Here is a 54494-nt window from a genome sequence, read left to right on the forward strand (position 1 = left end):
CGGCACCAGCTGGCGGTTCTTGACGGCGTTCCCCGAGGTTGCCAAGGACGGACGCGAGGCGTCGCTCCTCTGGAAGCCGCTCGCGTTGGAGGTGCCGAAGCTGCGACTGGTCATGGCGAGCGTGATAGTATCTCTGACTGTGGCGCCTCGAACCGGAGTATATGATAAGCGATGTGTTTAGGTATTCACACTGGAATGGTGGTCTCAGCCGGTGGTTTCTTCAAGTTCTGCCGTATGTTTGTCGTGATGAGCTGGTGTTTACTGGCAACAGGCTCCTGGGTAGGTACCTAAGGTATGGGCCTAAGGTATGGGTCCAAGAGGCCCCACTCCCACTCTGTGCGTCGGCGCGGCTCCACTGTTGTCTTGTAGCGATGGTGCTTCAGTCGCCACACTCACTGTTGCTCATTTCATACGAGTTGCTGGTCGATAAAAGCACACATCGTAGATGTCTTGAATGAATTCACCCATTTTGCGTCATAGAATGTACTTGGAAGAAATCTGGAATGGCTTCATTACGGCCCATCTGCTGGCCATGTCTTCTCCCCGTCTGTTTGCCTAACTAGCCTGTCACTGCTGTAACCAGCAGTCCCCGCCTCAACGGAACGGATTCCAGTCTTCGTCCGCCGTGAGCCATCCTGACTCATACTGCACCGATTCGACAATCTCACTCGTCACCTCAAGACGAGGAGGGAGGAGGGAGTGGCATGATGGAACGACCCAAGCGGAAAGCCAAGAAAAAAAAACCCAAGCCAATCAAGAGCCTCTTTGGGGTTGAATCGATGGAGGCTCCCCTCATCCACTAACTGTCGCTGCTTTCATATGCTTGCTTGCCCATGGCCCCTGACCTGAAACCATGCAAATGATGGACGAACAGGTGACTCTACCCGTTCTTGTATTGAAGAATTGAAGAAATAAATAAAAAGATAATCACGCCCTGTCCTTTGTCTATGTTCATTGCTTGTGGTTTCCTAACCGAGATGAGGGCCCACGGCCGCATCGTTGGTTCATGACAAGGAAACACCCGTACAAAAGAAAGAAGACCCGAAAGTCTCATATGATACACGAATCCTGATACCGCTGCCGTCGGTCGGTGGGTAAAGGGGCCGTATTAAAATGCTGCAGGAGCAGATTCAAGACTGGTGTGTCCGTCGTGTCGGAGCCGAGGATCGACGCGCGTTGGACGAGTCGGCTTGTAGGCTTCGCTGACCCGGCCTGACTCTGTCATGATGCAAACGAGGTTGTAATGGCTTTGATCGGCTTGTTGCTAGACAACGAGGTAAGGACTGGTGAGATGCAGTGGAATGATGTGTGAAGCGGGATAATGAACATCGTGTCGTCAAACTCGTTCAGTTGTCGTCGTACGTCGCGAAAGGAAGGACCTAGCGCACGCCCACAGTCGGTCGAGGACCGAGGCTGCTCTGGCTGCTGTGAGCCGATGGCTCTGTGTCAATGTGGGAATCACCACTACCCGCGCTGGCGCTCGCACTACCCGTCAGACTTCTCATATTCTTCGCGTTGGGTGGGTGAAGACCGCTCACCCCGACATGCTGCTCGACCTGCTGCGGTGCCACCGCGTTGCCGTGTCCAGGAGGGTATCGGGGCACCGGCTGCCGAACGCTCTCCGGGGGCGAGGGTCGCCTGCCGTTCATCGGCTGGGGGCCAGGGAAGCCGTTAGGAGGAGACGGCCTGCCCCCGCGCATCGAGGGGCTGTAAGGATTTCCTGGAGATTGACTAGCTCTGCGCGGAAACCCGCCGTTCATGCCCATTGGCGGCGGACCGCCGGGGCCGTACTGAAGCTCGTCTAGCCGGGCAGCTGTGAGAGAGTTCGCCCTCGACTCGGCCTGCATTGCACCTCGATCGACAGTCCCGTATCTGTTGGAAGAACACGACATAAGGGGGTCCTCAAGAATATTGTCCGTCACGTTTGGCATGTTGACGACTTGACTCGAGCGGTTGCGGCCAAAGCTGGGACGGAACCTTCCGCCTCTGGAGGTAGGCATGCCCGTGTCGAATTCGGCATTCTTTCGGAACTGGGCCGCCGAGGAACCATTCGGGCCATTCGCTTTCCGGTTCTTCCGCGACGTGACGCTCATCATGTCAAAGTTATCTGGGTCTGCCATGGGCGTGATGGGGGCGTTGGTGGGATCGAAATAGTCGTCATCATCGTCATCGTCGTCGAAGCCCCCGTGGGCGCTCGGCTGTGCGCTGTGACGCATCGGATGAGGGCCTCTCCGCGGGGGTGGCGGCCCACGCCTTCCGCGGCCAATACGCATTTCCTGTTCGCGTAATGCTAGCTCGCGTTGTCGAAGCTCCAATTCACGCTCACGAATGCCGACGTCACCGCCTTCGGGGCCATAACCCGGCTCTCCTCCCTCAGGAATGTCGTCGTAAAGGACTAGGTGCGAGAACTCCTCCAAGTCATTTGCTTCCATGGAGCCTCGCCTCGATGCGGCGCGCGATCCTGGGCCAGGATACCCATTGGGTGGCCCGTTCATTGACGGACGGCCGCCGTACCCATTGGGAGGGCCGCCACCATTGACAGAGGGAGGACCTCGCCTCATACCCGGGCCTGGTCCGAGATTCGACGAGTTCCTGGGACGGGGTCCCCGAGGCGGCATGCCGTTGCCATTAGGCATGCCGTTGGGGGGCATGGGACGCATGCCTCCGTTCATGCTAATCTGCGACGACATCCTAGGCAGTGACGGAGCATTTGGGGAGGACGGGCCCATTGGCGCCTCGATCTTGGGCCTCTGGCGGTTGACGATGTTGAGATTGTGCATGACAGCATAGAGTGTCTCGATGCGAGGGACAGGAACACCTGCGTCCTTGGCGAGCTTGATGGGTGAGCCCAGATACGTCTCGACTTCCATGGGACGCTTGGCGATGAAATCTTGCCACATGATGCTTTCGGTCGTTGTCGGCTGTGTCATGTCGTCGATCGTTTTTTGCTTGAAAGAAGGGTCGAGGTTGCAGCCATGTGCCGAAGCGAGGGCTAACATTTCGTTAAGCACCTCCGACACAAGGTCGCGAACGCCGGTCTTTTCGAGCAGCTGTACGTGATTGGGCGTCTCAAATACAACACTGGCTGGATGGAATGCGATCGGCCTGCGGCCGGAGTTAGCAGTCGGCAGAAGAAGCAAGTTTTGTCTTGTGAACATACCCAATCACCCTCTCGTATTGTTGTTGCCGAATGTTGGGAGAAACCTTGCAATCCACTTGACCTGTGCTCAACGTCATAGCTAGAGCCTGAGCCATATCTTCCTGAATCGAGGCCGGGATGTTTTCGTTCTTGTTCGCAGGGCCAACCCAAACCTCTGTCGAACCTTTGTGCTCGAACTCGCTTTGACCCAGTTGTGATAGCTCGGCGTTGGATACGAGAGAGAGAACGACGTTTGTGGGGAATCGTTCTTCGATCGCGGCTTCGACGCCCAATGTATGCGTCGTGTTGACCAAGATGCAGGTGTGCTGCGGCGTGACAACGGCATCGATAACAGCCGCGAGGTCATACACGTCTGGTAGCGCCTTCACACAGAGAATGACATAGTCGTATGCGCCATCTCGTTGGCCTGCTGCGTCTTCAGGGGCACGAACAACTGTAAAGAACGACGGGTTAGTCGACGACGAGCCTGATTTTTGACACCCGAGAAGAAGAACATACCATGGCGGGGCTTGAACCTCTCGTTGCCAAACGTTGACGACCTGGGGTCCTAGTCAGCATACATCGAGGTCTCGAAGTAGAGAAGGGTAGCGCGCAATTTGACTTACTTGAATGTTAGGCCGTATTGGGCAACATGCTCATATCCTGACTTCCACACAAGTGTTACGTCGCAGGCGTTAGAGGCCTGCAGACGCCATGACAGAAACGCAGAAACCGGGTTCCCTCCCACTACGCAGACAGTTAGCTCAAAATCCTCCATGGCTGCCTTGTGTGTCGGGTCCAAACGAGTCGGTTGAACATTGGGGTTTGTTGAAAATAGACAAAGAAGCGGAACATGCGTCGAGGTTTGTATTGGTACGATGTAAGAGAGGGGAGAGAAAGCAGGACAAGATGATGGGTCAGGGGAGTGTCGAAGGCCGGGGTACGATTGATTCGCACAGACGGAGCTGGAGTCCAAGGGCGGGAGCGCGAACGAATCTGAAGACAGGAAATGGACGTACCTGAAAGCACCTTCAGCCGGGGTGTCATGGGTGCCATGATGGCGAGAGGCCCAATGGGGATTAGTGATGAGGCCGACTAGAGACCACTGTACCCCTGCGCACCTGAAAAGTCGATGCGGGACGGGCGCTGGCTGTTGCGTGCCTGCAAGATTGCCCGGGTGGTTCGGGGGGAACGCTCGTCTACAGTCAGGGACGGGGTACGATGATATTGAGCTGCACTTGGTACCCTGTGGTGGCCTCGATTGAATTTGCTTCACACGAGTTGCGCGTGGCACGTTGGCTGGCCTGCGTGACGGGCAAGTCGGACTGACGATTGAAGGCGGATAGAGAGGACAATCGATCAGTGGCCCATTCGACTACTGAGAATAGGTTTCGCGGGATGCAGATGCGAGAGAGTTCGGTAGCTGGACGAATTTGGTGGCGTGCGTCTGTGGCCCACGTCGGCACGTCTGGAAGCAGGTGAGGCGCTGAGGCTGGGGCGTTCAGGTGATGACGATCAATGAATAGTTTAAAAACGAGCGTGTCGCCCTGGATCGGCGAGTCGGAGAAAACCTTTAAGAATGGTCGAATCGCCTCTCGACACTTCTTCGCGATTGTGACACGATGGGAAGGGAGGACAAGGACGGCCAGTTATCGACACCTGCTTGGACTTTCTTCCGACAAGTCTGCGGCAAGACGGGGCGGATAACGACTGGCAAGGTTCCTCTGTTGTAGTACTCTCCGAGTATTGCAAGACGAAGAAGCGCCGCTTGGATGGACGAACACGGATGTGTTCGTGTGCGGTGGAAGAGAAGAGACGAGTGTTCTCGATTCCTGCCAATCCGAGCAAACGGAGAAGTTGGTCAAGTTATCGCCGTCGTTCTGGAAGTCGATTCGGTATGAAAGGCACAAAAAATTACGGAAAGGAAGAGAGTATGGAGAGGTCGGGAACGTTTGGACCTCGTGGTGACAGGATGGGTGATGGACGGAGATGTTTTCGGGTGATCGGTTTCGCGTGACCGTGGAGATGGCGTTTGTGGACGTGTTCGTGAGCGATGTCCGTCAATGTCTATGGCAGCCAAAAGGGTGAGGCGTCTACACCCAGCTTGAACGCTGTCTGGTGTTGCCGGTGCTGGGTTTCCGTACCTCGCAAGTCGGTCGGTTGGTGTAGGACGAATTCACTTCACACAACCTTACGCAGCAAAACGCAAGAGCAAGCTTGCTCTCAATGTTCCGATGGTGCTGGCAGGAAACAAGGGATCGGGAGGGGGAGGGGGTGGAAGAGGGAAAAAAAGAAGAACGCGTAGGCAAGAGAGAAGGTGGAGAGGGCCGCACGGTAGAGGCTGGAAAGAGGCTTGCAGCATACGTAGTGTGGTGTTAAGGCATGTCCGGGGAGCGGAAGGGATGGGAATGGGAGGTTTTGGGAGGAGTGCTCTGGGCCTGCCACTGCCTGCCTACCTGCTTGCCTGCCCTCTCTGTCTGTCTGCCCCGGGGCAGATGGGGGATGGGAGATGGGCGCGCTAGGGCCAAGGAGGCGCAGACGGAGGGGTGGGACGTGGATGACTGGGATTGACCAGAGAGAGGAACGGAGACCCAGGCGCATGCAGTAGGCGAGCGGGTCGATGATGCTGTAGTGCTCTCAGCGCTGTGGACACCCGCTGCCACTGACGGGGGGGTGAGTGTCTGGAGGTATCTGCCAGGCATCAGGCTCGCAGTCCTAGGTATGGTACCTTTTTAGTGAGGTGGACACTCGGCACCACAGTGGGGGGAATCCGGCCTGGGTGAGCCGGGACGCATACAGGGCAGAAACGAACAGACCACCCGAAGTGTGCGAGGTGAAAGGCAATGGAAGACAAGGCTCCAAGAAGAGCAACGAAAGGCTTGCCGAGAGAGACACACACACGACCATGCAGACGCGAGAAGAGAAACAAGCGCAGAACGACAGAGGCATGAAGAAATCTCATGTCAGACCTCGCATCTCATCGATGCGGAATGGAAGGACGGCAGACACGAGAGTACAGAAGGCGGAGGTACTTTACCGGTACATGAGGTAGTCCGTTGCCAAGGGCGCCCTTGTTTCCCGAAGCGTGAACATCTTGCACACAGAGCGTGCGTTGCGGCCAGCCCGGTACAATAGGAGTAGCATGCAATTGACTTTCTGTCCATCTTCATCCAAGGCATCGCGACTCGTTGTTGCGCTCACAACCCTCTCTTTTCCTTTTTTTTCATTTACTTATTTTATTTCCGATGGCCTGCTAGGTCCTACCATTTCAGGGGCTGGCCAGATGCGGATCGTCGGGTCACAAGTGAGAGCCGCAGATGGGACGTCTTGGTCAATGGGCGATCCCGCCTGATCTGATTCTGACCAGATCCAGCGACCAGGGGCCTATTGTGTGACATAGGCACACGGAATCCCTTCTGTGTAGTCGGGAGCAACAATCCATAATCAGAACGCCCGGGCCGGTTAACGACCAGAGCCAGCATCATCTGCTCAGACATGCTACGCCCAAGGTCCGAGTTGATTATGCGAATTCTTCCTTCTTTGAACATCCAGCTACTGGACTGACAGACAAGCAAGCACGAGCCTTTTAAGAGCACATGTTCAGATACCCCACGAAGCCCTTGATCGAGACGAGCCGCAGAGGGTGATGTCGGGTTTACCCACTAAGACTGGCGTCTTTCGTGTCGAGCACCACTGTGAAAGGCAGAGAGCAGGCAGCGTCGCAGCCAATGAACCATCAGTGTTGTCTATCATTGCCGTCGCATTCGGGCTCAGCCTCTTGCTTCCTCGTGTCGGGCAAGGTTCAAGTTCGTGTTCACTTGGTCTGGATATCCACCCACCGCTAGGCAGCCGTGGCTGCCCACAACCCATGTCGCTCTCATTGGCCGTACCGGCCATTGGCCGCAGGTCCGGATTGCGAGATCTTCTTTATCACAGGGCAAAAGGAATGCAATGCATCCTGCCGTGGTCAAAAGATTGAATGACGAGAATGGGGGGCGGAGATGGGATCCGGGAGAGCAAGACCCTCCACGGCTACCTACCTACTTAGGTACCTCACCTAACCTTTCCTTTCCCCAGAAAACACCAGTGATGAAGAACGAAAAGGAGGGAGGTACCTCGAGGGTACCTCCTTCCACGGAACATGGTGCTGATCTGCATCCAACGCGGGAAAGGGTCGTCAAGTTGAAGCCAAGGAATGTTGTTGGGGCAGTTACCGGGCACTTGCAAAAGAAGGTTTGATCGGGAATTGGCTGGTTTGCTGAGCAGGAGCGCCGCGCACCCCTACCTCCTCCCCCCCAAAAAGGGCGTCGCTGGAAGAGCTGAGCAAGAACGACCTTCGCCGACCCAGTATCATGGATTTGGTCAGCATTGCCGGCCAGAATCCTGTCTAGCCATGGTGGTGCACCCAGGCCTTCGAGCATCACCCAGGCCTACACACGGATCGGTAGGTTGGAATCGAGGGATAACACATATTGGCCGGCCTTGCCGACGCCATTTTCCACCGTGGAGGTTCGGTGTCAGTATCGGTCATGTCATGCAATCCCGGTCGCGGCTCGAAGCGTCTTTAGCTCCATCTTCCCTCGAGGATCCATCATTCACGATTCCACGACCGCCGTGGTCAATCTTATCGACCAGCGACCTAGGTGCCACATCGCTCCGATCAGCCCGATGAACTGACAGGTACGGTCCCGGTACAGCAGCTGCCACTATTCAATTTGGCATGATGAGAGCGTGTTGCGCTCGGCAAGCAGCGGAGCCCGAGGCACGCCGCCACGACATCGGCACTCGCGGGGTCTTTGCCCACCCGTCGACTCGAGCTGTGTTACCGCCAGTGCCAAGACTGCTGGTGGAGGTTGACAGGTTCTCACAGGACAGTCAACACGCCCACACCCTGTCCGAACTACATTCCTTGCTGAGATCGGACCATTATTGTGAGCATTGTGGACATTCTAGCGCCACATAGGCTCTTCTCCTTCTTTTCTTGCGTGCTCCGCGTTCCTGGCGACACTGCCATCAGGATGCCTATTCTCGGAACCTGAGGACCAAGATCCAAGCAACGCTTGCTGCCCAAACGCAATCGGCGGAGATGAGAACGACCTGCGACAGAGTCAGAGTGTCATCTTGGCTCTTTGACTCGGCCGCCAATTCGCCTGTCCAGCACAACACGCAGCGAAGAAAAAGTAAAACCCAGCTGAGCAGGGCCCTCTGGACCCCCATTAGCTCAGTCTCTCTCGTCAACTTGTTCGACCCGCCCCCATTTGCTGCCCGTCGGCGCAGACCCAAGTCGCCTGAGTTTCCCATCCCTCAGCTTGGCCTCATCCGCATCCATTTTGCTAAAAACCGGTCCCCCTCCCACATTGCCGGATCAGCATTGGCCAGGCCCATACCCATCAGTGTCATTCTAGTACTATGTACATAGAAAAGCCCTCTCTGGCGGGCCAACTACTCGCAAAGTGTGTGGTACAGGATACCCCGCAAGGACCCAGAGAATTAGAGCCCCTGGCGGAAATCTCGCGATCCACCACGTCGTGTGTGGCGCCCCTCGGCCAACTTTTCGCAACAAGAGCGTGGCTATTCCTCTCTTCCTAGTCGCGATGCCATGCCATGGTGCTAGCAGTGGAGCCCTGTCCTTGCCTGGGCAAGCCCCTGCTACCAGTCGTGGGCAAGTCTTCGCCTTAGCCTCAATGTCTCACGGGCACACCGGCCGCTAGATCAGATCCCCATCCCAACGTCGCATTTGTCACCAGCTTTTTTCCAGCTTTTGCTGCTCAGCAGCCAAGATGCCTATCACCTTTGCGTTGGCTTGGCCTTGGCAGGAGACGGCCACCTTATGGCGAAGCTCCCAGGGCCCCTTGCAGGCTGGTCGAAATAGACCGAAGGGTCGAACCGAGCGCCTCGCATCCTGCAACCAAAACTTGGATGGGAAATTGGGAACACCGCACTTTGCTGTGCTTATCAAGAAGGCCTTGACGCCGCAGCGGGAGAGGCAGCGCAGGATGTGTACCTACAAGAGAGAGAGGGGTGGCCACCACGCGTCCCTGATATCCGCAACCCCTGCAGCCCCTTCTTGCCCCTGCAGCGGACAGAATACGCTTCGACCTCAGGGCTCGATGCAAATCGACTTTGATGAGCACACTTGGGCCTTGGCTGTAACGCGCTGATGATTGGCATCATCGCCGAGTTGGTGGGCTTGATGGGCGGCCTGGGCTACTGAACTCCGTTCCCGGCACTTCCTTCAAAGCGGGCAACCCCAGAGGAAGTGCAGTCAAGAGAGGCTGTGGCTTCATGTCGAATCGACCGAATCATCGTACCGCAGCGCAATGCGAATGTCTCAGCCATTGGCCCGACACTGGGATCTTCCCCCACCACCACAACAAGCGACTACCGCTGATGGGCTCCTAACTCTTTCACGGTCGTCCAAGGTGGAGGAAAGGTCGCAGGTTCGGTGTCTAGGTTTTCCCGCTCACCCAACAATCGGCGCGATGCTCGCGAGCTAGTCCGTTAGCTTGAGAATCCACCATCAAGCTTCAAGCTCAAGCTCTTCACATTTTGTTTCAATTTTTCCACGCCAGTCGCTCTTACAGCTTGAATTCAGCGAGCCGGAGTGGCGATTCGTTCGGCCCTGTCAATTACCTGGTGCAATACCCTATCTCCTGTCACCATTACCGCTTCATATTTGATGTGTTTTTTCCCCCCTCTTTGGGACTTCGAAGGGAGCGCGCTGTTCAACACGCGCGTCATGCTTTCTCGCTTTTTCGCTTTCGGGTGTACATTCGCATCTGCGGTAGTGGACCATGTGGCGGATGGCGCTACCTGGATGCACAAACATACTGTAGGTACATGTATGCCCTGGCTTCAAGCGAACGACGCGGGTGTTTGGTCCTCTTCCCTAGCTAGGTAGGCATGCATCTCCAGCACCTAACCGTGCTTCATTGGCCAAGGATATCTCCTGACAAATGACGTACTCGATGTCACTCCGGACGATCCGCGCACACGCTATGGGCATAGCGCTCAGGGGTTGGGCCGCGCCACAATCACGGCTCCCGTTCCGTCTCATCTCTTCTTTGAGTCCCGAAGAACCTGGAAACCCGCCCTTGCAACAGCAACTCTGATCTGATTGACAAGCAAGCAGGCCTTGCCTGCTTGGGCGAACTGTGTGACACGACGTGGCTACCACGAGCGACTCATTTGTGTGGCTTTCTGGACGATATAAGCTCGGCGCTTCATTCGCTTGATAACAAGACCACATCAATAGCGGCTAACAATTTGTTGGTCAGTGTCTCTCTACTTCACCAAATGGGTGCTACAACATGATGATCGACAACGTGTAACGAGTCGGGCATACGTGAGCTTCATTCGTCACAAGAAGCGCTCACTCCTTTCCCGTACCTCTTCGATCTGGCGGGCAGCTCGAAGAAGAGGCAGGCCATTCGTCGCACATCCGAAAGTGCCTGTTCTCCATTCGCATCCTGCCCTGTCTCAAGTGCCGCCCTACCTGCGCCCGTGCCTGAATATTGAACAACGGCCCCTCGGGTACATCTGGCTTAGCCTTGGCTTGGCGGCAGTACTACTGGAAATAGCCATCCATGCAGGTCCATCCTACTGGAGGGTGACATGTCGAGAATGACTCGAGCTCCTCGATTGGCTTAGCTATCAATCGGTGGTCTTTCGTGAGTGTTCGCGAAGCTTTTACTGAACCAATCAAGAAGCAACTGCTTCTCATGACCGTACATCGACATGACAGTCTACAATTGACGTGCCGTCTACTGTATCCGGCATTGCTTTCTCAGGCTTGCGTCGCAGTCGAGTTGACTCTTGGTACCCCTAGCGTGTAAGCTTGGGCACTTGCAGACTTGACATGCTGCTGCGATTCTTTCCCTCCCGGACCATCCGTTCAACGTCAATACTACCACCCCATCCGGCGCAAAATCTCCGGCCCGCGCGGTTGCGCCTCATCTTATGTCTTGGGGTGGGCTGGTTGAGTCGTCCTCGCAAGGTCCGTCAGGCGCGAGCGTTCCCGCCCAACAAATACAGGGCCACGCTTTGCAGCGTCAACTGTTCGGTACGGTCCGCGCGCGGGACAGCTGTTGAAGTTCGCTGGTGTTGCATCTTGTGACTGGTGATGATGCGTCCGTCTGTCGTGACACTGCGCTGGTGAAGTATATCTCAGTCATGATGCACCATGATCACTCGAATCTTCCGAAGCCATGTACGGCTGGGTGGTTAGATAGACAACCTGATACATTCTTTTCTCGTGATTGTCTTGTATCCATCTACCTGGGCACCCGTGAAGCCTAGCGCAAAAATGCACAAACGTATCATTATTGTCTGCAAGATAACCTGTTACCAAGGCATCTTAAGAGTAGAAAGCCTGGTGTCGATGGTAGACTCGTCTTGACCTTCCGGGGCGACGATTTCCTGCTTGGTGACGCGAAAGCTTGCGTTCGGGCGTTGTCTAGCCATATACAACCGCCGGGTCTTGATCATCAATGGGAGAGTGCTCTTCGCAGGTTTCATTCGCCTGACGAGAGTGGCCGCGGCCAGGCACAATATGCACTCCCAGCCCGGGAGGATTATTGCCGGGCAAGACACTCACCTCTTCTGCTACGCCGTGGCCCAATCACGATAGCATGCTAGGAAGTTGGAGGTCACGCGGCAACGTCTACATCTCTTGTAAGGAGGGAACAGCGAACCATGGTCGACGGTAGATTTGCGACTCCTATGAAATAGCCCTTCGATGATACTGACGGCTGTGTGGCTCCTTCCAGTCCGTCCACCCGCACCCCGAACGCCTTGCTAACCTCACCAAATACACTAGCCATGATAGCTGACCGTTGACAGCCCCCGCGCGCCGCGGCGGTTACCGCTTCCGGATGTCGCAAGAACGCCTCACAAAAGACCATGAGGCACTATTCCACCAAACTAGTCCACCCCTAGCCTCCATCCGGGTCACAAACGATGTTTTCTTCAGACGTTGAGAGGAACAGAAGGGGAAAAAAATCACGCGGCGGCGCCGATGCTGCGCTTGTGGATCTGCAGACACCTTCCAAAGTCAAGCTTCTTGCCCTCGGTGGGCATGTGCTCGCCGCTGGCGATACACAGCACACGCATGCGCTCGTCGTACCTCAAGCCTGTGAGCAGCTTCGGCGTGATGAGGAAGTACTGGCTCGTGTGCTCGCGGCACGCAATCTCGACCATGCGCTCGTGCACCATGCGCTCGTTGCGCGGGTCCATGCCCTGGTTGATCTCGTCGACGACGCGGAACGGCGAGCGCGCCATGGACTGAAGAGCCATAAGGAAGAAAATGGTTGACACGGCGCGCTCGCCGCCGGATTGTCGGTGCTGGTCGAGCTTTTGCAGAGTTTCGCTTTGCCTGTCATAAATTATTAGAATCCCGCGTATACAACAGTGGTTGCGTGATAAGACATTTGCAAGGGTGAAAGAGGCGTACCTGAACTTGACCATGATGTCTAGTGCCCACTGGTCAAAGTCTTCGTCTTTGTGAATGCGCACCTCGCCACCGCAGTTGATCTGCTCAAAGTTGTACGCGAACGCGTCGTTGATCTGCCTCACAAGCTCCTCAAGCTTTGGCTCCCATTTCTCGCGGAGCCTTGTGATCTGTCGCATTTGCTGGTCGCTCTTGCTCTGTGCTTCTTCCATCTCGCGACGGATCTTTTCAATGTCTTTGGCTCGCTTGTCGTAGTCACGCATGGCGTTGGGGTTGGCATGGAGCAGCTCGAGCTTGGCGCTCTCGGCCTTGATCTCGTTGTCGATATCCTCGAGCGTCTTGCCGGCAGCCATCTCGGTGAGGTAAACCTGTCGTTCAGTCGGATCCGCCGCTTGGATGCACATCTCCTTAACCTTTTCGTGAGCTTCTTTGGCCTCAGCTTTCGAAGTCTGTTTCTCCCTCTCGACCTCAACAATCTTCATCTTCTCATGGTCCAACCTTCTCACGAGTGTTGTGTTCTTATCCTTAAGCCCTTCAAAGTCAGACCGTGCCTCGATCTCACGGATCTGGCCCTCGATGAGTGCTTGCTGGGCGTCGTGCATGTCTGCGATATTCTGCTGATACTTCAAGCCTGCACGAGCAGTCTCCAGTACGGCTTTATCGCATTGCACTTCAAGATCAATGATGACTGCGCGGCACGACTCCAACTCCTCTTGCTTCTTGACGCCCAACTTCTTTTCATGCTCTGTTCGACATTAGCTCCGCTTGCCATGTCACGAATCTAAGTCACTCACCGAGCTTCGCTGGAATAGCTTGGTACTCGCTGAACTCCTTCTGCAGTACCTTTTTCTGTTCTTTCAGGTCCTCCTACACCATAATTAGCATTGGTACCCCAAGAGACTGAAGCTCGTTCTCTGACCGTCACTGCCAGGATGGACTCTCGCTGTGCGTGGTTCTCCTCAGCTTCCTTCTTGGTGCTCGTATTCTCCTCTCGAAGAACTGCCATGTTCTGCTTGACCTCGTCGAGGCGCCGTTGTAGCTCCTGCTTCTCGGCCAAATCCACTTCGTCTTTCCACCAACGGCCTGGCTGTATTTCGCGGGTCGTGTTGGAAACAGCCTTCAGATCTCTTCGGCGTTTTACAGCATACAATTGATTACCGGTCGCCCAGTTTTGCACCTTGTCCTCTTGCATAAGGACTTCGTATTGGGTCTCGTTGACATCCTTGAGTCCGATACCTGCTAGATGAAGCTTCTTTTCGTTGCAAAGCATTGCGAGGACAGGCTCCGGACCGCTCAACTGGTCGATTGCCCAGCAGTCAAAGCCCATGCGCTGGGCTTCCTCTACGGGAAGCTTGTTGAACGACGAGAAGGAGCTGCGGCAGGTCCGGATGCTGACTGACAGCCCGAGCTTACCGTACAGTTGAGCGCTCAACTTCTTGTGATCATCCACCGTCTGAGCGGTGAAGCACATGAAATCGTCAAGCTGCAACATGGCTTGAATGTGGTCAGAATACCGTTTGTCCTTGACATTGCAGCAAAGCATGGGTGGCCCATAGACTTCCTGCTGGAATTCTTCGCCGTTCTCTCGTAGCCACTTCCAGGCTGCCGCAACGTCGGGAAAATGCTTCTCGAGGACCTTGAGTTGTTGTCCCTCTTGGGTATCCAGATCAGAAAGATCCCGCGCCAGCGTGTTCTGCTCATCCCTGACCCGTCGGCCTCGCTCCTGGACGTCGCGTATTCGCGTCTGTATCTGACGATCCTCGGCCTCGAGCTCCCGGATCGAGTGTTCTTGGGCACGCTGAAGGGAGGGAGTTAATTTTGTTCGGCAAGCAAGTGAGACGACACACTCACAATTTTCTGATTCCATTCTTTGGGGTCAAAATCAGATGGTTTGTTCTTCAGTCGCCGTTCCAGCTGACCGATCCTAGTCTTGACCAGGCCCAGCTCCCTCTTTTTCACATCGAAGACTTTCTTTTCGGCGTCTATCTTAGCCTGACACTGGGCCATCTCTTCCTGTGAGTTCTCGCACGCATTCAGTGCTCGATCTGCGGCCCCATCCACCGCCCTGACCGCAGCGTGTCGGGCTTGGACGGCAGCAGCGACAGCAGCGTGATAGCGCTGTTTGCTGTTCACCGCTTCCAGGGCCGGGGCTGATTCGCTCTCCAACTGCTGCAGGAGTTGCCTGGCGTCTTTGTAGGCACGCTCCGTCTCTCGGTACTTGGTACGCAGGAAGAGGTAGTGGGCGATTTTTCGGGCATCCCCCAAATCATCGATGCGTACCAGCGCTTCCTCTCTTTCTCGGAATCGGTCAACGTCCGCTTGCATGGCCTGCTGCCGGTTTTCGAGATTGGCTAGTGTCTCGGCGTGGGAACCTGATCGCTGTTGAAGTTCCTTGTGGTCCTTGTGAAGTTCCTGTAGCTCCGTCTGCCATCTCAGCATTTGAGGGTCTGCTGCAGCCCTCAGGGTTTCGTGTAGCAAATCGACCGGCGTGCAACCGGCGAACTCGACGACCCGATCCTGGGGCAGGAACTGGCAGAGGTTGTCTACTTGGATACTGAGGTCCCTCATGAGGCCCTGGATGGCCTTGTGCGTCGCCTCCTTGCCGTTGAGTCGAAATCGGGAACTGTTGCGCTCACGGTCGATCTGGACTTGGACGACGTGGTTCCTCCGATCCTGCCGGCGCCTCTGAAGCTCGATCTCGATGGTGGCCGTGGCCTTTCCATGCTTGACGAACTCTTTAATGCTACCTGCGCGGCCCAGATGCTTGGGGCTGTAACCTAGGCCGAGGCAGATGGCGCAGACCAACGAGCTCTTGCCGGTGCCGTTGGGACCGATGACCATGTTGAGGTTGGGACCGGGAAAAAACTCGGCCCTCTCGTAGGTCACAAAGTTTTCCACCTTGACACGCCGAATAGCGCCAGGCTGGAAACCGTCCTCATCGAAATCGGGCTTGGCGGCACCATTTGTTCTGGATGATCGCTCGGTCTCTTGTTGTTCGCTTGTGTCGTCCCCGTCGCTGTCTTCGGATTCCTGTTCGGTGACTCTGCGCCTCTGACGCCGAGGGGCTTCGTGTTCTTCCTCATCGCTGTCTTCGCGTTCGCGCCGGCTCCGTCGCCGTGAAGCGGCGTCGGACGCCATGGCGATAGTGGTTCTCGATCCCCCAAGGTAGTCTTCGGGGAGAGTTTGTGTTGGCAGCAACGGACGAGGGGCTCAGTCAGCAAACCGTGGAATGTCACGATCTTGCGAGGAGAGGTCGGATATTCTGGGTCTGAGGGACGGTGTTCGGCATGGGCGGGCTGTAAAGAGGCTGTCCGTGCCTAAAGTCAGGTGCGACGCGATTGGACGCGTTACCTCTTTGTCAGTTCGCGTCGGCTGTGGCACGTGGTGGGGCTCGCGATAGTTGTCATCGAGGTACCTGTACAGCTTCCTGCTTACCTAAGTTCTTGGAGTGCAGGCAAAGTACCTGGGCGATTGGCCTGGCAGCCCTGGGTGGGTGGGTGTCTGTCTGACCAGAACGGGCAGGTGGAGCTCGGCCGATCTTCAGTGAACGTCAGTGCGCTGGTCAGTCTGCAATGCTCAGCAGGCGCAGAAGTGAGTCCAACTTCATCCCTTCCATTGCTCGGCTCCAGCCTGACGTTGACACGTTGTCTGTCGTTTCTTCGGGCCTTCTCCAGGCCTCCAAACTCCGATCACTTCTGCAATCATGGGTTTTCAGACCTTTTCGTCGCCTACTTGCAGCTCAATACGAGAAGAACTTTATCCCATGCATCGCTGTATCCGACATGGGGGGTCGAGTGTTAGCGATGACCTCGTTATTGCGCCCACCATCAGACGATGAAAAGTCCTTCTGATAGTCTGCGGATGGTATGAGCTCAGCTACTAGTACTTCTTAATTAAGAAACCCAACATTCCGGAACAAACCCCCCATTTCTGAATTCTACATGGATATCAAACCTTGGCCTGCCTCCCGTGAGAACCCGCGTACACGCACATCTCAGCCTTCAGTCTAGTATCTGCCGAACAATTAATGCCACGTTGACTAACCAGTCTACCAGCTGTGGATGCTTTGACAAGATATCAGCGCAAGATATACAGCGCGGGTGCCCGGTTCCTGGCTCCCTCAGGCGGCTGCCAATGGTCGTAGACAGCGATTTCCGATTGCGAGGCAACAGTTCATACCACATCTAGAGTGCTCATTATGTCCCATTTTAGCCACCAGGATAGTCGTGAAAAGATCACCGAGCAGCCTGTGTGGCTAGAATCGGCTACGTAGTGATTTGAGCACAACGCGTCTGTCGCGTCCGAAGTATCGCGTCTTCGTGGTGTGGCTACCCAGGTCACGTTGCTTCGTTCACATCACTAAAGAACCACATGCGTGAAAGTGGTGACAGGGTCGAGCCAGAAAATATTGGAGGTTGGCAGCAATGCCGCGCATGAGAAGAAGGACGGAAGGAATGGCCAGAAAACGATGGAGGAGGCAGGGGTCTCGAAGCAAGCACGCTCATGACAAGAAATTCACCATGGAAGGCACCTCCTCCCTTCGGTCCTCCTGACATGACATGGAAGCATCGCCACCCCGCTCTGCTGCATTCCTCCCAACGGCCGCCAAAACAGTCGCGTCAGCCTGTCTGTCCTCTCTTCTTCAGCTCTCTTCGCACCTCCTGCTCCGGTTGACCTACACTCGCTTGGTCCAGTTCCTCGCCACTCCCGACGGTCTTCTCTCTCCAGCACCTCTGGCTATCCGGGACCACCTTCCAACTGCATCACCAAAAAAAAAGCCTTCATCATCTTCGCCCCAACTGAACTGCATCGTATGGTCGGTTCTGTCCGTCACTCGCTGGGTTCGCGGTCGCACTCCTTCGTTGACTTTTATCTGCTTTCCACTGCATAACCTTTTGAGGTGCCTTCCAACACAGTTTCACAGGTACTCCCACCGACATGCTATAATCGCCTCTACTGGCTCGCAGCATCATGTCGGAAGGCGGGCGTCCCAAGTCGTCCGCGGCGGTTCGGCCTCCTCTGGGCGACGCTACTTATCGGATCAACAACAACCTGCCCAACGCATCAGCCAAGTCGCCCAAGTCTCATGGCCCCGAAGCCAACGGTGCTCGAATTGACCCTGTCGTTTCACTCGTCAATCCTGATATTGAGATGTCGGATGAACCTACTGTGTCCGAGCCGCATGCTCACGACGGAGGCCACAACTGTGCTGCGCCGCCTTCGGGACCGCAACCGCGACATCCGCGAACGAGGGCCGTCCAAGAAACCGACCCCTCTAAGCGAGTCTCGCAAGCATCTACTGCCCCTTCGAGTAATAGAAGCAGCAATTGCAGCTACAAGACCCAGGTTGGGCCTTGGCAGCTGGGCAAGACGTTAGGGAAGGGGTCATCAGCACGCGTTCGACTGTGCCGACACCGCCTCTCCGGAGAACTCGCTGCCGTCAAGATCATTCCGAAGAAGACGGCATATCTGATTCAACACGGCAGCCTCGCCGCTCTCCACCAGTACGATGATAGTCTCCCAGACCGGATCGACGGCGAAATGCGTGTGCCAATGTCCATCGAGCGTGAAGTCGCCATTCTCAAGCTTGTTGACCACCCCAACGTCATGAAGGTGTACGATATTTGGGAGAATCGCTCAGAAATGTAAGTCGAATGGTGTGAGTCGATCAAGATGTGACAAGCGTGGCTCACCCGTGCATAGCTATCTGGTGCTCGAATACGTCGACAAGGGTGACCTCTTCGACTACATCAATACCAATGGGCGTCTCAACGAGGAGGCGGCCATGTACTTTTTTCGACAGATCATGAGCGCCATGCAACATTGCCACGCCTTCAACATCTGTCATCGCGACTTGAAGCCTGAGAACATCCTGCTGAACGCCGAAAACCAGATCAAGATTGCAGACTTTGGCATGGCTGCCTTGCATCAGTCTGAAGGCCATCGTCTTGAAACTGCGTGTGGCAGTCCACACTATGCTGCGCCTGAGCTGCTGAAGAACAAGCACTACCGCGGAGACAGGGCTGATGTATGGTCAATGGGTGTTATTCTTTACGCCATCCTGGCTGCTCGACTGCCTTTCGACGACCCCGACATTCGCGTCCTCCTTGCAAGGACCAAAAAAGGGATATACGAGATGCCCGAGTTTCTCAGTCCCGAAGCAAAGGACCTCATATGTCGCATGCTCCAAGTCAATCCAGACATTCGAATCAGTCTCAAAGACATGTGGCGCCACCCCTTGATTCGGAAGTACGATTACCTCGACAGTTTTGGCACCAAAGCTGGGCAGCCACGAAACATCCGTGAAGGTTTCGACTACACCCCTCTGAAGCCTCAGGAGGTCGACGACCATCTAGTGAGACAATTACGCTCGCTGTGGCACATGTTCTCTGAACATCAGATCAAGCTCATGCTTCTCGATTCATCGTAGGTCACTTTCTTCTGTATAATATCAGTCTGGAATACGCAGTGTTGATCGGTACTGACAAGTCATGTCCAGTAAAAATGATCAAAAACTCTTTTACTGGCTGCTCCAGCAGTATCGACAGAAACAACTGGAAAATTTTCTTCCGGAAGTCTCTCAATCACCGAGCGACTATCATCACCTTCACCAGCCAGCCTGGAAGAAGCGTGTGTCAACCTGCGAGTTCACTCAGCCGCGAGCTCACGGCCACGGCAGAAGCATTTCCAAGTTTACTGTCATCTCTAATGTTCCTGACACCGACGTCGGTACGGTCAAGAGCTATGATCCGTACAACTCTAGTCGTCCCATGCGTGCGAATTCGCAAGTAAGCCATGCCAGAATTGTCGTGCACCGGAGAAATCAACCCAGCAAGAGCTATGCCCGAGAAGACACGTATACCTCCCAGATCACCAGGACGGGCACACGGTCGACTGGTCGCCACACACGAGTCGACTCGCAGCGAACTGCTGTTAGCGGTCGCTTCCCGTCATCACGAGGCTCCATGGGTTCAGTGGCGAGCAGTCGGCAGGGAGGATCTTATAGTCGCCCAGCTTCGCGCCGCAAACGCAGAGTCGACTTTTCCCAGGCCAGGAACCCATCAGTCGATCATCGCCGCGGGAAGCAGAGCATTCGACGGGGAGCAATGAGCAACGCAAGTAACCCTCTAGCACCGCGTCAGTCAGAAAAGGCTTCTGAAAACGTCCTCAGTCCCCCGAAGCTCCGCAAGGTGATGGACCGGCCACGGCCAAAACCAAGACTGAAGATAGTCAGGCCGCATGACCCACATGCCATGGTCAATGAAGAAGTCCGAAATTTCTCAAACAGTATCGCAAAGGATTGCGATGATGCGTTCAACAGTTCAGCCATTGGATCTGATATCAGCGAGCTGCCGCTTGATGTGGGCTCTAATGGACGACGGGACTCGACGCCTTTGTCTTTCACGACCACTGGAGCACCTTCAGTCTTCACGCCCACCGCACCAACCATCACAAACCATCCTTGGGATTCGCGGCCATTGCCGGCACTGCCGCCTCAGACTCCGGGCTCTCCCACTCCACAGGTAGAGTCCTTCCAGCAAGGACGAGAGGACCAAGCAGGCCTCAGCCGGATTATTGATCAAGTCAATCGCCTTGCTTTACCAGTACTGCTGCCCAAACACGATCGTAGGGTTGTTTCGGCCCCAGCATACGACAAAGGTCATGAAAAGCTTGCTTCTATCAACGAGAATGGGCGTGAAATCCCTCCACAAAGCCAGCACGTGGACATCGAGAGATCGCGCATCGTTTCTGCACCTCCTAGAACGCCTCGAAGTCGGGCAGATGCTGACGGACTGGATTACCTGTCTCGCGTAGGCGAAACGATTCGAGTCGTCAACTCTCCCACAGCAACAAGCCCCGTGCCAGCACCACTCAATGTACGAAAGAAGCATTCCCATCAGCTAGCTAGTGCGGTCGAAGGCGCCGGCCTGCGTCAAGTGTACATGCACGGTGCGATTCACGATAATAGGCCTCCCGCGGGGCTGTCTGAGTCTCGCATCAGTTCGCAGGGTACGGATTCTGTACGGAAGAAAAAGTCCTGGTTCAAGCGATCTGCCAAGGAGGATGATCAGCGCGAGGCGAGCATCCGCACCAAACAGACTTGTAGCTCCCGTGAAACGACCGACACAAGGCCATGTACTACGGCTACTCAGTCGACCATCGACTATAGCACTGAAGCGACGTCGCCGTCTCGCCACCATTCTGGACAACTCTCGCCGCCTCAGAAGAAGAAGTCGTTTGGACTATTGTTCTGGAAGAGTAACAAGGCAGAGAACCGCATGAGCATCGCTGGTAAGTTTTTTCGGTTGATCTTCTTCTGTCTCTCTCGGCCTTTTGTAGTCTGACTATGTGTCCAGGGCCCGATTACGAGGACTCGCCATCACCCGAATCTCGCAAGACGGGACGAAGCAAAGCCAGCCACCATGGGGACCAAAGCATTGCGGAGTCAGAGTCTGGGGTTAGAAAAATTGAAGTGCATCAGACATGGCTCGCACGCCTTTTTGGTGTGAAGCCGGCGACAAGCCACATGTGCCTTGTCGTGTCTCGCAAGCGTGCACGCCAAGAGCTCGCCATCCTGCTGAAGGACTGGCGGCGATATGGAATCCGCGACATCCAGGTGGATAAGGAGAGAAACGTCGTGTTCGCCCGCATTGGGTCGAAGAACTGTAAGTCAGAATAGACTCGCTGCCATTGCCCGTAACTCGGTGCTGACTAGACACTCCAGACCTGAACATCAAGGAAGTTTCTTTTGCCATGGAGATCATGACAGTCATCGAGCACGGCAAGCGAGGGTCCTTGAGCATTGTGCGTTTCACACAGGAACGAGGGGCCGCCAGCAGCTTTCAGAAGGTCGTGGACACGATCAAGTCGGTATTTGGATCGCGTCACCTGCTGGTGACGGACAAGCGCAAGTCGAAGATGATGATTAAGACGCTGAACTCATGAGAATGATGGGCAGGATTGCGCGAAAGAGGCTCAGCACATGTTGCATTGGCGACAGGCGATTGGCGTTGGCATTCATTACTGCGGAGGCGTCCTGGAAGAACAACTCGGCCAGAGGGATCTGGCTGACCATGGGTATTATTTGCTGTTTCATGCTGGTCAGGATGGACAACCATCCTTTTTATCATTCTCTCCTTTGTTCTGCTTCACTGAATTTTCTGTCTTGATACTCTTTGAGAGGGTGGAGGGAGCGAGAGGCGGGCAAGCAGAAGGAGTGCCGCTTGTCCGACAGCCAGGAGGAAGATGCCCCACGTTAGCTTGATGAAGCGGCATGGATAGATAATGCGTGGGAGTTGGATGTTCAAAGTACCGTACGACCTCTATTATTGCATTCTCTTTTGACTTTCCCCTCACTCTTGTCTTCACTGTCCGGACTATCACATTGTGTACAGAGTTGTTAGCAGAAACACACAAGCCTGTTACCTCAGCCGAGCCCGAGACCTTGGTCCCTCAGGAGGGTGGATGATGTGAAGTACCGGTACCTCGGCTTGCCGACGAGCCATGAATGACAGAAGAGCAATCGACGAGTGAAAATCAAGTTAGCAGGCCGAGGAGAAGGCGATCGTAGCGCCGATGGCCGTCTCGAAATTGAGTTGACAACCGGAGGGGGAGGGGGGTTGGACAATGTGCTGTTGACGGATAGAACCGGTTACTTGAGGTGAGGTTTCGGGGGGGGGGGCAATGATGTGGGGGGCCTCGGTTGCTCGGCCGGGGGGATGAGTATGCCTAAGAATGGAGGGGGGGGAGATAGCTTGCGGGAGTCGCAGCTCAGATTTCAAGGTTCGCGATGTTTCATCTTATCATGGTGTGGTGTGCCAAAATTCATTTCAATTGATGGTGTCGGCAGTGGTTTCGGTCTGCAGATCCGACGTCGGCGTTCAGAAGTGAATTCCTGGTGGTAGGGGAGGATTGATATTTTTTCCTCTTCCCTCTCTGGATCGTGTTTCCCATGATGCCCACGGGGAGGGCCCGCCAAACCGGCCGCGGGGAAGGCCGGCGGCGGTATGTGGAGACAGGTTCGTTCGTGAGGTTGCGCTCGCAAGGGAGCTGGCTGGGCCCGACAGTGACAAGTGGCGAGAGAAGCGCATTGACTGACATGCCAGGCGAGGGAGGTAGGTGATGTGATGTGAGCAGCCATGACCACATTGACGACAATGACACATGCTGTTCGACACGGTCCACGGGTCAACATGGCATCGGTCGGCTACTCTGTTGCTACCCCACACTTTCACGAGCACTCGGGCGGGCTGGCCCAATTGTCACGGGCTGATTGACATAGTTCCCCAGGCCCGGCTCAGGCAGCTAACGTCACAGGGTAGGCCGTAAACGTCAGTGTTGCCGGCAGAGGTTGCACATCCATACACCCGAACCAGCCCGACGAGTGCCGAGCCGGGGAGAGGGTGCCCATCTCGTCCTTGTGTGAGGGCGAGGAAGGGTAGAGCTGAGCCCAGGCAAGGCAGCTGGGGCCATGGGGCGAGAGCTGCTTCGGAAGAGATCCCGAGGTGGGATCGAGGTACCGAAGAATCGTATGGGACGCCCGGCGGCGCGCTTTGTACCCACCGACCGAGCGCGCGCGCGCTGTGGCCCCTCCTCAATCGCCTACCCTTCTTGCCTTCACCTCTCAGATCAGTGCCTTCCTGGGGCAGAGGCAGGCGCATCGTCGCTGCTGCCGCCTTATCGCCGTGGACCCTTCCGTCATCGGTCGGTCGTCCCTGCCCTCTGCGTGCCCTCTGCCGAAGCTCAAAGAGTCAATCCCGTCTTCTTCCTTCCCCTCCTCCCCTCTTCTCGCCTTATTATTTCTTGATTCCAACCTCCTACCCATCCATGCCAGTCTGGTTCTGTTCCTACCCTCCTTGAACAGTTGAACGTTTGCCGTTGCCTGGTTGATACAAATTCTCATCTCCCCTCGTGGTCATCAGTAAGCTCTTCCTGGCTTCGGTCGCTGTTCGTCTGGTGGCATGTGAAAAGCTTACACGGGAACTTCTAGGTGGACACTCTGCTCGCTATCCAAAGACACAACCCCGCCAGTCCAACCACCATGGCTACTTCCGAGGCCATCCTCCAGGGCGTCAACGTCTCTGGCACCATCCAAGACGCCCAGCGCAAGATTCTCACTCCTGAGGCGCTGACCTTCCTCGCGTTGCTGCACCGCTCCTTCAACCCTACTCGCAAGGCCCTGCTCGAGCGCCGTAAGATTCGTCAGGCCGAGATCGACCGAGGTAGTCTGCCGGACTTCCTTCCCGAGACCAAGCACATCCGCGAGAACCCGACATGGAAGGGTGCGCCCCCGGCTCCCGGCCTCGTCGACCGTCGCGTTGAGATCACGGGCCCCACCGACCGCAAGATGGTCGTCAACGCTCTCAATGCCGACGTCTTCACCTACATGGCCGACTTTGAGGACTCCTCCGCCCCCACCTGGGACGCCATGGTCAACGGCCAGGTCAACCTCTACGACGCCAACCGCCGCCAGGTCGACTTCAAGCAAGGACCCAAGGAGTACAAGCTCCGCACCGACCGCACCCTGCCTACCCTCATCGTTCGCCCTCGTGGCTGGCATCTCGAGGAGAAGCACGTCTCCGTGGACGGCGAGCCCATGTCCGCCTCTCTCTTTGACTTTGGTCTCTACTTCTTCCACAATGCCCGTCAGACTCTCGACATTGGCATTGGCCCCTACTTCTACCTCCCCAAGATGGAGTCCCACCTCGAGGCTCGCCTCTGGAACGATGCCTTCAACCTTGCCCAGGACTACCTCCACATCCCCCGCGGCACCGTCCGGGCCACCGTCCTCATCGAGACCATCCTCGCCGCGTTTGAGATGGACGAGATCATCTATGAGCTGCGCGATCACTCTGCCGGCCTCAACTGCGGTCGTTGGGACTATATCTTCAGCGTCATCAAGAAGTTCCGCTCCAACCCCAACTTTGTCCTGCCCGATCGCAGTGCCGTCACCATGACCAGTCCCTTCATGGATGCTTATGTCAAGCTCCTCATCCAGACCTGCCACCGCCGTGGCGTCCACGCCATGGGCGGCATGGCTGCCCAGATCCCTATCAAGGATGACAAGGCTGCTAACGACCGCGCCATGGACGGTGTCCGCGCCGACAAGCTCCGTGAGGTTCGTGCTGGCCACGATGGCACATGGGTTGCTCACCCTGCCCTGGCTTCCATCGCCGTCGATGTCTTCAACAAGCACATGCCCACTCCCAACCAGCTCTTTGTTCGCCGCGAGGACGTCCGCGTGGGTGCCCAGGACCTCCTCAACATGAATGTCCCAGGTCGCATCACCGCCGACGGTATCCGCAAGAACCTGCTGATTGGTCTTGGTTACATGGAGGCGTGGCTCCGTGGTGTCGGCTGCGTGCCCATCAACTTCCTTATGGAGGACGCCGCCACCGCCGAGGTGTCCCGCAGCCAGCTCTGGCAGTGGGTGCGCCATGGCGTCAAGACGGATGATGGCACCACTGTCGACAAGGGTTACGCGCTGAAGGTCCTGCGTGAGTGCACCACGGAACTGGCTGGCAAGGCGCCCAAGGGTCACAAGTACCAGCTTGCTGCGCAATACTTTGCAGGTCAAGTGACGGGCGAAGACTATGCCGACTTTTTGACGACGTAAGTATTGTGTTCTCTGTCTGATACTGATATTCCGGAACTTTCATGCTAACACTGCCTGTAGGCTTTTGTACGATGAAATCACAGCTGTTGGCAGCGCGAGTCCCGCGTCCAAGTTGTAGATTGACGGTTGTTTCATGAGCGGAAAATAGTGTCGACGTGTTCACCCGGTGCCAATTAATGTTTCACGATGTGCCTTTTGGTTTTGTTTACATATATGGATCAGAATGCCATTTAGCCTTTTCTTGTTACTTGCCTCTCTGCAGCAGACTGCTCTTATCGTGATAACGCCGCTGAGCTCCACAGTTGTCGCTGCGTCGACGGTGCTGGTGACAGCAGTGAGTTGATCTGCGCCTCCACTCGTCTACCATGTGAATTATGCTGCCACTGCGTCCGACAATCCTCGTCAGTAACCTCTAAAGTCGTCAGTGTAGTTCAAATGATTCACAACGTTCGTTTATCGTTGAGAGTATAACCGTCTAGGGAGATGCATATGACTTGTATGAAATTCACCGTTCGGGGCAAAACCACATGAGAGATAAGAGGCCTGTAGATCCAGGTTCAGTGGACCTCGGACTTTGGGAAAGCACGTTCTTGAACGCCGGCAGATGTTGTTTCGCGATGTGCTCGTGAGATACGATTGTTGAAGTGACTACGACGGCATGGCGTCAGAACACTTAAGTCGGTGAGGATATCGGGAGGACAGCAAGACTTGCTCGGGCAGCCACGTATTGATTTTGCCATGCGGCCAGGGTAGCCTGCGAGACGGCATGATCGGCCCTGTCCCACATGTTCGCATCTTGTGAGCTCGTCATCAAGAATAATATGTTGAATATGGTGTTTCGTCAAGGAACGAGGGGCACCATGATCCGGCGGCGGGAGGAAATATTAACAACAAAGGGTGTGGCGGTTGGTCACAGATTATAGAGCTGTACATACGTGTACGGCGCCTACCATGTCTGATGCAGGAATAGGCGTCAAGTGCCTGAGATTCTCACCAAAGCAGCCCCCTTTCTGTGCTCATTTGGGCTATCTCGCGCGCTGCCACGGCTCTCGTGACGCGGTCTATCCTCAGCACTACATGGGGGATCAAAGTCCTTGACGACGGAAGAAGAAGCGCTCCAAACATAAGCGCTGCTCTTCCGCCATAGGTGGTAATATGTTACCTACTACAGAGGGTCCAACACTGAGGGATCCAGAAAGAGACCCAGGGACTGCCTGGGTCTGTAGGTGAAGACGTGGCGGACGGAACTGGCCTCAATGCCGCTACGACTCCGTGGTCACAAAAGCAGCCCCGAACAAGTAGGAGACGAGACATGACGGAAGAGGCCGTCTCCTGGCAAGGCTGCTGTCTTCTCTGCAGCATCTCTCCCAGCACTGACTGAGAAGACGGTCTTTGAACTGGAAAGTCATGAACGCCAGCCCTCGCGTCAGACCTGGTACCGGTGAGCGTAGTCTCTCCCACTGCAAAACCACTGACATTGGGCCGATACCATGTTCAATAGCATGAGCTTGCTATACTGCGGAGGCTACTCGGATGATCGGAGAGGGAATGTCATTGATGGAGCATCCAGCGCCGTACATCATCAAACATCAGACGCGCCCATTGTCCACGGATAAGGCCACGAGCATTGGAAATAGTGTTCCGCCAGTGACAGCACCAAATCCCCTTAACGCTGCCATCTCTCTCGTCTGATTCCACGGTACTTCGTAAGCCAATGCCTGGTCTGAATGTGTCTTGCATCCCGAGACTACACGATGCCATTGAGACCAGGGACAACGAGGAAGCTCCATGTTCAGGCCCCCTCGCCATTCCTCCTCTCAAGCCACTTGACGTGGACGCGCATGCTCCGCCCCCATTTCACAGGCGGATCTCAGCGTTCCGCCTACGCAAGTCGCTGGTCTCGACCGTTTAAGTGACACTGATCTCGAAGGCATCGTCCCAGCCGGTCGCCGTGGGAGACGGAGTATATGCATCTCCTTCCATCCCTTGGTCGGGCCAGACGATACCTCGCCCAATGGGACGTTACCTCCATGTACTCCCGGCCTCCCTCCTTGTCACTTATCACTTGAGCTTCGCTGACCGAGAGGGAAATCGCTCGGGAGGGTTCGCTCACCGACATCCGAGCACATCACGTATTTTTTTTTATTGCTTGCTCACATACCTGCAGTCCTGCACTAGACACACCATATCCCTGCCTGCTTCTGCTTATCCAATCTGTACCTCATGGAGAAAATTCTGGATGATCAGTCGTATTGCGATTCATCTCTATGGGAAACGTCGGTGAAGCTGTTCGCGGCATGAGCAACAGAGCACACACCACCTTCGTTTTTTGTACACCAGGCGTCTCGAAAACGCGATCCAACAAAAGGTATGCAACCCTCTCTCATTCGCCATAGGTCCATCGAATAGTACATACATACGTCAAAAAGACTCACATGTAGGCTGTGCCCAGAACGGTATAGCCAGCTGTCGGGATCAGTCTGGCCTTGCTCGCAACCCCATTCGCGCTGACAGACAACTATGCTTTCTTTGTCCATTTGCGCACGAGGTGGGCGCACGGAGGCTTAGCTGACAAGCTGAGACTATCAGCTCAAGACAAGTGCCAGCCGGTCAAAGCTTGCTCTTCTAGCCTATTCCACCTGCTTGCTTTTCGACGAAAAGGCAGGGAGGGTGGGCGGGCGTATAGTATGGATGGCTCCTGGGAAATCAGTTGTCCAAGGGTAGGTATATCGATGGCCTCGAGAGACCGCTCCCTGTCGCACTGCTTGGGCGGACTTTGTCGTCCATGGGGGTGTCCAGCCAAGGCAAATGCTCCCATGTGTCTCGACAAGGCCATCCAGACCTCCACTCATAAGCTCGCGGCTCCCCGATGAACAAATTCCTCGTCCCAAAATCCACAACAGGCTTGTAACCCGACTGGCGCGCGCGCTTTTCCATCGGTCACCGAGACAAAGAGTATTTTCTAGACATTCAAGGGATCTCCCGACCGATGTACCGCGAGACACCACATCGACTCTGATCGCAACCCCTCCCGTATCAGCGGTGTCTCTTGACTGTTGCGCCGCTTCAGCTTTGCTGTGCACGCATGTGCTGAATGTCGGGCGTCAGGCTGTCCGAGACATCACGTTGCTTCTGGCGCTTCTGGCAAGGTCGACGGCTCGGGGGAGCCGATGGTTTAGCAACGACCAATATAGATCCAGCCAGTGTCAGCCAGACACAGACCAGGCCGCTGGCCTTTTCAAGTGACGCAGATGGTGTCCAGCGATGGGGGTTTTTCTGCCCTCGAGAATGGGGAAATAGACAGGAATGGACAATGTAGCCAAAATCATGAAGGCTCCATTGGTCAGCTAGGCATGTGTATCCACGGATCGCTCTCTTGTTCTGAGATCATAGTCTCACGAGAAAGAGTCGCACTACATTACGGTGCCTGGGAGGGGGCCGCCTATATCCTACCATGGGAATTTGGAAACGAAAACAGGTGGTTCAGTGGCCCCTGAGACTTAATCAGTTTGAAGAGATCCTTCATCACTGACATTGAAGAGTGGTGTCTTTATCAGGTGTGAGATGTGAATGCAGGCGGCTGTATGAGCGGCGTCCGCCAAATCCATGACGCAGGTTCGTGTGGGAAGCGCGGGTACACCCACGAAGTCTCTCCCGTCTAGTAGCGGCGCTGAACCACACCATCCATATACGTTACGATCGGAACGATGCGGCTCCCGCTGAGACATGACTGCGGCCGGAGCAGCAAAGCGAGATACTGCTACAATGATTGGAATGGTCATCGATAAGGGGGGGATCCAAGACCTACCTTACCATCCGCATTGTATAACTAGGGTTATGGCTCGAAAGTGGATATCCTTTTGCGTCGGGCTGGGGTGTGAATCTGGGTGGACGCAACATGGCGGAGATAGCAGCCAGTCAGCGGCAGTGAGACGCCACGCACGCGGATGGCTGGGAGATCGGCACAGGGGTTCTCATCACAATCGAGGGGCGCGTCAGTAGTTCTTCTTGCCACTGAGCCCACCCCGATCTTCGCAACACTGTCCAATTCAATCACCAAGTCGGTCATTAAGCGGTGCCGGTGAGAGAGTGTTTCGACCCATGGGGCGAGGCCTTTTCGCAACCCTTGACATCATATAGATCGTCAAGTCTGTATTCCAAGCCTCGAAAACGTAGCTGGTCTGAAAGGCGCGCGAGAAAGGTGAGCTACGCGCGACCGATCTGCCAGAAATCCTCGTCGTCCTTTGCATCAGCTGAGAGTCAGTAACGCACGAGCGTGTCATTGATCATTGGGTTATCCGTGCTCAAATATGGGCAACGGACTAGTGTGGCTCAAGAGCCAAGAGCTCGAGCAGATGGCCTAGGCAGCGAGTTGGTTGGGGCGTCGCCAGCTGCTCGCTATGAGGCAGACAAGAATGCAGGGAGGGACCTCCAAAGCTCCAAAGGCCTGCCGTGGGGCTGCATCGGGGGTGCAGTACGACGTGGGTTGTAGTGTACGCACACCACGAATGTCGTCGGGGTGTCCTCGCTTCCTGAGCGGCAGCCATGGGCATTGCCTCTGCATTGATGTGCCATACCAGGCAAGGGGTGCGTTGAGGGGGGATGCTGCTGTGAGGTGGCGGCCTAATGGCCACTAGGAGGGGTGGTTGCACGACAGCATGCACCATTGTGCGGTTGACCGGTCACGCTCGCGCACACCATTGCTCGAGTGTGATGGTGGGCGTGACTTGTGTCGGAGTTGTCAATGCTTTTTTCGAGCTATCGTTGCTGATGGATGGTAAAACGGGTATTGGATGTTGCTGGCGACGTGCGGCGACGTGCGATGATCGTGAGGTTCGAATGATGCCTATGCATCGAGCTGCTCGATGGCCCAAGACAGACCTTAGACCAGGCCGATGAGACTTTGACTTGTGACAAGACGAAATTGCCCGCCCTTCGGTGCAGAAAACCAGGTACCTCATCAGCCCATTGTCCCACCCGTCGAGGTGCCTGTGGCTTCCGTTTAGTGGGAGGGGAGGGGGAGGAAGGAGTAAGGGGGGTGTGAACGGGGAGGGGGCATATGGCCCGAGCTCCTTCCATTTAGGTTTGCCTTTTGCTCCTGCACCAGAAGGTGCATCTCAGCTCTGGTTTGCTGCTGCTGCTCTTCTTGTTTCGGCCCTCTCTCTCTCTCGTGCATATGTCGCTTGGTGCCAAGGCCCATTTGCCTCACAAGACACTGCAACAGAGCCATGTCAGCGTCGGATAATAGACGCATGCCTCGGGTTCATCCAATCCTTCGTTGCGACTCTACTAGCAGGCGCCGAAACGTGGACCATGTATGTACCTACTCTGAGAGCCCAACCCGAACGTACCATGTACCATGTACCGTGTAGAAAGAGGTCTACATGGTACCTACTACCGAGCGAGTCTGCCTCGGGGCACCCAGCAATTCGGAACCCTAGGCCATCACACCCTTGCCTCATAAAGGCGGACTGCCAGCAAGAGCCATGCAGCCCCGGCCCCGGCCCCCCTTTTGCTCCCCCTTTCAGAAAACAAATGGGAAGGAAAGAAATGGGAAGGAAAGAAATGGGAAGGAAAGAAATGGGTTCCACTCTGAACCTGAATGCGACAGACAGAGCGAGCTGACCTGATCTGTCACACGCCTGGCAACCTCGCAGCATTTATTGGCATTATTGGGCGGGTAGCCTTCCCGGCCAGACCTTGTCGCTCTCTATCAGGTTCCTCGTTGCTTCGTCTTCTTCCGATACCATCCTCCGAATTGCAACGGATGCTTGAGTCCGAACACTCGTTTTCAGCTCGACACAAGAGGCGGAACCGAACGTAGGACCAACTCCTGACGAGCTAAGGAATTTCGAATCGTCAGTTGTTGAGTCGCTCAATCAGCCAGGCACATGTTCGCCCTTGGACCCGGACCCTTGAATGAACACCACGTACATCTGGCAAGACCAAGTCCCCTACCATCCCCAGGGCAAACCCGATCGAAAGCACGGTCTCTTTGGTGGGACGCCTCCAAACGCCATCCTCCGCGCCGCATCTTATTTCTCATGGAGGGACATGCGGCAAGCTCTGGCTACGCCTCAGCCACCCGAAGGCATATCACACGTAAGGAAGGTACCGTGCACGCCCTGTCACTTGAGACGCCGTCGCGTCGGCAAAGCTGTGCGAATCGACCACAGAAAGGGCTGGACCTGGCGTTGCAATCTGGGTCAGCCCGGGGCTCTGCCCACTGGGTCACTGGTCATGGCCCAGTCGCCGCCGGATTAACCGATGGCCTGGATACACAGGGCTCCCGCGCTTGTGGCAGTCGGTACCTTTTCGTGAACCGGCCAGCGGACCTGCCTCTCTGACAGCAGTATGGGCTACCCACCGTGCTTTCGCGGTCCCCCCCCGGCGTCTTTCCCCCCTGACACTGCAATCCTGCTCTCCAGTCTCCTGCAGCGCCACCGCTCGTCATTGTGCCTGGCCGTACGGACTGAGCCATGTCGTTGTTTCATGCAGGCTGAAGATGCGGCGGACGGGTTGGCGGTGATGGCGCTGTTGCTTGTGTAGCGGTAGTCGCGGATGGCTTATCCCAGCAACACTGCTAAATCCTGGTGTCCCACGAGGTCAGGACTGCCAAACCCCACCCACCCTAAGGAAAATGGTCGCCGATGCCAATTTCGTAGACCCCGACTGCGGATGTTCCGGGGTGACCTCTCGAGGTCGATGGAAATTCGGGCGAGATGCCACAGACCAAAGCTCCCGCACAACTTCTGACATGGCCCGCCCAGCCGTTCGGGTCTGTCCCCCAAGAACTGTCAGTGGGCAGGCAGAACATTGCGCCACCGTTACCCTCCGATCGGCGGGTTCTCTGCTCTTCCGTCAGCGGCGATATGAAGTATCCCACATCGGCCCACCACGCCCTGTCGGCTGCCACACCCTCAAGCGTCCCAGCGCTGGCGCCAACCCCAGAAAAGAGGCTTGACTTGCCGACAAGGGGCCCGTCCCTCTGCACAAAGCGACTTCACTAGCGGGTGGGCACGAAGCAGCGTCGTAGTGAGGCCCCGTCACTCGCGGCCCCATCTTTTTGAACGGATGGTTTCCGCTGCCCACATGAAGCTCGAACAGCTCCGCCAAACGCAACTGCGGTATCATCCGCCTTCTACGGCTTTGCGAGGGGGGTTAAACCCAGTTTCCCTCGACAAGGGACTGCTCCACCTGTCCTGTCTGTGGGCCGTATGATGTGATGACCAGCATGTGTTCTCGGGAATAGTGGTCTTGACCACTAGAGCAACCTGCCTCTCCGGCCTCGGTGTGTCCACGTCTAGAAAGGCAAGGCTCGCGTGCGCGTGGCTTCCAGCCCGTTCGCTCAACCTTGTTTGACGCCATGCAGACGACGGGTCACGACCCGAGGAACTCTGACAAGGACGCCGTGGCTTCTGGCACCCAACTGACAGAGATACCTACGCGGTAACGCTAATCGAATTGGGCAGGAGTCGATATGGTCAAGGTACTCGTCTACACCAGCTACGCGATTCTCTAATTCCTCGGCTTGCATCATCAGGGCACGGCAAAACGGCCGGTGGTTGATGCCATGCCAGAAGAGGACTACTCGACATGTGCCGCGACGTGCCAGCCGAAACGTCTCTTGGTGCATCTGAAGACTAGGTTGTGCTCGGCAGTCCACCTTTTTCAGAAGCTAAGACCAAAACTGGATCAGAACACGCGACCCCCGCACCCCCCATATCTCGTCAAAAATTCCCGAAAAGGGTCAAGAGCTTCCTAGCCAGACATGGCCTGTCCTGTATTAATCTCGTTTTCGATTAGCTCACGAGGGTGCTGGAATGGAGCTATGTCCTGAACAGAAGCCGCAGGGACCAAGATGCGCCTAGGCCGGAACGTAAGCATCCAAGGCTGGTCCTGGGACAGGTTGCACGGGGTATGGTATCAGTGCCTTTCGATCTGCACATGGCATTAGTGTTCGCTTCGCTTGCACACCAGCGATCGTGTCTACCTCAGACTACCTAGACGATTTGAGCCTCAACGGTCAAGCCGGTAAAGGCGGCTCCCAGTTGACGAACCTGGCATTGTCGCCGTCCTTGGCAAAGCCAAGCTACTGATGTTCAGATGATGATTCGACCTTGGGTTATTCGCTTCGCGTGTCTCCATGCAACAAGAACGAGATCATGCGTCTCTCATATTGACGATGGTTCTGCCTCAGACCTTTGAAGAAAAAAGAAGGAAAGAAAGAAGAAAACAGCAACATCACGAGCTCTGTATTTTTGGCAGCATTTCAGAACCACAAGCATGCGGCGATGGTGATGCAGGCCTCCTCTCGATGTCATTGATGTTGGCCAATGTCCAGGTTCGCACACTGCCATCCAGAGACGAGAGAGAGCCTGATCAGATGAAAGGTCAGGAGAAATCGTTGAACAGCTGACCATAACTGTGGGTCCCTGGACAGCATGGTACCCATGAGCTACGCTTCACTGCCCGTCATTTCCCTATCATTTCGGAGGCCTGATCTCAAGCGGCCGGGGCACCACGGCATGGTTCCGTCGAATTTCCCTGCTCTAAAAGGCTCGCCGGCAAAGTCTGGGGGCAAGCATGCATCAAGCGGTAATCAGACCAGCCAGAGTGACTGGAAGGCTGCGAGTGGGCGAGCGAGTGATTCACCTGCAGTATGCGTTTGGGGGTACGACCAACCAGACAGGGCCTCGTTCCATCAAGGAGGCCCCCCCTTTACCCCTTGCGAATGGGAGCCGGTTTGATGGTGTGGAGTCACTCTCCTCAGCTCCATTGCCTACGCACTACATGGTACTCGCTCGCACCCATGCGGGCAGCTGGTCTGGTCACTCTGGCCGTGTCGTTGAGTAGGGCCCCGTCTTATCATAGGGAGCATTGACCACAAACGGCGGCTGGGGGTGGTGATTGGGGCAGGTCTGCGCGCGCGGGAGAGACGCCAGGCGCGTCACAACAGCTGTGACGTGATTGCGACAAGTTTTACTGCCGAGTAGAAGAACATCTCAGTGAGCCAGGCACCAGGCGACCCAACGACACGTTTCGCGTTGACAAAAAGAGAGCAGGTACAGAGATTCAAAGGAAGCAAACCTCCGATGCCCTTCTTGCAGTTGGCGCCGCCGTAAGGCTGTTGTGTGGGTTAAGCAAGGGTCGCCCCGACGTATTTGTTGGCATCAGAGGAAACCGACGTACAGGAAGGAACCCGACAAAAGGGTAGGAATGATGAATGCTAGATATCGCAGCAAGCCAGGAGTGGCCGATCGACGATACACTCACACCTCGCTTGGTGTTCATTCATCTCCCCTCCGTGAGTTCCGCTGATGTTTCTGGTTTAGGTAGACGAGAACAAATATACAGAAGCGAGACTACTTACTGTCTAGCCGGTTAGGTGATGAGACGTACTGGGCTTTTAGAGCACAGGTTTCGACTGCCCTGATCAGCGGCCATTCCAGAGTTTCTGCTTCTTTCTTTGTACCAGCCAACACCAACCTAACAACAATATTGAACAATGACACGTACGGTCGGTAGTCTGACTTACCGGCCGGGGAATATGTTTTTTTTTCCCTTCAAGAGGAGGCATCAAGACGGACAGGTGCAACTTGCGTGGAGCTCCTGGATCGGCGGACCCCATGTCCTTCTGGGGCACAGCAATCAATCCTGTTCATCTTAACCGAAAGTTTAAAAAACTGGGGAGGTCCAAGACCAGAACAATAGCTAGCGTCCGGGGCAGGGAGGGAGACTGCCACCACACACTGTCCCCTGATCCCCAGTACCTTACAACAGCTGATGCGGCGCGAGGTGGTTGCTGTCTGGAGCACGAGCTGGGGACGGGCCAGTGCGCGCCAGACGAGTTAACCATCGGTGACGCCATGGCACCTCGTCACGGCCTAGGTACTTATGTCTCCCGACAAGAACAAGACGTTAACAGTCACACTAATGGGCGCTCTCTGTTGCCAACGTATGGAAGGTTGAGTGTATGGCCCTCACGTCGCCTGGTAACCTGTGGACCCTCTCGATATATGTGGTGGCCCGGCCCGACCTGTGTGCCTTCGGCCTCGGAAGGCGGCTTCATCTCGAACACTGGCTTGCTAGGCCTGTCTCGAAGCAGCATCCTACGAGGCGGCCCACCGCCATGCCTGCCAACCTTGCCTAGCCCGCTGCGTCCACATGGAATCGAGAGGTACGGGGCCAGTCAAGACGGTTGGACTCGTTCGCTAGCGGGTTGATCGTGGTACATGAAAGCCTCTCGCACAGCGAATTTTTGGCAGTGCAGACAAATTAATATGACTGACAAGAACTCCCATTGCAGATCCCAAAGATTTGGTGCACACCACTTGAAGGACAGAAGCACCAGACAAGGACCAGCCTCCATCCTGGGGAAGATGGCCAGTCCATTGGTTTGGCACGCCGTGGCATGGGATGGCACGCACCCACGTCCTTGGAGGGGGGTTCGGTTTGAGATCTGGCTAAGCTACTTCCTTATTCACGATGAAGGTCTAGGCAAGCTCCACACATGCGCGCTCGTGCTGAGGTGCCTGCCATTGACGTCTGGCGAACTCCCCTTGGTCGACTCTTGGGCCCAAAAAAGAGTCGCTGCTCTGTGGCCTAATTCGCTCTCAAATACCCTGGTCCTGGCATGAGGAGACCCGGTGGACGGGCGGTGGGCGAGGCGGCCTGGCTTGGCCTTGGCCTTAGGCCTTGGGCGGGCTGCCAGCTTTGGCGGACTGCCCGGCTGGCGGAATGCGTATTACTTGATCTCATGTTTTTTTTCCACAATGGCAGGTCTAGCCCCTCCCCTGAGACCACACCCTTGGAATTGGGGCCCCTGCCGTTCGCGTTGGTGCCCCCCCCCCCTCTTCCTCCTCACGTTTTCGATCCTTGCCCGCAGTTTGGCTGCCAAGCATGTGGGTGTCCCAACTGCAGCCAGGTGAGCAGAAATCTGAGGACTGTAAATGGGCGAGACGGAGTACCATGTACCGTGCACTGTGTGCGTCATGTGCAATGTCTCTGGTTGTTGCCTGCGTTGCCTGCTATCCGACCTTTCGCGAGGGAACTGTACGATGAATTGAGTGACCAGAGAAGGGCTCCTATCTTGGGATATCGAAGCCCGGTGCCATGTACATGATCCTAGGACCCGAGCATGACGAGGACTATCATAGCCCAATCCTTGCCTCTCGTTGATGGGGCACCAGCTACTTATCTGATCATAGAGCAAAGCCGGAAGGGCGCACCGCACCACCTGAACCACACCAGCTTTGTCACGTTGAGGGAAAAAAGGACAAGGTCTCCCCCCCCCCCCCTTCCCCTGGCCATCTGTGACTTGACCTGATCTGATCTTGGCCATGCAAGCCCAAGGCGTTCTGCGTTCCTCGCCCGCCGCCCCCGACCCCCTCTTCCGTGAGGGCCAGCAAGCATTCAGGACGACTCAGTTTTCAGTCGTCATGCATGATTATCTCGAGGGATTATTTTTTCCCTCTCGATTTACGTGGAGCTTATTGTCTTCTTCAACATGATGCGAGGGCGTGGCAAAACAGCGAGGCTTTGAACGAGCGAACATGGAATGGTAGTCGTAGCGTGTGACTTGGCTGAGGTAGAGTTGGGCGGTGGCCCATGTACTTCTCTCGCCCGCACAAGCTCGTCCCGTTGATGAGAGAGACAAGGTGCTTGCCCACCTCAGGTAGCTTGATTCTCGCCATGCTTTCCTTACCTACCTCCTCGCCGTGACCACCGTACCGCCGCTTCCCTACCCAGATTGGACTGTCAGTGGCCACCCAGCCATCCAATGCTCCAGGGGTCTTTTTCAGCCCTCCCGAACTAGCAGGCAGGTGCCACCCGGGACTCTCCCAAGTTTGATCCAGCGCAGCGCATCCTTCCCGCACCTCACTGTTGACCAGAACCCGAGCCGACGACCCAGTCGTTCCAGGACATCCACGCCCCTCCCCACCCCTTCCTTTCCGCTCCTCGTCCTCATACCTTGACACCCCTATACCCCTCCCCCCCCCCCCCTAGCCACTACAGTCGACACTAGCCAGTCGCCATCAGCCCCGGTCCCGGCCCAGTCCCAGCTCTGGGGCAGCAGGCGCGCTACTTTGTCGGTTCATGTTTCCCTATTGTTGGGCGGCTCACACTGGTGGCCCCCTCGCACCTACCTACTCTCGCCAGTGTTGCCTTCTGTCTGCTGCCCCGTGCCGGAGCTGGGGCTGGAGCTCGTCCTGGTGCTGGTGCTGGTGTTGGTGCGCTGGGTTTGGCTCTGGGGCAAGAAAAGACAAGGCCCATTTTGCCAGGGTCTGGTAGCCCAGTCCGGTTCGGTCAGCTCGTCTCGTGGAAGTCAGGGAGCAGCATGCCCTTGTCTGTCTCTTTGCCTCTCGCCTCTGGCCCTTCGCTACCCAGACCCCAGGTATCCAGTTATCCAAGTATCCAGGCACGGGGTGCCATGTAGACAACCCAGCCGAGCGTGTGCAAGTGCAAGCTCCAAGGTAACAAAGCCCTGTACATATATCCAACCCTGCCTCTTCCCCATCACCAAGTCACTCTCAGCTCTCACCACAGCTGCTTTCACCTCGTCCAACAATACTCACCTTACGATACCCGCCCGACGACCTTGGACGAAAGAACACGACTCCACGATACTATACTTTTCGTCTGCATTGTTCCAACTACTGGGAAAGCTGGCCAGGTCTCCTCAAGCTTTCCCCCCTCCCCAATTACGTGACCAACAACACCATTGCGGCGGAACCTTGCGGCGCGCCTCAACAACTTACACCACACCAGCATTGCCCTTGGCGTCAAGGAACGCCTGCTGAACACCATCCGCCACGAACCACTATTCTACCTCCACCATCACCACCGCAAGCACTACTCACCCAGCCATACGCACACGGTTTTCGCGACAGCAACAGCAACGACGGCCGCCTCTTCAGAGACCAGCACCGTTTCTTTGCTTGCCTAGACAGAGCTGCGCATCAACGCCGCGTCGTCCTCGTTTCTCTGCGATCTCGCCGGTGCCAGCGCCTAGCGACTGCACTGTCCGCCCCTTGAGGAGAGCGTCTTCTTCGGAGTGGCTGCTCTGACGCATGTTGCCACCCAGGCGAGCCACGGGTACGACGACTACGACAGCAGGAACACCTGACGCAACTGAGGTGCTATGGATTTCGAAGGACTGAAGGATCGGAGGAACGCTGCCTTGCCGCGTCTGGGCATATCGTCGCAGCCTCCCGAAGTACCCAGTGAGAACACCATGGCCCCTCATTCCTCCCGCCAGGACCAGACACCCCGATGGCAAGGTGACTTGCCAGGGGAAGCCCAACTGAGGACTTCCCCGGCGGCCGCCTCGCGTTATGGTCCGCCTTACGACTCTAGAAACATTCTAACGCGGACACCAACAGGAGGCGGCGCTGACGTCTTGAGTCCTGGTTCCTCGACTTCTGGAGCAAACAGCGGCAGTTCTCAGCACAGCGCCCTCAGCGGGCTGTCCAGTCACTATTCCGCCCATGGATCGTGGCCGACGCCCAGCGCCCCAGCTTACACCCTCAGCTCCGTCTCCCCAACCCCAAATACCCTCACACATGCGCACACGCATCCATATGACCATAAGGCGAGCTCATATGATCCCGGGTCGTCCATGTACAACACCACCGCTCGCGCCCCCCATGACCCCTCCCCCACCTATGGCCACGCCCACAGCAGCCACGCCAACGGCCACAGCCAGCACCAGTTCCCTGGCAGCCTCTTCGGCCACGGAGGCGCCGCGTCAGGCAGCCTGCCATCCCACGGCCACGCTCACGGCCACGCTCACGGCCACACGGCGCCGGGAGGCGGCATCCTGAATCCCCAGTCGACGGCCTCGACGCAACCTCCAACGCCCTTGAGCGCCGTGTCTCACGTTGATCCATATACACGGCCCCCTTCGACTCCAAGCTACTTCTCGTCGGCATCCACGCCGCATCAGCCATCCTTCGGCTCGGCGCCTCATCAACCCTCCTATTATCCCTCTTCGTCCAGTGCGCCCTCGCCCACCACGTCGACGGCTGCCTCCAGGGGCCTCCACGCCCTCGCCGGACATCACTCCGGCATGGCGCCCCCTCAACCATATCGTCCGTTTCAGTATAGTATGCAGGTTCCATCCATGGGCGGTCCCATCATGTCCAACCTCAGCAATCCCAGTGGGCCGCTCTCCGTCATGCCAGGCATGAATCTTCCGGGATATGGCGGTCACCATATGCAACACCTATATGGTGCGCATCAGAACAACCCTCAGGAGCGTCCCTTCAAGTGCGATCAGTGCCCCCAGTCCTTCAACCGAAATCACGACTTGAAGCGACATAAGCGCATTCATCTGGCGGTCAAGCCCTTTCCTTGCGACCACTGCGACAAGAGCTTCTCTCGGAAAGACGCTTTGAAGGTTGGTCTCGCTCCCCTTATACGTCAAGGCAGTGCATACTAACACGTCTACAGAGGCACCGCCTGGTCAAGGGATGTGGCGGGGAGAAGACGAACGGTACAGAAACAACACGCTCTCCGGGCGGGGGCTCTGATGGCAGCGAAAGCCCACTGGCGCCATCTATCAAGAAGGATGACGAGTAGAGGAATAACCTGTCGTTTTCCCAAGCTGGTACGAGAGGAGCAGGGCCAAGACATGGACTTTATGTTATTCTCGTCTCTTAATATTTCTACTGGACGTTGCGGTCCGTTTGTCTTTTTTGGGTTTTCTTCCCCCCAACGATGGGGCAACGGACAGCCAAGGCAGCATTTGCGAGGTGGTTGGGTTACGGTCTGGGAGGGGCGCCAGGACAAAAGGGAGGCATTGGGCATTTTACCACTTCGGTCCAGACTTTGAAGTCTTCTGGGTTTTTTTTTCACCCCCGCCTTGTTGTATTCTTATGATTCTGTTGATGTATGGGCTTTGCGAGTAACAGGCTTGCTGAAGTATTCTGTCGAAACAGCCCCCTGATCACCAGACTAATCACTTTTATCGCCCGTGTTTTCGACGGTCGTGGCCGCCGGCGTTTTACTCTGCATTGTGTCACGACTTGTACCTGTGGAGGCCTGACCAGCGTGTGGCCAGTCCAAGACTAAGAACGAAGGGGTACGGGCACTGGTTTATGCTGATCTCAAGGTCTACTACCTGCGGCGCATTGGATCCGTCCTCGTCACCGTACCAAAGCACGACCATGGGGCCCGGAGATATGGAGAACAAAACAGGCAGTGGAGTTTGTTATTCCCTCCCCCCCACGATTCTCTAAATTTTCCATCAAGGTTCAAGCCTGCAGGCTGGGTTGTCCGGCCTCACCGATGATGATCATTGGGGGATTGAAGAGAGAGATATATAATTGACGAGATGATCACCCGTAGTGATACCGACAAGCGGCCGTGCCTGTGAATGTTGTATAGGATAGCACAGCATAGTTCCGAACAAGTGCCGCCGCTATCGCCTCCACGTTTTCGCCCACAACTGCTCTGTAGCGAGTGATGTTCGGATACCGGCTGCCCTGGCTCACCAATGCTGCTGCAGAGAGAGGCCACCCTCAGGAGGACCGAAAAAAAACAACTCTTTGGTCCAGCAGACCATAACCCCCCAAAGTCTCTTCTTTCCCTTCGTGCCACTACCGCGTGCGCCACCAGGGGAACGAGGGGGCGGCGCGAGCTAAGGCCAAGTGCTGGTATTACAGCGAGTACGGAGGTGCCGGCTCAGAATGAGGCCATTCTTCTCTTCATCGCGGTTCTAGCTCGTCGGCCAACGTAGTCATGGTCTCTTGTTGGGCTGCGGTCAGAGGCCCTGGGCGATTGCTCTCGTCCGCAGTATCACGATCGCCCTCCTGTTTAACCCCCCCCCACCCCATCTCACCTCCTCACCTGACGTGCCGTGGCTGTCTTGCCTAGGAGATGATGACATGGAGGACGGGGGAGGCCCGAGAGACCGGTCAGTGGACGTGCAGTCCAGGTAAACCTCAGCCCAGGCTGAGAAGCTGGGAGATGGGAGGAGACCGGGGAGAGGCAGAAAAAAAAAAGCAACAACCTCTCTCGCGGTCTCCCTCTCTCCGTCATGATTGGCGTCTGCACTACTGAGGCGGTCTCTGATCCCAGGGTCGGCGCCCACGCGCCCGGGATCGAGGGCGAGGTGTGTTCTCTGCTTCTACCCCCCTCCTTCGTTCTCTCTCGCCTCCAAGGTCTCTCTCTCTCTCTCTCTAGGTATCTTACTTACGGTCATAATTCAGGGGATGAACTTTTCTTCGCAAGTGATCAGCAGCCCTCGTTCCCCCTCCTCCCGCCCTCCGATACCACTCATCTCTCCAGAGGCGCCCCTGATGCACTACGACACACGCTGCCCCCCTGATGATCGGCATTCTTTCGCTTGTCCCTTCTGAATTCGATTCTTCCGTTCTCCAGCAGCACGCGGTGCGGTAGAAAGATGGGGAGAAGGGCCAGGGGGGTGGAGGGAGCTAGGGAAACAGTGGGCTCTCTGACCACCCCCCCCTTCCTCTCACAAAATCCTCAACCCGGGGCGCGCCCCCCTGCCTATTGCGGCTGATGAGAAAGGGCGAGGCAGTATTATTTCAGCGGAAGTTTTTTTTTTTTGGTGAGGCTGCAGGGAGGTTTGCAGAATGTTACCGTCATAAGGTAGGTAGCGAGCACGGAATGGGAACATAGTAGGACTGAAAGAGACGAGAGCATGAGAAGGGTCCCCGTTCCATCCTCCATGCCTGTGCCTGGGCGTACGCCGCGGGCTGATCTGGCCGAACCACCACTCCCCCCTCCTTTTCTTACTCGCCTCTCTTTCTCTCTCCCCAAGTCCCTGTCTGCTTCGACACCGTACCCCCCGAGCTTTGAAATACCCACACCCACACTTGGTGCGTCTACTCTCGCCTCCGAATGCGCCCTGTCCCGCTAGCTAGTAGCTAGCTAGCAGGCGGGTGAAAGGACCACTCGACATGTCAGTTGCTCTCACGCCCCGGCGCGCGCCCACTCGTCTCGTGGCAGGGCGCCCTAGCCTGGGCAAGTGCGTCGACGGTCGCCTTGCTCTAGTTTCATTGTCGGTTAATTGACCAACCCCGTGAATAGGGCGGCGACCGTCATTCCTTTGTGCGAGAGAGGAGGGGAGGGGTGTGTCTGTGTCTGTGTTTGCTTTCGCTTTCGCTTGTCTCGTCTCGTGTGGTCTGGCCTTGTCACGAGTTCTCTCCTTTCCATTCGTCTGCCCAGCAGGCATCAGGCGGTCGAGACGTTAGTGCAAGAGCCAGAAGCAGAGAAACGTGTATAGCGTGGGGTGGGGTGTAGGAAGGAGATAGAGAGGGAGCGATTGACAGACGGGTAGGGTGAGGCTGGGCGAGACAGCAGATGACAAGCAGGCCAGAACAGACCAGGCGAGACAGAGCCTCGACTTCCCAAATAGCCCGCATGCCTAGTCGTTGCTGTCGGTGTGTATGCGTCTGTGTGTACAGTACATGAGCCACCAAGCGGCCAAGCGCGTTTGCCTTTTTTCAGCTGAGGTTGAACTGTGTCCGGGACAGGTTTTGCCCGCTTGCCTCCCCACACTGCCGTTCCTTCAATGGGGTTTCCCATTCCATATGGCGCGAAGTACACACACCTGACGACCCGCTCGGCATTCGGAGGGTTCTGTCAGGCTGATGGCCAGGCCCAGGCGTTGCCAATGACTTGAAGCCGTTTGCTGGGGTGCAGGGAGCCAAAGATTGGCATGTTCTGTGTATCTTTCGATGGGTCTAGTGTTGCTGTTCATTGGCTTTGCCAGGCCCTCCTTTCGTCATGGACCACGTCCTGACAAGGCGTTGTTGAGGTCGTTGGGTTGAGCTTGTTTCTTTCTGCCCGCATCCGGAGACAATGCAATGCATCGAGAAGGAATTCTAATCTTGCTGACGTCGTTGATTCCGAATCTCCATCACCGAGAAGAGAGAGGACAGCAGGGGCAGAGCGCTTCAGCACTCCGAGCACTCCGGGTTGGGTAAGACAGAGGGTGCACTGCTATGGGCCTTGCCGAGCAGCGGACCATGCACTCCAAGGCGAGTTGCGGAAAGCTGCTGACGATGCTGGCCGTGGCGGTGATGGCCCTGGTGGCACTCGCGGCGCTTCGACCAAATGTGGTGGCTGTGGGAAACGCCATAGCCTGCAGCCGTCGCCGGGAAGGGGTCAGCCAGCTGGAACCCGCCCCATTGGACACGTCTGCCCGACGGTGATCGTGGCGTTGGGTGTCCATCTTGTCCGTTGTCCGTTGTCCGGCGTTCAGACGTCAGGCACGACGATCATTCCTGCCTCTTGTTGTAGAGTGATAAACTGAGCAGGCAGGCACATTCGTTGTCGCGCCTTCATTGCCATCATTGCCGCCTGACACAAGAGAACCTTCATACGCCGCCAGTGTGCGTCTCGTCGACAATATGTGACGGGACGCTCTCCTGCCTGCATCGTGTCTATGCCGTCACCCGTGCCCATCCTGTCGAGCTTCCGCGCTGGTAACAACGTGTCTCCTCCAATCTCCTCCCACCGACTGCTGAGCACACCGTATTGACTCGTGGCCTTATAGCTAGCCCTGGCACATTGTAGCCCTGGCACATTGTCGCCAAGTGCATCTCACGTCCCATGGATTCTCCTGGTCTGCCAACCGCCCATCGTCAGCCTTATTCCGGTTCAAGACCGCCACCTTCTCCGGGCTTGGGCACGGTGGTGACACTGGACTCACGTCGATCTTTCAGGAGTATCGTCGCTCGTGTCACCCAATACTCGTCTCAGGCGGTCAAGCGGAAGCGGGCACGAAAATAGTCTCATTGGCTGGCTTCGACGCGTTTCATTTGTCTGTCCTACGTGCTCACCAGAGCTGCTCTTCCGCGGCCCGGACGGTAGCTCGAGCAGGAACGTTGGCGGCAACCTCGAAGGTCTCCATGGTAATGTTGGCAATCTCGAAGTCACCGTCAAGTTGCTATATACGTAAGGTCACATTGATACAAACAAGTTCCTCCTGACGACTCCTTACGTATGTATGTCTTGGGCCTGTCACAGAGGACCCCTTGAAGCTGCAAACACAGGAACGTAGCATACCTCGCACTGAAAAGTAGCGGTTGGCGTCACTGGCGTGGGCAGCAATACTGTCAAGCACGGCAGGAATATGGTCTTCAGAAGCCGGCAGTATTGCCGACGCCAATGCATCCCATAGGGGCCATCATCCCACTCGCCTTCTCATTGTCGGCGAAGAATCCTGTCGGAACTTACAGCCAACTCCTACTGAGCAAATGGACGAAGGGCCTTCAAGGGGGTGGTGGGGGCCCTGACAACACGGACAACAGGTCGTCAAAATAGACTCGGGAACCTGCCTCGACCGCCGCCCCTGATCCCGGCCCCGCGGTTTGGGTTGTGTGCAGACGGGCCGACGGGGCAGCATATGGATGGGCCTGTGAGCCACCAGGAACCTGGCCTGCAGCCATCCGCGATCACTTCCTTACTTCACGCCCCCCCCCCCCCCTCCCCGCGTAGCCACGGCGGCCTGACGCAGATCCGGGACCTGGATACGGAAGGGATATGTACAAGATCTACACCCCTGCCCCCCGGTACAACGGCTGACGGGAGTGGCGGCTGCTCTGGTATCGGATCGTGAATCGCTGCAGCACGCCTCCTCCAAGGATGCTAGCATTTGGACGCGCGACACTATCGGGGAGAAGGGTATGGGTGCCGATGCGCAGGGGAAAAGTGTCCCTCTGCTGGTGACATCGCTGGGTGGCTGCAGCATGTCTGGTAGGACGAGACAGTCAGCACTCCTAATCGGGTATTCAGCGTCAGACCGGTAGGAAAACCAGGTCATACGTTGCGGAGATCTCACTTTGCCAGAGAAATCGTGGTTTGCGCCAGGGATATTGCTCCGGGTCGGGCCAGAGTTCACCGGGTATCCTTGCACAGCAAAGGATTTCGGCAATGTTTCCGAAGACATATCGTGGACCCGCTGAGGCGATGCAACCCTGCCAGCACGGCGCAGATGGAAAAGCCCGGCAGCCCTGTCCATTTCCGATGCCTCTGCCGGCTAAAGTGTCTGTGATTTACAGGGGCCTGCCAACAACATGATACGTTCCAATCCACACAAACTGGCCGTTCGGAGAGAAATCCGAGACTGTAACGTCACCGTGACGTGTAACGTTATTTCTGAGGACAGGGGACCTCAAGACCAGCGCAGGATATATGAACGTGGCACCTAGTCTGTCCCGATTGGAACCCAGTCTTCATTTTACAGTTCTCGTCGCGGCAAGTCGAATCCACAGGACAACATGTTGGGCCCGCAGGTACTCTCTGGGAGATCAACGCCTTTCGACAGCCCTTCAACATGCCGTTGCTACGCAACTTGTGCTAGGATCTCATGAACTGGTCCTCGCCTCAAGAGGCAAGCCCTGGACTTCGTTGACGGAGTGTAACAAGGCGCTCGAAGGGCGTCCTACAGCAAGATCGAGGTGCTTCTCTTTTCAGCCATGGCGTGCGACAACCAGTTGACGCTATATTTCCAATCCTCGCCATCGACCTCAACGGCGCGATTGCGCCAGAGTTCGTCAATTGGCAGGCTCGCTCCCTCGGTCAAGCGCCCGACGACACGCATGATTCCTTTGAAGTTTCTGGCCATCGGCTCATCGCGTCGGGGATGGGCATTGGAATCGGCCCGCGACTCGGACGAATTCCGTGATTCTGACATTTAGCGATGCTTGCTGCACGGTCTACGAGGACGCGAGGCCGCTGTTCCTTTTCGCGCCGGCGACAGGATGAGAGCGAGGTATTGACCATGAAGAAGCTCCTCGACAGTAGACCTCGGCCGAGTGAGCAGGTACAAGCTGGCCTCGAGCACCCGGTACTGGGTTGGAAGTCATTGAAGTATCCATGGTGATTTTGCCCCGACAGGACAATATCTCATGTGCAAACAAGCATTACATGGGATCAGCACCGAAACCGCACGCAAAGTGCGTGGCAAAAACAAGACGACCCTGATTTCGATTCGAATAGAATCGACTTGGGATGTTCCACAGTTTGACGAAGGAGGCAATTACTACGAGATGGGACAGTCATCAGGGGCAGAGGTAATGTTCTCTACCTAGAGGATGTAGCCATTGTGAATATCATCGCATCGAATGGATCACAAGGCGAGATGGTTGCGATTGGTCAGTGGCACTGTTGTCGGAGGAGAAGGGTGAGGGGGAAAAGTGCGGATCGAGAACGTGATCAGACGAAGAAAAGGAGACAGAAGTCCTGTGCATGAGGCTCGAAAGATACTGAGGGCTGTTTCAAGAAAGAAAAAAAAAAGACTAATGCTGTTCGATCTCGATCTAGGCCTCTGGGCGGAGTGGCACACCACTTTTCTCCCGAGTCGCACCTGAACTGCGTCGGAACACCTACCGAGGTGGTGGGCTGTTTCGAATTCGTCCGAGATGTCCAGAGCCCGTTGAAAGCATGGTGGGCTGTTGGTATGAGGTGCAGAAGCAAGTTGCTGGCCCGACGAATCTGTTCGTGAGGCACCGCTGAAGAAAGCAGTTATGGGTGAACTTGCTCGGAAGACGGGATCAGCATTCTGCGCTAAGAAGATTCATCAACCATGGCTCATGGAGCTCGTTGTGGCTTATAATGCGGATATGTCATGGCAACTATTTCTCGTTGCTGCATGGAGTTGAGGCTCTGAGTAACGATGTGTGTGGCCGACATAGAAAGAATGTAGAGGTACATTCAGGCGGAGTCCCTAGGCGACGCTAAAGCTGCTCATCTACCAATGACGTGGCTAAGATTTGCACCCCGCGAGGTCCTCATCTTGGCTTTGCCCTTCAGACTCCACTGGAGCACGGCCAAGGGACACTCCAGTACAGGGCCTTCGAGGTACCACCCCGCCTCCCATCCGGGTGCCTTCAAATAGTCGAGATCACCCGTGCTCAAACATTTCCTGGTTCAGACACCAGACGAGACCAGACCACCAAATTCCATTTTCATGCGACGAGACGACCAGGTCGGCCTGCCAGGAGCGTACTCCCTCCCCGGATATCCCCCGAGCCTTGTTTCGACGACGAGCGCCACGTCCTGCGTCTGAAGATCTCCCGCAAACCTTCTCATCGTCGCAACGTATATCTTGGACGCCGGTCCAACCTCCGGCTCAACTCGAAAGCCTCGTGCTGAGCATATACAAACAAACTCGACTGTTACGTCCAACACCGACGAGCCGGCATCGTCGTTTCTTTTTGCCTTGTTCTTCCTCCCTTGATACCCCAATTCGACACCCTCCTCACCATCCAACTCTCACCATGGAAGCCCGAGCTCCACACGGCGACATGGCTCACGATGCCACGACGGCCGCCAGCACCGACGGTAGCAGCATGGGAGGCCACGAGATGGGCATGATGGTCGTTTTCCAGAACATGATCCAAACGTCCCTTTACAGCGAGGCGTGGACGCCCAACAGCGTCGGCACGTACGCTGCTACGTGCATCTTCCTCATCGTGCTCGCCTCCCTGCTCCGCGTCATGCTCGCCGGCAAGGCCCTCCTAGAGCAGCGCTGGCTCGACCAGGAGCTCAAGCGCCGGTACGTCGTCGTCGCCGACAAGAACACCCTCGGCCAGCAGCTGTCGTCCGACAGCCTCGCCAAGCAGATGGTCATCTCGGAGAACGGCCGCGAGGAGAACGTCACTGTCGTGCAGCGAAAACACGGACTCACGAGGCCGTGGCGCTTCTCCGTCGACCCCGTCCGCGCCCTCCTCGACACGGTCATTGCCGGCGTCGGCTACCTTCTGTGAGTGTCCCTCGCGCCCTGCACGGGGTGTGCGTCGCCCCGGGAGCGAGCGCTAACGCGATATGATAGCATGTTGGCAGTCATGAGCATGAATGTCGGCTACTTCCTGTCTGTCCTCGGTGGCGTCTTCCTCGGCAGTATTGCCGTCGGTCGCTATGCCATTCACAGCGAGCACTAGAGTGGTTGCGGGTGGCCATAACAACATGTTATTTCAGATGCCAGCCAGCCAAAACAAAGAAAAGAAAAGAAAAACAAGGCATTCTTTCGAGCGACATTCTTCTCGTCCTTTCGTGCATTCTTCCGCAGCACTGCGTATAATGCTGTAATGCGTGCCTCGTAATCACAACTCCCAGGGCGAAGCCCTCTTGCATCCCAAGCACGTAGAATCAGGAGAAGAAGCAGATCAGTATGAAAAAGCAGATGAAACACGCCGTGACCGCTCTGCCTTTTTCGCGTCGAACATTGAAGCCCGGCCCGTGTCTGCACTTCTCCCCCGTCCGAGCGACCGGCTCCTTCAAGTACCGGTACCTACACCCGTAGCATCGTCCGTGGTCCGTGCAGAAACCTTCTCAAACCCGCTCACATCGGATCCACTCCTCAGAAGCCAATCATGCACGTGACAGCCGACACCCCATCCCACTTTGTCATCACGCCAGTGGCTCATCGAGGTCAAGCCACTACCGTCAGCCACACCCCCTCACCAAAACGTCGCAAATGTGGCTGCACGCGCGCCCTCTCCCCGCCCCCCGATGCGCGCCCACATCCGACACGGTCGCGATCACAAACAAGAGAGATGGGCCAGGAGAAACAGCCGCCTCCCAGCCCCAGCGAAAGAGAAGAACACACGCGCACACATTCACAGACTGACACGCGTGAAATGCTGCGCTGCGATCCACCGTCGCCATCCTATGAACCAAAGGCTACTTGCCTACTCCCACTCCAATCCGCGCGCGCGCCCCCTCTTCCCAGAAGGGTCCCCAGAAGGAGAGACCAGCCATCTGCCGACCTTTGTAACACCCCCGTAGCCATTGTCCAGAGTACCATGTACGTAGGTGCCCTACCGTCGTAAAGCCCCCCCCCCTCTTCTCGGCCCGTCACCTTGTTGTGCGGACCGCCCATGCCCGATACGTAAATGCCCCAGGCGCACTATCCCGTCCCAGGACGTAGTTCAATGCGCACCATGTCCATCACTGCCTACTTGATCAGTGAACCCAATCGAACCCAATCTGTCGGGTTCGTCGAGATCAGGTCCGAACCCTACTCATGAGTGGATGGCGAGTCGTGAGGCACGCACGCTGGATGTTCAGATCTGCGCATGTCTCATCTTGAGCGATTGGTAGCGCAGGGCCGTGAGGTTTCGGCAGTAACTACGTCTGCAGGGCGATCGAGGCAGACGTTCTGTTTCAGTGCATAGTTTTGTTTCTTCAGAGAACCATTTTTTTTTGGGCAGAAATAGCATCCTCCCCAGACCGGGTATCGCCGTTAATCCTACACGTTGGAGAGAGGGATGGCCTCTCCTGGCCGTAGTATATCATCAGACCCAACTCCGATATCGTCCCTCCCTTCCACCTTGCCGACCCAAACGACCCAACCACCGAGAGAAGAAAAAGAAACAAGCTGGCCTCTGGGCCGCGGGCATTGTGCCCCGTTATCCGCGTTCCAGACTTCCGCAGCATCGGTCTCGATCGGCATCCCTCGTCATCACACCCGAGCTCCCCCCCTCCCGCCGAGTCATCTACTGATCCGTCGAATCCACAACCTCAACCGCGTCCATGAGCAGACGCTGTGGGGTCGGGCCTGAAGATTGGCGGACCACTGAAGAAGCTTTGCAAGGCTGACCGATATTGGAGCAGACAGGACCTTGCGGGACGAGAAGAAGAAATGCAGAAAAAGCAACGATGCGTAATGCAAACAAAAAAGGCACCTGTGCGAACGCCATACCGTCGGAACCTCGCATATTATGTGGGCGTTGCCTCGATGCCCAGGCGATACGTAACGTTCCAAATACTTCGGAACGTCGAGCACGCGCCGGCTTTTCAGCGGGAAAGCAAGCATCCACTCGTCGAAGAAATCTTCAATCATGACTGATGGGACGAGTGCTGAGGAAGTCCGCCTTGCGCCATGGGGTAGCCACCGCGCTGTTGCTGGTTGACGTAGCCGCCATAAGCAAGGTTCGAGGGGTCCATTCCCATATTGGCGGGCATGTAATTGGGCGGCATGTGAGGAGCGCCGGGCATACCCTGCTGACGACCGGCCTGCGGGGGAAGATGCTGCTGGGGAGGCTCCTCTGGGGACTCAACCTGGTTGCCGTCGTCGACACCGTTCTCGCCGCCCTGGCTGGGCTCCGGAGCGTTCAGACACGCCTATCACACCAGTCAGTCATTATTCGCGCGACAGCAAGCTCATGGGCTGTGCGCAACGCAGCATACCTGAATCAAATTCTTGCCTTCGGCCTTAGTCACGAGAGGCTGGAGCTTGGGTGTCGTGAAGGTATAGACCAGGCCAGTTTCGGACACAACAAGCAGGAGCACCTGAGTGCCGGTGAGGACGGATAGCTCGTATGCCTGCGAGTTCAATCGTGTTAGCGATTGCGGGGGACAACAAAGGAGATGGGGGCGCGACGCTTGATCGACGCGCCGGTGGTGACTTCTTACCTTCTTCATAATGCCGGCCTTGCGCTTGGAAAAGGTGATGTGGCGTCTCGATTTATCGTTGATAAACTTGATCTCAATCTTGCGACGCTCACGACCTCCCTTCTCGTCATCGTCGTCGTCGTCGTCGGCGGCGCTGGGGCGCTGACGCTTGACGCCACGGTTCTCGCCGACGCTGCCATTGCCGACAGAGTGCGCCTCGTCGAGGTCGCCGGGCGAGCCCTGGTCGTGCTGATCAGTGATGTCGGCCATGGCTGTCAATTGCTTGTTCGCAAGGTATCACGAGGCAAAGAAAGACAGTTTGGTGGAGATGCTCCTTTGAGCGTTGTGCCGATTGATCTATGCTTGTTCTGGCGACAAGCGGAGAGGCTGTGTTGGTATGGATGTAGGTTTCTTCTGTCGCAGAAACCTGGTTGGCTGTTGCGCTGAATCGAGTCTGGTGGCCTGCGCGGAAGGGAGTGAGGAATACAGATTAATTTTTGATCGACCTGTCCGACTTCAGGCGTCTGTGTTTGGTATGCAGCGTTGTGCCTGTAGAGAGCGCTCCTTGATTTGTTGGAAGAGGCCGACGCGCAAGGGAATTGAAGGGTTGGTGCCAGACCGTGGTCGGCGATTGTTGTCAAGTGTGAGCGTAGGCGTGTGTGTGTGGGCGCGCGCGCAAAACAAGGAAACGCGACTTGTTCACCAAGCTGTGTTCCGAGAAGGGTTCGCGGCGAAGGAGTTGAGTCCGGAGGACAAGGTGCGGCCCCAGAGTAACGGTTTTGGATGTCAAGCGATTTCCCTGTACAGAAACAAGCAACGCAAGTGTCAGCCAGAAACCTCGATTGAGGATAAGGGCGAGAGAGAGCTGCGGAGTGAATGAAAAGAGGATAGTGAGGTGGTAGCACGGGCTGTGGCCATGACCAGACAGTTTAAGAAAGCGAAAAGGCGGGGGGGGCCGTCGCTCTACGCCTGGGGAACAGAGCTGGAGCCTGGTTGGAGGGCTCAGGAGGTTGGTGCTGCCGAAGGAGGGCGCACAGTGGGCCCAAGGGTGCAGGCGGCCTAGCACAGCAACGAGCTTGGCCCCTGTCCCCAGGGACCCAGGCACAGTAGTGTAGGTACGAGACTCGCCGAAGGGTGATGGCGCCCTCCACCTGCAGCTCGAGCCCTCCAACAACAGAATCCCCATTCCCCCCCTCGCGGTAGGTCTGTCCACGTTCCCACTAGAAGACGACACCTTGTTGACACTGTCTGCGTCTGGCTCAGTGTGTAAGGTGGCCTGTCGGACCGTTGGGATGGTGGGCCATGGCTTGCAGTTTCCCGCCCAGCTCGTTCCCATGGACGTGCACTGGCCATGCTTGCTGCCGGACCCGTCGCTACGGTGCCCTGGAGCTGGAATGTAGGGGATATGGCGTACAGCAGAGAGATTGGGCTTACCTGAATCTGGCGATTGGCACCTCCTGGTACAGTGTCTCTTGGAAATGGGGGTTAAATCTTTTCAGACGAGCGTCCGTTCCCGAAGGTGTGCTCGCTTTTCCGGCGGGGATCTCTGCACAACAAATCCAGTGTCAGCGTGAGTGCCCCTCCTCGACCAGAGAACCGCCCAGTCCAGATCCAGCACAGTGTCAGGAAGGGGGCATCGGTGGAAGGACGTGCGGCCCAAGCAGCGAAACAGAGGCGAGGAACAGGTGGTCCCATCCAGGGTGCGAGAATGCACGCGGTCAGTCGCTCACGCAGATAATTAATTATTCGTAGCGGGTGGAGCTTCTCAGGCACTTGCTAGGTCGGCCATTGGGATGGATGCAAACGGGGGGAACCCAGTGCGACTGGTGCGGTAGGGTACGAGCGAAGATGCACCCCCTCAATCCTCATCATCATCCCGCCCTGTCCGCCATTCCCCTGTCGCACAGTTTGCCGCTAACAATGCCTGGGAACATCTGAAGGAATCTGTGCCTCGGCCGGTGCCGCCTGTGAAGGGGTCCCTGAAAAGGGCCATTCTAGAGCTTGTCATGACTCTGCCCAGGCTCTGCCCCGAAGAACGTGTGGCGTCACAGTACAAACGTTAGGATGTCGAAAGGTGACTCGTCGCTCTTTGCGGCGGATAAGATCGAACAGCTTGTGTGCTCTCGGCGAGTGTTGTTTGCGTGAGAAGGGATCGACCGATTCGCCGTACAGCGGGCGTAGGCTCTGACTGAACTTTGGCATCTGCTTGTCCGTCCATCGAGCAGCCGATTCGCAGGGGGTTGCCCTTTGTGGTGGCCAGGCTGATACGTGGTTGGTCAAACGCGGTGATTGCTAGCGTGGTTCTAAGCCCGCCCGGCTCATTTGCAGTCAAAGGTGGGTAGGGTAGGAGGAGAATCGATGGTCGGGGGGGTGAATCTCAAACCCGGCAGGCTCTGATAGTGATTGTGCTCATCGTCGGAGGCCACAGGTTCATACGTCGCAAATGGTGATGACGGGTTTGCTGAGTGAGCAGATGCCTTGGTTTGCTCCAACTGACAGCCGCTGAGGCCAAGTAAAGGTTCTGTCGGCCAACAGGAACGACTGACCACCCATTATCCTCGTGGAGCGCGATTCACCAACAGCCCCGCCGGCGCCGCCGCCTTCGCCGGTCCACCGACCGAAGACCAGGGTTCAGCAAGGAAGATAGATTGGCAGGGGTTCGACGCGCGACTGAGGCAACACAGTGTTGATCCAGGGCACGTAGGTTTCGGCACGGACACTCGAGTGGCCGCTCGATCGAGAGAAGAACGTGGGAGGGGCGGGGACAGCGCGGCGCTGATAGCGTGTGATTGCAAGCGTAGAGATGTCGTGAGCGCGAGCGGTCAAGGCATGGCTTACCCAGCCAGCATATGCGATGTAACTTCAAGCCACGATACGCCGAGGGAAGGGTAGACGGAGCTGGCATCTGAAGAGCTCACAGGCGGGTGCGTGGTAGGTAGGTGGTTTTCGGAAGTGGATTGCTCGCAGAGGAGGTCTTCGTGTCGTGCTAATGCAATGGTGCCCCCCCCCCCCCCCCCCCCGGACGACGTCCGCCACCTTCTCGCTCTGCAAGTCCTGGCGGGACTCGCTGTGCAGGCGTCTCGGCCGAGCCAGGGTCGAGGCCAGAAATCAAACACACAATGGCCGCATAAACAGAAAGCAAAGCGGGCATGCAGGGGATGGGGGGGGGGGAACAAGTTGGTTGTGTGGATGACACAAAAGAGAGATGTGGTAACTGACCTTTGTAGTTGTAGCTTGACGTTCGATTTGGCTCCTGCCTGTATGGCTTGTTTTCCAAGTTGGGTATGGTTGTTGAAGGCAAGATGCGGGCGCCGTGCGATACTGTGGCGGGACTCACTCCCCAAAGAAGGAATGGCGGCTTGATCTGAACGGTCCTGATGTTGCACGTTTGCCGGCACTGTCGCCAGCCGAGCACCACGCGATGGATCTGGCCTGACAGGTTCGACAGCCTCTGGCGGCTATCCTAGTTGGGACTTGGTTTGGGGGGAATGGTCTGGAAAGGGACAGCAGGCAAGCATGCCTCGAGAGCCCTGTATATCGCTTCACTTTCTGAAGTATCTTGCCCAGTACGATATGGAGTGAGGAAGGACGCTTTTGCAGCGACGAGTCAGTGGGAAGGCAAGATGATGCAACACGTGTTCTGTGTCACGACAAGGACAGAGAGAAGCGCAAGATTGTGGGCACGGCACGAAGGGTCAGGCAGGTATCTAGGCGGAAGAGAGAGAGAGGTAGGGCAGGCGCGATCCTACCTGCCAGCCTGTTCCTGCTCTGCACTCATTTGTACCTTGTCAGAAGTCGCAACCGAGCTGGCCTTGAACCCCAAGGCGGCAACGGCGACTCGACTGGGCTACAGGCCTTGCAAAGAGGGAAAGGACGCCCCCTAGTCACGACTCCGGAAGGGCTTGACCAAAGGGGGG

General features: G+C 56.3%; 8 protein-coding genes across 8 annotated transcripts; 4 read left to right on the plus strand and 4 right to left on the minus strand.

Annotated features, from left to right (window-relative positions):
- Positions 1–1379: 1379 nt before the first annotated feature.
- D7B24_002656 (uncharacterized protein) lies at positions 1380–3917 on the minus strand (the record flags this gene model as incomplete). Its single annotated transcript, XM_028636857.1, has 4 exons — positions 1380–3105; positions 3161–3593; positions 3659–3699; positions 3766–3917. 4 exons carry the CDS (start codon positions 3915–3917, stop codon positions 1380–1382), a joined length of 2352 nt encoding a protein of 783 aa, XP_028491056.1.
- An 8222-nt stretch (positions 3918–12139) lies between these two features.
- On the minus strand, positions 12140–15725 carry SMC5 (Structural maintenance of chromosomes protein 5; the record flags this gene model as incomplete). Its single annotated transcript, XM_028636858.1, has 5 exons — positions 12140–12512; positions 12591–13332; positions 13382–13454; positions 13507–14385; positions 14439–15725. The coding sequence occupies 5 exons, from the start codon at positions 15723–15725 to the stop codon at positions 12140–12142; spliced, it is 3354 nt and encodes a 1117-aa protein (XP_028491057.1).
- Positions 15726–17558: 1833 nt separating this feature from the next.
- On the plus strand, positions 17559–21533 carry D7B24_002658 (uncharacterized protein; the record flags this gene model as incomplete). The annotated part of the gene is made up of 6 exons (XM_028636859.1): positions 17559–18232; positions 18291–19013; positions 19087–19777; positions 20306–20879; positions 20945–21253; positions 21313–21533. 6 exons carry the CDS (start codon positions 17559–17561, stop codon positions 21531–21533), a joined length of 3192 nt encoding a protein of 1063 aa, XP_028491058.1.
- Positions 21534–23628: 2095 nt separating this feature from the next.
- ACU9 (Malate synthase, glyoxysomal) lies at positions 23629–25321 on the plus strand (the record flags this gene model as incomplete). Its single annotated transcript, XM_028636860.1, has 2 exons — positions 23629–25199; positions 25264–25321. 2 exons carry the CDS (start codon positions 23629–23631, stop codon positions 25319–25321), a joined length of 1629 nt encoding a protein of 542 aa, XP_028491059.1.
- Positions 25322–38440: 13119 nt separating this feature from the next.
- D7B24_002660 (uncharacterized protein) lies at positions 38441–39786 on the plus strand (the record flags this gene model as incomplete). The annotated part of the gene is made up of 2 exons (XM_028636861.1): positions 38441–39604; positions 39658–39786. The coding sequence occupies 2 exons, from the start codon at positions 38441–38443 to the stop codon at positions 39784–39786; spliced, it is 1293 nt and encodes a 430-aa protein (XP_028491060.1).
- Positions 39787–44014: 4228 nt separating this feature from the next.
- D7B24_002661 (uncharacterized protein) lies at positions 44015–45127 on the minus strand (the record flags this gene model as incomplete). The annotated part of the gene is made up of 4 exons (XM_028636862.1): positions 44015–44125; positions 44681–44704; positions 44765–44931; positions 45004–45127. 4 exons carry the CDS (start codon positions 45125–45127, stop codon positions 44015–44017), a joined length of 426 nt encoding a protein of 141 aa, XP_028491061.1.
- Positions 45128–47459: 2332 nt separating this feature from the next.
- D7B24_002662 (uncharacterized protein) lies at positions 47460–48122 on the plus strand (the record flags this gene model as incomplete). The annotated part of the gene is made up of 2 exons (XM_028636863.1): positions 47460–47944; positions 48014–48122. The coding sequence occupies 2 exons, from the start codon at positions 47460–47462 to the stop codon at positions 48120–48122; spliced, it is 594 nt and encodes a 197-aa protein (XP_028491062.1).
- A 1900-nt stretch (positions 48123–50022) lies between these two features.
- Positions 50023–50847, minus strand: MCM1 (transcription factor of the MADS box; the record flags this gene model as incomplete). Its single annotated transcript, XM_028636864.1, has 3 exons — positions 50023–50307; positions 50374–50508; positions 50599–50847. 3 exons carry the CDS (start codon positions 50845–50847, stop codon positions 50023–50025), a joined length of 669 nt encoding a protein of 222 aa, XP_028491063.1.
- Between the last annotated feature and the right edge of the window lie 3647 nt (positions 50848–54494).

This window comes from Verticillium nonalfalfae (genome assembly GCF_003724135.2).
Source record: "Verticillium nonalfalfae strain VnAa140/NRRL 66861 chromosome Unknown scaffold_168, whole genome shotgun sequence".
NCBI lineage: Eukaryota > Fungi > Ascomycota > Sordariomycetes > Glomerellales > Plectosphaerellaceae > Verticillium > Verticillium nonalfalfae.